The sequence below is a fragment of the Muscardinus avellanarius genome (assembly GCF_963383645.1).
Source record: "Muscardinus avellanarius genome assembly, chromosome: 19".
NCBI classification, from domain to species: domain Eukaryota; kingdom Metazoa; phylum Chordata; class Mammalia; order Rodentia; family Gliridae; genus Muscardinus; species Muscardinus avellanarius.
In genome coordinates this window covers 46,162,627-46,229,642 of record NC_137805.1, presented here as the reverse complement: position 1 = coordinate 46,229,642, position 67,016 = coordinate 46,162,627, and the positions used below count along the sequence as shown (strand labels likewise).

The 67,016-nt window shown below is 47.3% G+C and overlaps 1 protein-coding gene across 1 annotated transcript; it reads left to right on the top strand.

Moving 5' to 3' along the window:
- Window positions 1-13,866: 13,866 nt before the first annotated feature.
- Window positions 13,867-51,185, top strand: CHMP4B (charged multivesicular body protein 4B; the record flags this gene model as incomplete). Its single annotated transcript, XM_080716287.1, has 5 exons — window positions 13,867-14,056; window positions 46,224-46,401; window positions 48,161-48,275; window positions 49,750-49,876; window positions 51,121-51,185. 5 exons carry the CDS (start codon window positions 13,867-13,869, stop codon window positions 51,183-51,185), a joined length of 675 nt encoding a protein of 224 aa, XP_080572413.1.
- Window positions 51,186-67,016: the final 15,831 nt, after the last annotated feature.

Genomic DNA, 67,016 nt, shown 5'->3' with positions numbered 1-67,016 from the left:
CAGAACAGTTTCATCCCCGTGACCTGGTTGATTGCAATTGTCAACATTATCTCTCTTCCAGCCTGATGCTTTGGCTTACAGCTTGCAGTCTTTCCTCATGGTTGTTCATATTTCTGGCACTTCTAAGTCATGAGGTTTTCTTGCAACCGTGGCTTCACCCTCACAGTTTTACAAATAGCCCCATTTGGGCCTACCTGCAGAGATTTTGATCATGCCACACAGATCTTCCTTTGAAATCTGTGGGGAAGCCTCCATGACTCTTTTTTCCAGCAAAGCGAGTATTACATGAAGACACAAATAGACCACCAGCAGGAAAGGTAATCATGCCCTTTCAATCACTGCCCCTGGGACTTTTTTTTTTTTTTGGCAGGTTTGGGGATGGAACCCAGAGGCATTTGACCTCCGAGCTACACCCCCTGCCCAATTTTTTATTCTTTATTTTGAAATAGGGTCTCACTGAGTTGCAGAGGGCCTCACTAAGTAGCTGAGGCTGTCTGCAGATCCTCCGGTCTCAGCCTCCCGAACGCTGGCATTACAAGTGTGCGCCACCACGCCCAGCTCCCCGGGGCCCTCTTGCACGTGTGTGTGTGTGTGTGTGTTGCTGGGGACCAGACCCAGGGGCATTCTTCCCCTGAGCTACACCTCCAGCACTATTTTATTTTTATTTTGAAACAAGATCTCACTAGGTTGATGAGAGTTTGACTACTTGCTGAGACTGTACTCAAACCTGTGATCCTCCTGTCTCAGCCTTCCAAGTACTAGGCTTATAGGTTTGTGTCATATGCTTAGCTTGCTGGGTTCTTTTTAATCACAGCTGCTGGGCCCTCCTCCACCCTGGTCACCACTGAACCTGCCTCCATCATGACCTGCCCTCACCTGGCCCACCACTGCCCCCACCTCCATAATGGCCATTGTTTCACCCTTCCTTTCATCTAACCTACCTTCTTCCTCATCATCATCTCTTTTGACCCCTATTTTTTTGTACTAGGGATTGAACCCAGGGGCATTCTACCTCCAAGCTTCACCCTCAGCCCTATTTTATTTTTATTTGGAAACAAAGTCTTGCTAGGTTGATGAGAGTCTCACTACTTGCTGAGGCTGTCCTTGAACCTGCAATCCTCCTGTCTTAGCCTCCCAAGTACTAGGATTACAAGCGTGTCCCAGCACACCTGGCTCTGAACCCAAATTTTACACATGCCTTTCTTACTAAACTGCAAATTTAAGAAGTCTCTGCTTAGCCGGGCGTGGTGGCACACACTTGTAATCCCAGCATTTGGGAGGCTGAGACTGAAGAATCTCGGTTCAAGGACAGCCTCAGCTACTCAGTGAGGTCCTCTGCAACCTAGTGAGACCCGGTTTTAAAATAAAGAATAAAAAATAGGGCTGGGGGTGTAGCTCGGAGGTAGAATGTCCCTGGGTTCCATCCCCAGTAATTTAAAAATAAATAAACCGGGTGTGGTGGCGCACACTTGTAATCCCCACACTTGGGAGACGGAGACAGGAGGATCATGCTGGTTCAAAGCCAGCTGTGCTGGCTTAAGAGACCCTGTTTCCAAATAAAAAAGTATAAAATACATCTGGGAGTGTAGCCCGGAGGTAGAAGGGCTTCCAGGAACCCTAGTACCACCAAATAAATAAATAAATAAATAAATAAATAAATAAATAAATAAGGAAAAAAAAGAAGTCTCTGCTTTACTTTCTGCTCTTGAAATTCAGTGTACAGTTCACTGAATGTGGACATCAATACCCATAACACAGTGTGGATGCTTTGCTCTCCTTCCTTCTCCCAGAACTGGGGATTGAGCCCATCCTGAGCTATCGTCCTGGCCTTATTGTTTTTACGGGTGCATTGTAGTCATATATCTTAATGGAGTACAAGATGATGGAGGCACACATGCACACATCACTCAATCAGCCCTTCCCCAATTCCCACCCCACTCCCTTCCCCCTCCCTCCTTCTCATGATTGACTTAGTGACTGACTTATATGTTTGTGAATTTTCATCATGTACATTAGGTAATTTTCCTTTCCCCTCCCACCCCCTCGATTAGGCCACTTTATTTTCTCATCTATAATTTCTCCTTCATCTAGAGTTCCTCCTATGACCCATTTTCTTCCTAGCTTTCATATATTAGGGAGAACATTCGATTTCTTATTTTTGTGACTGACTAATCTCACTTAGCATAATGTTCTCCAGCCTCTTCTATTTCCCTGTAGATGATGTAATTGTGTTCTTCTTTATGGCTGAGTAAAATTCCACTGTGTACATATCCCATATTTTTGTAATCCACTCATCTGTTGATGGACAACTTGACTGGTTCCATAGTTTGGCAATGGTGAATTGTGTGGCTCTGAACATAGATATGCATGCATTAGTTTGGTAGTTTGGGTTCCATTCTTTTGGGTAGATATGCAGAAGTGGTATTGCTGGATCAAATGGTAGATTTGTTCCCATTCTTCTGAGGATCCTTCATACTGTTTTCCAAAGTGGTTGCACTAATTTGCAATCCCACCAACAATGTATTAGAGTTCCCACTTCTCCACTTCCTCACCAGCATTTGTTGTTGTTTGTGTTTCTAGTGATTGCCGTTCCAGTTGGAGTTAGGTAAAATCTAAGGGTTGTTTTCCAAGCCTTATTTTTTATTCATTTTATTTTGAAACAGGGTTTCACTAAGTTGCAGAGGGCCTCACTAAGTAGCTGAGGCTGGCCACAAACCTGAGATCCTCCTGTTTCAGCCTCCCAAGTACTGGGATTACAAGCGTGCACCCCCACACCAGCTTGCTTTGCTCTTTTGAGATTTCCTCTTCCAGCTTCAGCAGTCCATCATCTCTAAATTTGGTCTTACACAAAGTTTCAGGACATGGGCAAAATGCCAATAAATCTTTGCCAGAATGCAAAAGGTATGGCCTCTACTCCATTTCTACTAGGTTCCTCAACAACCTAGTGAAACCTTATTTCAAAACAAAAAATAAGGGGAGGGGAGTGGGGGGAGATGGGAAAGCTCACCAGGTGCTGTGTGCATATATGTCATTATTGCTATGAAGTACACTGTGATGTGAGACTATAATGCACCAATAACAGTATAAAAATAAAATATAAAAATAAAATGGGGCTGGAGTGTAGCTCAGAGGTGGAATGCCCCTGGGCTCAATCCCCAGTAGCACAAAATAATAATGATGATGGAGATGATGAAATAAAAAGTATACTGTGGGGCTGGGTGTGCTGGCTCCATGCCTGTGTTCCCAGGACTTGGGGGGCTGAGGCGGGAGGGTTGCAGGTTTGAGCAAGGCCAGCCTCCGTAACTTAGGCTCTCGGCAATCTAGCAAGACCCTGTTTCCACTCAAAAAAAATATTTTCTTGGTGGTACTAGGGTTCCTGGAAACCCTTCTACCTCCAGGCTACACTCCCAGACGTGTTTTATACTTTTTTTTTTTTAAAACAGGGTCTGTTAAGCCAGCGCGGCTGGCTTCGAACCTGCGCGATCCTCCTGTCTCCATCTCCCAAGCGCGGGGATTATAAGCGTGCGCCACCACGCCCGGCTCCACTAAAAAAATTTTTTTTTAAAGATCTAGGGGTGGCCGGGCGTGGTGGCGTACGCTTGTAATCCCCGCGCTTGGGAGGCAGAGACAGGAGGATCGCGCAGGTTCGAAGCCAGTCGCGTGCGCTGGCTTAGGAGACCCTGTTTCCAAATAAAAAAGTATAAAAAATAGGTCTGGGAGTGTAGCCCGGAGGTGGAAGGGCTTCCAGGAACCCCAGTACCACCAAAAAAAAAAAAAAAAAAAAAAAAAAAAAAAAGATCTAGGGGTGTAGTTTGGAGGTGGAATGCTCCTGAGTTCAAGTCCCACTACAAAAGAAGGAGAAAGGGAGGAAGGAAGGGAGTAAAAGAAAGACAAGATGGCCAGAAAGAGCCGTATGTTTTGATACTTGGGATTGAACCCAGGGGCATTCTCCCTCCAAGCTACACCCACAGCCCAGCTGGGCTCAGTTTCTCTAGCAGCAAGCGTGGGGGTTCAGTCATGGCTAACTCAATTGAGTGGCTACTTAGTGCTAACTTCTGTGCTGTGTCTTATTTACACGCCCGCCACTGAATCCTCAAAACACACCTTATTATACTCATTTTACAGATGGGGAAACAAGAAGCGCTGCAACCTGTCCAAGGCCTCACAGCCAGAATGTGTGGAGCGTAGCTCAAACCCAGAACGGATTCACCTAGTTCGTGGCTTGCTCTCTGATCTCTGCAGCTCTTGCCAGCTCTCACAGGCAGGGCTTCCAACTACTGCTCCCTCCTTGGTCCTGGTCCAGGCCACCAGCCTCTCTTGAATGCACGCATCAGCCTTCTCTCTGATCTTTCTGTTTTCTCTCTAGGCCTAACATGATACATTTTGTTTTGAAACAGGGTTTTGCTAGATTGCTAAGAGTCTCAGGAAGTTACTGAGGCTGGCCTCAAACCTGTGATCCTCCTGTCTTAGCCTTCTAAGTTCTTTTCTCTCTTTCTTTTTTTCTTTTTCTTTCTTTCTTTCTTTCTTTTCTTTCTTTCTTTTGTCCTTTTTTTTTTTTTTCAGTACTGGGGTTGGAAGCCAGGACATTCTACCTCTGAGCTATACCCCAGCCCTATTTTTTATTCTTTATTTTCTTCATTTTGAAACAGGGTCTCACTGAGTAGTTGCAAAGGGCCTTGCTAAGTAGCTGAGGCTGTCCGCGAACCCGGATCCTCCTGTCTCAGCCTCCCAAGTACTGGGATTACAAGCGTGCGCCACCATGCCCGGCTCAGCCTTCTAAATTCTGAGATTACAAGCATGAGCTACTATGTGCAATACTTGTCAACTTTGTTCTGTCCCTCCATTCCAACCACACCTGGCTGTGTGTGTGTGTGTGTGTGTGTGTGTGTGTGTGTTGCTGGAGATTGAACCCAGGGCCATTCTACCTTTGAGCTCCAACCCTAACTGTATTTGTATTTTGAAAAAAGGTCTTGCTAGGTTGATGAGAATCTCACTACTTGCTTTGGCGGTCCTAAGCACTGGGATTGCAGGCGTGTGCCACCATGCGTGCTCACACCTGACTTCTTGCTCCTGCTCTACTATATGAGCTAATTCCTTCCTCAGGACCTTTGTATTTGCTCTTCTCTCTGTCTAGGATGCATTTCCATAGGTTTTCACATGGCAGGCTCTCTCCCTGTACACATGGTCCCAAAGTCATTTCCTCAGAGGGACATTCTGACCCTCCATTCCAACCACACCTGGCTTTGTGTGTGTGTTGCTGGGGACTGAACCCTAAGCAGATTCCTCTGCCGATCTGCTTACAGTAGCCCCACCCTCATCATTCTCTAGTTCCTTGTCTTGTTTTACTTTTATTCCTCGCCTTTGGCATTATGTTTTTTATCCCATTGTCTTCATTAGAAACAAAAGGTCCGTAAAGCCAGATGTGGTGGCGTACGCCTGTAATCCTAGAATTTGGGAGGCTGAGACAGGAGGATTACAGATTTGAAGAAAGCCTCAGAAATTTAGGAAAGCCCTCAGCAACTTAATGAGACCCTATTTTTAAATAAAAATAAAAAGGAGCCGGGTGTGGTGTTGCACGCTTGTAATCCCACCATTTGGAGGTTGAGACAGGAGGATCGCAGTTTGCAGACAGCCTCAGCTACTTAGTGAGGCTCTTTGCAACTCAGTGAGACCCTGTTTTAAAAATAAAAAATATGGCTGGGGGTGTAGCTTGGAGGTAGACTGCCACAGGGTTCCATCCCCAGTACTGCAAAAAAGAAAATTAAAAATAAATAAAAATAAAAAGGGCTGGGGGTGTAGATCAGAGGTAGAATGCCCCTGGGTTCAATTCCCATTACCACCAAATAAATAAATAGATAAACAAAAATGGTCCACACAGCTGGGTGTGGTGGCACACGCTTGTAATCCCAGCATTCGGGAGGCTGAGACCGGAGGATCGTGGTTCATGGACAGCCTCAGCTACTTAGTGAGCCCCCCCACCCTCACAATTTAGTGAAACACTGTTTCAAAATAAAGAATGAAAAATAGGGCAGGGGGTGTAGCTCTGAGGTCAAATGCGCCTGGGTTCTATCCCCAGACCTGCAAAAAAAAAAAAAAAAAAAAAAAGGTCCACACAAATGAAAACTTTGATCTCCTTTGTTTCCAGATATATCTACAGGGCCTAGAACTGCCCAGGAATTCTTCAGTATTTGTTGAATGAATGAACACCAGCACTTTGAGTGAACAAGGCACACCTTACCTGTCCTCTCTTCACACCACAGGGAGTCTGAGGCTGTTTCCCCCAGTGAACCTGCCACAGAGACTGAGACATGGCTTCCTGGGAAGTAATGTCTGATAAAGGACACCTGTCTTCCTTTAAAGCTGGAGCAGAGAATATCTGGGACAAATGACAGAGACAGGCTTGGAAGTCAGTCAGAGCAGGTGTCCCTGTGGCCGGGAGAACCGGTTGGACTGCTGTTGGCCCCTGAGGAGGGAGGAGTGGAGGCGGCTGCTGCAGGTTTCCCATCCCCCATGTTGGCAGCCAGTAACTCTGCTCTAGGGCCTGAGCAGGAGGTGATGAGCGAGGCTGGTCCATCCACCTCAGGTTAAGGATCTGGTCCTTGTGGAGGGTGCTGGTGTACACCCTAGGCAGGCAGCCAAAGCCCAGCTTCAGGGCTTTGGGTATTTTGTAGCATCACAGAGAATAAATAACCTGGGGCACAGAGAGGGAAAGGTCTTATCCAAGGCCTCAGGTTTCAAGGCTGCCAGTCAGATCTCTGCTACCTCAATCCTTTCACAAAGCCATTTAACAAATTATTTACTGATCCAGGCACAGTGGTGCAGACCTGCCATCCTAGTACTTGGAGGCTGAGACAGGAGGATCAGGGTTTGCAGACAACCTCAGCTACTGCTTAGTGAGGCGTTTTGCAACTCAGTGAGACCCTGTTTCAAAATAAAGAATAAAAAAAAAGATAAGGCTGGGGGGTATAGCTCAGAGGTACAATGCCCCTGGGTTCCATCCCCAGTTCTGCAAAAATAAAATAAAATAAATAAAAGAATAAATAAATAATAAAATAAATAAATTTAATAAAATAAATAAACAAATAAATAAAAATAAATATTTTATTTATTTTAAATAAATAAATCAAATATTTTTAAATAATTAAATTAAATAAATATTTAAATAAATTAAATTAAATTAATATTTTTAAATAAAAATAAATAAATAAAATAAATAAATAAAAGAATAAATAAAATAAATAATAAAATAAATAAAATAAATAAAAGGTATGGGGTGTAGCTCAGAGGCAGAACACCTCTAAATTCACTCCCCAGTACAAAATAATAATAATAATAAAAAAATAATAATAGTAATAATAATAATAATGATAATAATAATTTACTGAGCCAGGTTCAGTTTCTAGGTTCAGTCCCCAGTACCAAAAGAAAAAAAAATTACCGAGTCAGATGTGGTGGTGCACATCTATAATCCCAGGACTTGGGAGGCTGAGACAGGAGTATCACAGGTGATAGGTTGGGTCCCTCACTTCCCCTACGAGACCCCACAGTGGAGACAGGAGGCGGAACCCTGGAGGCCAGAAGCGGAGATGTTGCAAGACTCCAGACATCGCGAGACTCTGGACATCTCGGGGAAGATTCCAGATGTTCCGAGACTCCAGGTGTCATGAGACTCCAGACATCTGGGGGAAGACTCTGCTGCCAGGAGACTCCAGATGTCGCAAGAGCACTGGCCGCTCGCCCCACCCTAAGACTGAGCTATGGCTACATAAATACCCTCACTTCCTCTCTGCGGCATGACTCTGCTGACTGACGGTGACTCTGCTTGCCATGACTCTGCTTACGCGTAACTCTTCTGCCCAGTCATCGGTTCCTTCCCCCACGGTTGGCAGACCTCGCCCACAGGTGCCAGTTTTAATTAAAGAGGCCTTTAATAATTTTGCTGGTGTTTGCCTTCTTCACAATGCCCAGCTCAGTTTCAACATTACAACAGGTTCATGGCCAGCCTCAGGAACTTAGTGAGACCTTGTTTCAAAATTAAGAAATAGCCAGATGTGGTGGCGCACACTAGTAATCCCAGCATTCGGGAGGCTGAGACTGGAGGATCGGAGTTTGCGGACAGCCTCAACTACTTAGTGAGGCCCTTTGCAACTCACTGAGACCCAGTTTCAAAATAAAGAATAAAAAATAGGGCTGGGGTGCAGCTCGGAGGTAGAATGCCCCTGGGTTTTATCTCCAGTATGCAAAAAAAAAAAAAAAAAATTCTTAATAGTCAGGCGTGGTGGCACATGCTTGTAATCCCAGTGCTTGGGAGGCTGAGACAGGAGGATCACACAGGTTTGAAGCCAGCCTCAGCTACTTAGTGAGGCTCTCAGCAACTTAGTGAGACCCTGTTTCCAAATAAAGTATATAATAGGTCTGGAAGTGTAGCCCAGAGGTAGAAAAGCCCCTGGGTTCCACCCCTAGTACCACAAAAAATTAATTAGTTAATTAAGAAACAAGCTGGGCATGGTGGCACACTATTGTAACCCCAGTACTTGGGAGGCTTAGACAGAAGAATTGCAGATTTGTAGGCAGCGGTGGCAACTTAGTGAGGCCCTCCACGACTTAGTGAGACCCTGTCTCCAAATAAGAAATAAAATCAGGCTGAGGGTATAATTTGGAGGTAGAATGCCTCTGGGTTCAATCCATAGTACCAATAAATAAATAAATAAATAAATAAATAAATAAATAAATAAGACTGGGGGTATAGCTTAGAGGTAGAATTTCCCTGGGTTCAATTCCCATAATCACAAAATGTATAATAATAAATAATAATTTAGCTGGGTGTGGTATAATAATAATTTAGCTGTGGTGCACACTTGTAATCCCAGGATTTGAGAGACTGAGACAGGAGGATCATGGTTCGTGGACAGCCTCAGCTACTTAGTGAGGCCCTTTGCAACTCAGTGAGACCCTGTTTCAAAATAAAGAATAAAAAATAGGGCTGGTGGTGTAGCTCAGAGGTCGAATGCCCCTGGGTTCCATCCCCAGTGCTGTATCACCACCATCATCATCACCATCATCATCATCATCATCATCATCATCATCATCATCATCATCACCTATTGAGCACCCACACTGTGCCAGGCATGGATCTAGGCATGAAAGATATGTTGTAAACAAAACAATTATTTGTGACAATCTGTTGCAGAAGATAAATGACAAAGTAAATTATGTGATACGCTGGTAGGTGATAAGTACCGGAGGAAAAAACACTAAAATAGGAGTGGCTGGGGGACTACAGGTTGCAGGGCTGGTATGTTTAAGGAATAGCAGAGAAGCCAATGTGGCTGGAGAGAGGGGTAAGAAAGGAAAGTGTGTGATGCTCACACTTGTAATTCTAGTTCTTGGGAGGCTGAGACAGGAGGACTGTAGGTTCAAAGCAGGCTTGCAATAGTAGTACTTTGGAGGAAAAGTGAGACAAGAGGATCACAGATTTGCAGCCAGCCTCAGCAACTTAGTAAGGCCTTCAGCAACTCAGTGAAACCCTGTTTCACAATAAAGAAATGAAATAGGGTTTAGGTTGGAGGTAGAATGTCCTAGGTTCTACCCCAGTACCGTACACATACAAAAAAAAAAAAAAAAAAAAAAAAGAAAGAAAAGAAAGAAAGAAAGAAGGAAAGAAAGAAAAAAAGAAAGAGATAAAGGAAAAGAAAAGAAAGAAAAAAGGAAATGGTCTCACTAAGCTGCTAAGGTTGGCCTTGAACCAGCTATCCTGTCTCAGCCTCTCAGGAACTAGGATTCGAGGTGTTGTAGCACAATGCCAGGCTCCTGAAAAGAACTTTTACTACAAAGTTTTATTTATTTTTTATTTATTTTTAATTTTTGGTGGTACTGGGGGTGGAACCCAGGGGCTTTCTACCTCCAGGCTATACTCCCAGACCTATTTTATATTTTATTTGGAAACAAGGTCTCACTAAGTTGCTGAGGCTGGCCTTGAACCTGTGATCCTTTTGTCTTGGCTTCCTATGTACTGTAATTAGAGGTGTGTGCCACCATGACCAGCTTCATTTTTTTGTCATGTAGTTTTATTTTTATTTATTTATTTATTTATTTATTTATTTATTTTTTGCGGGTTTGGGGATGGAACCCAGGGGCATTTGACCTCCGAGCTACACCCCCTGCCCTACTTTTTATTCTCACTGAGTTGCAGGGGGCCTCACTAAGTAGCTGAGGCTGTCTGCGAACCGCGATCCTTCAGGTCTCAGCCTCCCAAATGCTGGGATTACAAGCGTGCGCCACCACGCCCGGCTTTTGTCATGTAGTTTTAAATGAACTAATACCAGTTGGTCAAGGCTTGAGAAGTCTGTATATTTTCCCAGTAGATCAGAAAAATGAAGCTCAAGTCTTGTCAGTGTTAAAGATTCACCCTGTGAATCTTTACCAATGTAGCTGGAGGATTGCTCATGGGTCAGGACTTCCCATCCCCGCCCTCAGCAGGCATCATGCATTGATCTTGGCACTTTTCCAAGGAGTCTTGATGCAGCCTCAAGATTCTTCTCAAAGCTGGGTGTGGTGGCACATGCTTGTGATCTTAGCTTTTGGGAGGCTGAGACAGGTTCGAGGACAACCTCAACCACTTAGTGAGGCCCTTTGCAACTCAGTGAGACCCTGTTTCAAAATAAAGAATAAAAAATAGGGCTGGGGATGTGGCTTGGAGGTTGAATGCCCCTGGGTTCCACTCCCAGTACCACAAAAATAAAATAAAATAAATCAAAATAAAGATTCTTCTCAACCCAACAATCCAGCAGGTGGCCAACATCGATTGTTTGGGGATGGCATTCAAGATTCAGTTAGCATTTTCTATCATATCCCCAAGATGTTTTTCGGGGTTCCCAGAGTTATGACGTGAGGGGTTTTGATTCCATCCAGTTTATGCCACAGCAGATGAAACGGGTGATGGTGAGGTCTGCAGCTTCTGCCTGGCCATATATTTCTTGGGTAATGGCTCAGACCTAACACATGTTTTGTTACCTGTGCATCTGGGGAACCATGATTTAGATAAGAGGGGAGGGGCAGATTGATTAGATCTGAAATGACTGTTGTATCTATACTGTTGTATCTATAACATGGCTTATTTGAAACAGCCTTATCTTTTTTTTTTTTTTACTTTGACAAAACATTGCAACATTTTAATCACAAAAGAAATATAAGTGTGACTTATGTCTCACAATTCATGCTGCTGTGAGCTCTTGACAACCGGAGCACATCTTTCATATTTGAAAACTTCTTCCACTGTGGAAAGTTAGGTGAAATGATCTCTACCATCCTCTGGGAATGGCCATCAGTATGTCCAGGTGGGGCTGTGATGGACTGAAGCAACAGTATGCTAGGTATGGGTTTTGTGTCTGCGTAGATCATTGCCTGTGGGAGGAGAAAGACTCACGTATGAAAAATAATAAAACGTTCATGAAGTTCTCATGTATTTAAAACTCTCTTCTCAAGCAACTTTACACATTTGAAACGTCCAGGAAGGAATAAAAGACCTTCGAGGAGCCATATTGTTTTTCATGGGCCAGCACTTTGGCTTTGCATTCAGAATTGCTTTACTCTGTTTTCATGTAAGTCTAACGGATGCAAAGGATTGAAAGCAGCAAGTTAGAATGGTGGGTTTGGGGGAAGTATCTGCTATTAGACACAGCTACCTGGTGTGTGTGTGTGTGTGTGTGTGTGTGTGTGTGTGTGTGTGTGGCTGAGGACTGAACCCAGGGATATTGTACCACCAGAGTACACCCCAGACTTCTTTTATTTTTTTTTTATTTGGAAATAGGGTCTCGCTAAGTTGCTGAGGTTAGCATCAAATCTGCTGATTCTCCTGTCTTAGCCTCCCAAGTACTGGGATTACAGGTGTGCACCACCATGCCCAGCTCAGAGCTTAATGGAAAGAGAAGTGATTCCTCCCTCCCCTCCCCCTCCCCTCGGCTTTGCAGATTTAACCACTCAGATACATACCCAGCCCTAAGAAGTTATCTTCTTTCTTTCTTTCTCTCTCTTTAATTAAAAGAGACTAGGCATGGTGGTACATACCTATAATCGCAGGTGTGTACTAGGATTAGGAGGCTGAGACAGGAGGATAGCTTCAGGAGGTAGTGAGGCTCTCATCAACTTAGTAAGACTCTGTTTCAAAATAAAAATAAAATAGGCCTAGGGGTGTAACTTGGAGGTTGTCTTTCTCTCTCCTCTTCTCTCTCTCTCTCTCTCTCTCTCTCTCTCTCTCTCTCTCTCTCTCACACACACACACACACACACACACACACACACAATTAAAATAGAGAAAAATATGGAAAATTTCACAAATGTGTGTGTCATTCTTGTGCATGGGCCATGCTAATCTTTTCTGTATTGTTCTAATTTTACTAATTTTTTTTTTCGGGGGGAGGAGTTGGTGCTGTGTATTGAACCCAGGGGCATTCTACCCCTGAGATATACCCCCAGACATTTTCTATTTTTTAATTTGGAACAAGGTCTTCCTAGGTTTCTGAAGCTTTGGAATTTAAATCCAATGCCAAGATGTAAGCCTCATGTAGATTAAAAAAAGAAAAACACTTGTTAGGTGAATAAATAGTAGAGGAGACAGCATTTGAAAAGATAGAGCTAGTAAGTTATACAGTTTCTCTTGAGTCTTGGCTTATTCACCTATAAAACAGGAACAGGGTGCCTCCAACCCACGATCATCTTGTCTCAGCCTCCCACATAGGCCACCATGCCCAATTCCCCTTTTTTTTGTGTGTGGTACTTGGAGTGGAACCCTGGGGCATTCTACCTCTGAGCTACATCCCCAGCCCTATTTTTTATTGTTTCTTTTTATGGTACTGGGGTGGAGCCCAGGGGATTTCTAACTGGAAGCCATACTCCCAGACCTATTTTATACTTTTTTTTGGAAACAGGGTCTCACTAAGTTGCTGAGAGCCTCACTAAGTAGCTGAGGCTGGCTTTGAACCTGTGTGATCCTCCTGTCTCAGCTTCCCAAGAGCTGGGATTACAAGTGTGCGCCACCACAACTGGCTTTTTATTCTTTTTTATTGAACCATGAAACAGGGTCTCATTGAGTTATGAAGGGCCTCACTAAGTAGCTGAGGCTGTCTGTGAACCATGATCCTCTCAGCCCCCCAAATGCTGGAATTAAGTGTGCACTACCTTGCCCGGCTTCCCCTGTCTGTGTGTGTGTGTGTGTGTGTTACTGGGGGTGGAACCCAGGGCTTTTCTACCTCCTTACCTCCAGGCTATACTCCCAGACCCTTTTTTTTTTTTTTTTTTTTTTTACTTTATTTGGAAACAGAGTCTCACTAAGTTGCTGAGAACTTCACTAAGTAGCTGAGGATGGTTTCGAACCTCTGCCATCCTCCTGTTTCAGCCTCCCAAGCTGGGTGTTTTCAAGCGTGCGCCACCACGCCTGGAGACTCTGTCTTTTTAATACTGTTATTTCTCTTCCAGTTCTTCCATTCCCCATGGAACACATTTCAAGAAAACTACATTTCCCAGCATGCCCTTCGCCCTTTGGTCTTTAGCGAGATCATAAAGGTGCGCCGCGGCGCGCTCGAGCCGGAAGACTATCGCTTCCCGGCATGCCGCGCGGCCCCCTGCATTAGCTTGGCGGCGCGGCCCGCGCGGTGCACCCTGGGTGCTGTAGTCGGCGGCGTGTTGCCCTGACGCCAGCCGGGCCGGGCGTGGGGGCCTGTGGGAGGTGGCGCGGCCGGGCCCAGCTGCGGGGCGGAGGCGGACGAGAGGCCTGCGGCTACTGGGAGCGGCGGGGCCTGGAGCGGGCGCCGGAGCCGAGCCGAGCCGAGCCGGAGCGGGCGGCGAAGGCCGGCGCGGCGAGCAACGACCATGTCGGTGTTCGGGAAGCTGTTCGGGGCTGGAGGGGGGAAGGCCGGCAAGGGCGGCCCGACCCCCCAGGAGGCCATCCAGCGACTGCGGGACACGGAGGAGATGCTCAGCAAGAAGCAGGAGTTCCTGGAGAAGAAGATCGAGCAGGAGCTGACGGCCGCCAAGAAGCACGGCACCAAAAACAAGCGCGGTGAGGCGGCTCGGCCCAGCAGCTTACCCAGGGGTCCTCCCAGGCCCCGACTCTGCTTTCGTCTCAGTAGTCTGGGGTCCGCCCGGGCCCTCGAGCTCTGCCCTACAGGACTTCCTTCCCTGCCTTTTGGGGTCCGCGATGCCTCCCGGTTTGACTCCCTCAGTCTCCCTGAGCCCTGGACTCTTCGGCCGCCACACTCACTCCACCCCTCCCGCTCGGGCGCTCCCTTCAGAGCCCGATCTCACAGCACTTTGCTCCGCTTTCATCCTGTTTTCTTCCGCCTTTTCTCCTCCCTTCAGTCTCACCCACTTTCCCAGCTGCTGCTTCTGACCCTGCTTCTGCTCGATTCTGCTTCTCCTCTTGACATTTATGCGCTTCCTAGGCCCACCCCGGCTCTCTCCTGACCCCGCCTTGGAGTCGGTGAGCTACCCCTGACCTCTTCCCTACTCTTCTTTTCTCCTTGAAAAGTCCCCTTGATGGAGAGATAGGAGGACTGGGAGAGAGGAGACAACCTGGTTCCCCGCTGTTACTTTTCTGAGCACTTGAACAAGTCGCTTCCCCTTTGAGGCCTCGGTTCCCCCATCCGTCAGCCAGGGTTTGGCCTTTTGAGGCCTAAGTTGTCCTACAGCTCTGTGATTCACTCTTGGTTGCCTCACAGCCTGGCCTTATCAGAGTTTTCCGCGTGGTGAACCAGGAATAAGGACTCCAAGCCTCACTGCTCAGACTCCTCCCCACTCCCTGTGTTGATCCTTGAGGCACCCTTACTTTACTTTCTGTTGTCGTATGGCTTTCTGGGCAAGTGTTTCTTAAGTGGGATGATGAAAAATGCTTCAGTAACTGTAAAGCAACACTTTAGAAATGCTTGGTTATTTCTTGTATCCTAATGTGAGAGTAAATCGGACTGACAGTCCTTCCCCTGAGAGGCAAAAGGTTTACAAGTCACACAAACAAACATTAAGAAGTCTACCAGGAAGTGTGCTGTGTGACCTTGAGCTAGTTAATTTCCCCTTCTGAGAGGAAGATCATGGATTTACACATAGTAGGTGCTAAATTGATGTTTTCTTCATTTGAAAAGGATAGCCTCTCTTGCAAATTCTGTTCTGCTAATAATTAACAAGCGTTCAGGAAATTCTTTCTGAGTGCCTAATACATTCATCTGCCCTCACAGAGATGAACAAAACCTCCATCACAATGAGGGAGAGACAGAAACAGGACAATGAATGAAGAAAATACCCTTGGGTGCAGTGGGGTGCACCCCTGTAATCCTTGTACTTGGGAGGCTGAGACAGGAGGATCACAGAGTCGAGGCTAACCTCAGCAACTTAGCAAGATCCTGTTTCAAAATAAATAAGGCTGGGCGTGGTGACCCACACTTGTAATCTCAGCATTCAGGAGACGGAGACTAGAAGGTCCCTTTCCGGAACAGCCTCAGCTACTTAGTGAGGCCCTCCGTAAATTAGTGAGACCCTGTTTCAAAATAAAGAATAAAAAAAATAGGGCAGGGGGTGTAGCTCGGAGGTGGTAATTAGAGTTATAGTTTTTACCAGTCAGCATTTTGGAAAGCTGGCCCTATTACAGGGGTATGGAGGAGGGTGTCATTTTATCTCCTGTCCCATCCTAGGGGCAGTTGTCCTGTAGTTTCTGCAGTTGCCCAGGAGATTGAATTGGCTTTCAGGGGGTTTGGAGAAAGGCTGCAGGCACATTCCCAGCCCTTTTTATTATTTATTTATTTTTGCAGTGCTGGGAATGGAACCCCCAGGGCATTCTAACTCCGAGCTACACCCACAGCCCTCATTTTTATCCTTCCTTCCTTTTTTTTTTTTTTGTGTGTGTGGTACTGGGGGTGGACCCCAGGGGCTTTTCTACCACAGGCTGTACTCCCAGACCTTCTTCTTTTTTTTTTTTTTAATACTTTATTTGGAAACAGGGTCTCACTAAGTTGCTGAGAGCCTCACTCAATAGCTGAGGCTGGCTTTGAACCTGTGCAATCCTCCTGGCTCAGCCTTCCAAGCGATTTTGGAATTATAAGCCTGTGTCACTACGTCCGGCTTTATTCCTTATTTTAAAACAAGGTCTCACTGAGTTGCAAAGAGCCTTACTAAGTAGAAGAGACTGGCCAAGAACCCAGATCCTCCTGTCTCAGCCTCCCGAATGCTGGAATTACAAGTGTGTGCCACCATGCCTGGCTATTAATAAAAACGATCTTGTGGATGTTCTCTTATTTCTTTTCTTTTTTTTTTTTTTTTTTTTTTCGGTACTGAGGATGGAACCCAGGGGCATTCTACCTTTGAGCTGGAGGTGTACCCCAGCCCTATTTTTCATTCTTTATTTTGAAACGGTTTCACTGTGTTGCAAAGGGCGTCATTAAGTAGCTTAGGCTGGCAGCAAACTGTCTCAACCTCCCAAATGCTGGGATTACAAGTGTGTGCCATCACACCCAGCAGTTCTTATTCTTCTATTTTAAAGAGAGAAAAATGAGGCTTAAGAGGGAATATAACTCTCTAGGCATGGTGGCACATGCTTGTAATCCCAGTACTTACGCTGAGACAGGAGGATTGCAAGTTAAAAGCCAGCCTCAGCAACTTAGCAAGGCCCTCAGCAACTTAGGGAGACCTTGTTTCAAAATTAAAAAAAAAAAAAGGCCGGGAGTGGTGGCACACGCTTGTCATCCTAGCACTTGGGAGGCCGAGACAGGAGGATTGCACAGGTTCGAAGCCAGCCTCAACTACTTAGTGAGTCTCTCAGCAACTTAGTGAGACCCTGTTTCCAAATAAAATATAAAAAAATAGGTCTGGGAATTTAGCCCAGAGGTAGAAAAGCCTCTGGGTTCCACCCCCAGTACCACTAAAAATAAAAATAATAAGCCCTGTGTGGAGGCACACGCTTGTAATCCCAGCATTTGAGAGGTTGAGACAGGAGAATTGCAGTTTGCGGACAGCCTCAGCTACTTAGTGAGGCCCTTTGCAACTCAGTGATACCCTTTTTCAAAATAAAGAATAAAAAATAGGGCTGGAGGTGTAGCTCGGAGGTAGAATGCCCCTGGGTTCCATCTCCAGACCTAAAAACAAAACAAAACAAAAAAAAACCCACAAAAATAAAATAAAATAAAAAATATGTAAAATAGGGCTGGAGGTGTAGTTCAGAGGTTGAATGCCCCTGGGTTCAGTCCCTAGCACTTGTCAGGCATGGTGACACATGTTAGTAATCTCTTTATTTGGGAGGCTGAGACAGGAGACGGAGGTTTGCAGGTTGGAACCCAGGCTCAGCAACTTAGCAAGACACTCAGAACCTTAAATCCTATTTCAAACTTAAAAAAAAAAAAAAGATAAAATAGATAAAATAGGGCTGGGAGTTCACAGGTAGAACGCCTCTGGGTTCCATCCACTGTCAGTGTCTCTGTCTACGTGTATATATAGTCAGTCTTTCTCTGCATCTCTGTGTCTGTCTCTCTGTCATGCCTGTGCCAATGTACCCGTGTGCATGGCTGTAACTCATCTCAGAGACTGGTTCATCTGGTAGCTGTGGCCATCTCGTGTTCCATTTCCTTCCATGGACTTCAGAGGCATCATCATCACTTTTGGTTTGCTTAGGTCATTCAGCATTCCACCTCTGCAAGGTGTGGTGCTCAGTGGGAGAAAAAGAAGCAAGACTGGACTAAGCCCTGTCTGCAAATTATGTAGCCGAATGTAGATGCTACCTTGGTGGTTGGTGGTGCACACATTGGAAAGATGATGAGCTGCCCTGTGGTACAAACCTCAGAAGCTTGACTGTATTCTTTGCAATGTATTGTAGGCGATGTTTCAGTTAGAGGGAGGCCTTGAGCAAAATGTGGATTGCATGTTTTATTCCAAATTTCTTTCCCTTTCCTTTAGTAATGTGTTCATTGACAAGCATGTGGCAGGATGTGTCCTAGGTGCCACTCCCAGTGCTGAGGATACAGAGATGAACTGGATGTGGTCCCTGCCATCCAGGAGACTTAATGTCATTACTTATGAAATAATATTCTCACAGGAGAATTAGCTAAAATAATATACGAAAGAGTGTGGCACACTGTGGATATTAAGTATACTTTCATTTTCTGATAAAGTTATCATTGATCAGACTTTCATGGTTTAATTGTCAAGATGGAAAAGTTCTCACACTAAGAGCTGGATGAAAACCAAGATCACGGGCTAGGTGAGCTGACAAGAATCACCCAAACTTAGGTCAGTTTTTTTGGTACCTTTGTGAACAGTGCTTTGTATTAGAGATTGAACCCAGGACCTCACACTTCTAGGCAAGCACTGAGCTACATCTCCAACCCCTCCCTCCTTTTTTTTCTGGGATTGAGCCCAAAGATATTCTACCTCCACTCTACACTCTCAGTCCATTTACTTTTTCATTTTGCAACAGGGTCTTGCTAAATTGCTGAGGCAGGCCTTGAACCTGTGATCCTGCTATCTCACCCTTGCAAGTACTGGGTTGATAGATGTGCACCACCAGTCCTTGCTTTAATTTGATTTTGAGACATGGTCTTCCTAAATTGCCCAGGCTGGCCTCAAAGTTGCAATCCTGCCTCAGCCTCCTAAGTTGGTTGGATTACAGGCATGCACCACCACACTTGGTGGTGCCTGGCTAAAGGGTCTTTGCTTTTTTTTGTTTTTTGTTTTTTTTTACTTTTTTGGTACTGGTTATCGAACTTAGGGCATTCTACCTTTGAGCTACACCCTCAGCCCCCTTTAAATTTTGAAACAGGGTCTTACTAAGTTACTAGAGTCTCACTAAGTTGCTCAGCCTATTCTTGAACCTGTGATCTTTTTGTTGGCCTCTCAATTCTGTCGCCTTACATGCGTGCTCTACCACCCCCAGCCAAGATTTTTTCTTTTCATGGCATAGTAGTTAAGGACATATCTACCCTAGGAGGTTCAGATCTCTCTTCTTTTTCCAGTTTTAATAAAGAGGAAAATGGTTTGTGGGAAGAATAATAATTTAACAAGAATTGCATCTTAGTTGCAGATGAAGAATGGGTATCTTAAACAGGCTATATTGGTACATTTTTGTGGATTTGTGAATGCAAATCAGTTTGTTTGCAGGTAAATTTAGGTTCAGCTGGGAATATCTGATGGATGCAGAGTGGCCAGGAGCTCGTGGGAAATATATCTGCATTAAGTTCACTCGTTACTGAAACAAAGATGTTATTCTCATATTTTATTTTTTTATTTTTTTTGGTGGTACTGGGGTTCCTGGAAGCCCTTCTACCTCCGGGCTACACTCCCAGACCTATTTTTACATTTTCATTTTGGAAACAGGGTCTCCTAAGCCAGCGCGCGCGGCTGGCTTCGAACCTGCGCGATCCTCCTGTCTCTGCCTCCCAAGCGCGGGGATTACAAGCGTGCGCCACCACGCCCGGCGTTATTCTCATATTTTAAAAAGTCATTTGAAACCAGGCATGTTGGTGTACACTTGTAATCCCACTACTTAGAGGCTGAGACAGGAGAATTACAGGTTTGCAGTCAGCCTCAGCAAATTTATAGCTAGGCTCTCCTCAACTTAGTAAGACCCTATTTCAGAATAAAAAATAAAATAGGGTTGGGGTGTTGGTCAGAGGTAGAATGCTCCTGTCAGTCCCTTGTCTGTCTGTCTGTCTGTCTGTCTGTCTGTCTGTCTGTCTGTCTCTCTCTCTCTCTCTCTCTCTCACACATACACACACACACACATCATTTGAAAACAGTATATGGGAAGACATCTTAAGTTAAATTTATAGTGAACATGGCCTTTGGTTCTCTGGAATATCAAGATAACAGGTTGAAAAACACAGTTTCTTTCTTTCTTTCTTTCTTTCTTTCTTTCTTTCTTTCTTTCTTTCTTTCTTTCTTTCTTCCGCAGTATTGGGGATGGAACTCAGGGGCATTCTACCTCTGAGCTATATCCCCAGCCCTATTTTTTTATTCTTTTTTTATTTTTACTTTTTGGGGGTGTCTGGAGATGGAATCCATGGCCATTCAACCTCTGCCCTATTTTTTACTCTATTTTGAAACAGGGTCTCACTAAGTTGTGGAAGGCCTCACTAAGTAGCTGAGGCTGTCTGCGAACCACAATCCTTCGGTCTCAGCCTCCTGAATGCTGGGATTATAGGCAGGCGCCACCACGCCAGCTTTTATTTTTTATTTATTTATTTTTGTGGTACTGGGGGTGGAACCCAGGGACTTTTCTACCTCCGGGTTATACTCCCAGACCTATTTTATGCTTTATTTGGAAGCAGCCTCACTAAGTAGCTGAGGTTGGCTTTGAACCTATGTGATCCTCTGTCTCAGCCTCCCAAGCGCTGGGATTACAAGTGTGCGCCACCATGCCCAGCTGTTCTTTATTTTGAAACAGGGTCTAACTGAGTTGCAAAGGGCCCCATTAAGTAGCTGAGGCTGGCCACTAACGGCGATCCTCCTCCTGTCTCAGCCTCCCAATGCTGGGATTATAAGTGTGCGCCGCCACGCCTGGCTAAACCACAGCATCTTAATGGTATACTTGCCAACAGGAGCTCTTGTCCCAGAAGCCAAGAGCTGGAAAACCGTTTCTACCCAGGAAACTGAGCAGTAGGAATTTCCCTTAGTGATGCTTAAGTTTCTTGTTTGAAGAAACAGTTGGCTAAATTGGATTTGGTTTACTTCTTAAAACAGATGGTGTGTCAGAAAGGCCCTATGTGTTGGCTGTCCAAACATGCTGGTACCTTTGATTCAAATGACAAAATTATTTCTTGCCCCATTTGGCAGGGAGATCAATTATTTTTAAGTGCCTGCCAGAGTAGGTTTATACTATGATTTGAAATTTGACATAGCTTTTGTTTGGGCTTTTTTTTGGGGGGGGGCTGGGGATGGAACCAGGGGCATTCGACCTCCAAGCCACACCCCCTGCCCTATATTTTCTTCTTTATTTTCAAACAGGGTTTCACTATGTTGCGGAGGGCCTCCTAAGTAGCTGAGGCTGTTGGCGAACCACAATCCTCCAGTCTCAGCTTCCCGGAAGCTGGGATTATAAGCGTGCACCACCACACCCGGCTTCCCAGACCTTTTTATTTTTGAAACAGGGTCTCACTGAGTTGCGAAGGGCCTTGTTAAGTAGCTAAGGCTGTGCCAATAGTTATCCTCCAGTTTCTGCCTTCCAAATGCTAGGATTACAAGCATGCACTACCATGCCTGGCAGTCATGAGGATCTTTGAGCCAGCTTGTTGTGTTGGGGGAAGTCTTGAGTTGTCTAGAATTAGGGTTGAGAGTGGGCAACGAGGTTCTAAAGAACAGCCTGTAAAGACGTGCACAGGCCACTGGTGTCTGAGATCTGCCTTGTTCCCGTGGTCCAGAGCCTGGCAGGGAGCCAGGGCCTGCTAGGAGGAGGAAGGTCTAAGAAACCTTGTTCTTACCCAGAATTGTTTGGTGCTGCACCAGTCTTTACTGGGGGTGGGGCTATTCTAAAACAACCACTTTAGATTGGTCATTTTGAGGATGGAGAACGTTTTTGCAAGGAAATTTTGAGCATAACAACAGAAAACAACAGACCTAGCCACTTATAGTACTGGCCTGCTTTAAGGTGTTGGGCTCAAGTCAGCAGGCATTTATTGCACTCCTTCTAGGAGGAGAGCAGCGTAGTGGGACAGGCAAAGGGTCCCAGCTCGCATTCAGCTTTACCACTCACTAGCAAGACCTTGGCGGTTACCATCTTTTTTAATTTTTTTTGGTGTGTGTGGTACAAGAGATTGAACCTAGAGGCATTCTACCTTTGAGCTATATCAAGAGCTCTATTTTATGTGGTACTGGTGATTAAACTTAGGGACATTCTATCTCTGAGCTACACCTCCAGCCTTTATTTATTTATTTATTTATTTATTTATTTATTTATTTTTGGGGTCTGGAGATGGAACCCAGGGGCATTCGACCTCTGAGCTAAACCCTGTGCCCCATTTTTTATACTTTTTTTTTTTTTTGGTGGTACTGGGAATGGAACCCAGAGACTTTCTACCTCCGGGCTATACTCCCAGACCTATTTTATATTTTATTTGGAAACAGGGTCTCACTAAGTTGCTGAGAGCCTCACTAAGTAGCTGAGGCTGGCTTCAAACCTGTGCGATCCTCCTGTATCAGCCTTCCAATTGTGAAGATTACAAGCGTGTGCCACCACGCCCAGCTCTTATTTTATTTTTATTTATTTATTATTATTTATTTATTTTTGCAGAACTGGGGATTGAACCCAGGGGCATTCTACCTCAGAGCTACACCCCCAGCCTTATTTTTTTAATTCTGTATTTTTAAACAGGGTCTTACTAAGTTGCAGAGGACCTCACTGTAGCTGAGGCTGGCTGTGAACCTATAATCCTCTTGTCTCAGCCTCCGAAGTACTGGGATTACAGGCGTGCTCCCCATGCCTGGCTCTCTTAATTTTTTTTTTTTCCAGTACTGGGGATGGAACCCAGGGGCATTCTACCTCCGAGCTACACCCCCAGCCCTATTTTATATATATATATGCACAGAGGATTGAACCCAGAGGCATTCTATCTCTGTGCTACACCTCCAATCCTATTTTTTATTCCTTTTTTTTTTTTTTTTTTTTGTGGTGCTGGGGATGGAATCCAGAGGCTTTCTACCTCTGGGCTACACTTCCAGACCTATTTTCTATTATATTTGGAAACAGGGTCTCACTGAGTTGCCGAGAGCCTCACTAAATAGCTGAGGCTGGCTTCGAACCTGTGCGATCCTCCTGTCTTAGCCTCCCAAATTCTGGGATTACAAGCATGTGGCAACATGCCCAGATGTTTCTTATTTTGAAACAGGGTCTAAGTTTCAGAGGGCCTCATTAAGTAGCTGAGGCTGGCTGCGAACCTGTGATCCTCCTGTCTCAGCCTCTCAAGTTCTGGGATTACAAGCATGCACTACCATGCCTGGTTTATTCTTTATTTTGAAACAAGGTCTCACTGAGTTGCAAAAGGCCTCACTAAATAGCTGAGACTGTCCATGAACCACGATCCTCCTGTTTCAGCCTCCCAAATGTTGGGATTACAAGCTTGCACCACTACACCCAGCTCTATTTTAATTTTTTTTTTTTTTTAAATATGGTCTCACTAAATTGCAGAGGGCCTTGCTGAGTTGCTGAGGCTGGCCCCAAACCTGTATTCTGCCTGTCTCAAGCTCCTGTGTACCCAGATTACAGGTGTGCGCCACCATGCCCGGCTGGTTGCCTTTGTTTGAATTTCGTTTTTCCAACTGTAAAAAGGGTATATAACTGCTTCCTTCATAGGCTTCTTGTGAGCTACAGAGTAAATCAGTGCATGTGAAATATCTAGCACCTCTCTCTGCCTGGCACATCAGAGAGATGTGTTTCTCTTGTTGTCTGTGTCTCTTTTTTGCATAGTAACAAAGGGTATAAAGATGGATAAGACCCATCTTTCACAAGGACTCACAGTTCAGCAAGGCGGATAGGTACAAATACCTATGACAAAAGGCAAACCATAGTAAATGTACAAATGACGTGTTAAGGGAAAGCACAACAGAAAGATTCATTCTTCTCTGGAGCTGGCAGTTCGTCTCACCCATCCACCCACCTAGGACCCAGATTCCCTTTGCAGTGTTCTGCTGAGCCATAACATCCAGTTGAACCCTCCACTGACTGGGTTTGCGATAGGTGCTCAGCCATCCACTAGTCTGTCTGTGGGCAGCTCTGACTAGGAAATGATCTTGCTTATTTGAAATGGAGATCTGTCTTCCTGGAGTGCTTACCTTGGATACAGGTTGGGGTGGTAGCCCTGGAGGTAGCAGCATGGGCTGGTGGTAAGAATGTGGAGCCAGGGGCTTGAGTTTGGAGATTCGTCTCTGGGACTTGGGAGAGAGACCTGCAATGGACACACGAACAGCTGCCTGATGAGCAGCTGCCCTGAAAAGAAAACACGGACAATTGCCCTGATAAGTTTTTATACCCTTTTTCAGTTATGCTAAAATCGTGACTTCGTGAGAAAAAAAAAAACCATCAAAGTACAATACAGAGTGATTGATATAGAACATACGTCATGTGCTTAGAAAATACAGTTATTAAAGGGAAATTACAAGAGCAAGGGGGAACAAAGAGACCTGGTTAAAGATTATTAAAAGTGTGACTGGGGCCAGTTCCCGCTCTCACCGGTGGGCCGGGGGCATGAAATTCCAGAGAGACCAGGAGTCACCTAGAGTCTCAGAAAGCTTGGCCTTTCGCCAAACCACCTTAACTCTCTCGGAACCTTTCGTTCCTCAGGCGTCGCCCTTGTCCTCCATCACTTGGAGAAGATCCCAGCTCTGACACTAGACGCAACTGTGAACTGGGAAATCGTTCGCTAATTCTGCATCCGGGGGCCTCAGAGAACAGGCTCTGGTCTCCCTTTGAGGTGACAGATGAAGAAAGGTGGTGTTGATATCTCAAGCTGGAGATGTGCAGGATTGACCTTTTCTGTTTTCTTGACTGCTGCCTGGTCTTTGTGCCCCTCCTCTGGATGTTCATCAGTGTCACTCTCAAGGTGGCAGTGGGCAGAGCTAAGTACTCAAAGTATTCCAGCCAAGTCTGGAACATGCAGGGTCAGACCGTTTGTTGGAATTCATTTGATTCTCTGTGCTCTTTGGCCCTAATAATTCCTATACCACGGGAAGAGATCCCTCTTCCCTGCGAACAGTAATCATCATTTCCCATAGCCTTTCTGTAGTAAAGGAATCCTTAGTATTTATTTAACCCTTATATTGTTGTTGTTTCTATGTTTTTGTGCCTATGTGCAGAACATAGGTGTGTGTGTGTGCTCTGCCACTGAGCTACATACTCAGCCCCTTGTTTAGCCCTTCTTAGAGTTTTAGCCGAAGGATTGATTAGTTGATGTTAATGTGAGAACTGGCTGGCTTGATTCTCTGCTGGTGTGTGTGTGTGTGTGTGTGTGTGTGTGTGTGTGTGTGTGTGTGTTACTAGGGATTGAACCCAGGGGCATTCTATCTCCAACCTACACCCCTAGCCTTATTTTAAAAATTTTTTACTTTGAAACAGGGTCTCACTAGGTTGACAAGAATTCTACTACTTGATGAGGTTGTCCTTGAACTTGCAATCCTCCTGTCTCAGCCTCCCAAGTACTGGGATTACAAGCACGTACCACCATAACCAGCTGTGGTACTATGGGTTGAACCCAAAGGCATTCTACCTCTGAGCTATACCCTAGCCCTATTTTTTAAATGTTTAATATTTATTTATTTATGTATTTATTTATTTTGCAGTACCAGGGATTGAACCCAGGGGTATTCTACCTCTGAAGTACACCCCAGCCCTATTTTATTTTTATTTTTTATTTTGAAACAGGGCCTCACTAAGTTGTGGAGGGCCTCAAAAGTTGCTGAGGCTGGCTGCAAACCTGTGATCCTCCTGTCTCAGCCTCCCAAGTACTGGGATGACAAGTGTGCCAGCTTTTATTTTTATTTTGAAACTGTCTCGCTAGGTTGCTGAGAGTCTCACTACATGTTGAGGCTGTCCTAGAACCTATGATCCTCCTGTCTTAGCTTCCCAAATACTGGGATTACAAGCATGCACCACCACACCTGGCTTCCCATTGCTGGTATTTCTATGTCTACCCCCTCCCTCTTCCTTAAAGGGGTGTGTGTGTGTGTGTGTGTGTGTTATTCTAGGGACTGAACCCAAGGCATTCTACCTCTAAGTTATATAGCCCGATCCCCTCTGCCCCCTCCCCGTTTTTTTTAATTTTTTATTTTTTTTGTGGTGCTGGCAATTGAACCCAGAGCCATTCTACCTCTGAGGTACACCCTCAGCCTGATTTTTTATTCTTATTTTCAAACAGGGTCTCACTAAGTTGCTGAAGCTGGCCTCAAACCTGTGGTCCCCCGTCTCAGCTTCCCAAGTATTGGCACATGCTACCTATTTGAGGAATTAAAAATAGAAATAGGAGGAAGGAAGCTGGGCATGGTGGCACATGCCTCTAATCCCAGTACAGAGGTAGAATTTTCCTGGGCTCAATCCCCAGTATTGCAAAAAAAAAAAAAAAAAAAACAGATTAGTGATAATGGAAAGGGTGCTAGCTTTGGGATCAGAAGACTTGAGTTCATTTTCTACCTCTGCCACTTGGTAGTTTTGTGACCCTGAGCAAGTTTCCTCCTATCTCTGAGCATCAGTTTCCTGCAAAAAGAGAATACAGCCGGGCATGGTGGCGCACGCTTGTAATCCCTGCGCTTGGGAGGCGGAGACAGGAGGATTGCGCTAGTTTAAAGCCAGCCGTGGTTTCAAAATAAAAAGTATAAAATAGGTAGGTCTGGGAGTGTAGCCCAGAGGTAGAAAGGCTTCCAGGAACCCCAGTACCACCAAAGAGAGAGGGGGGTGTGTGTGAGGGAGAGAGAGAGGGGGGGAGGGGGAGAGAGAGGGAGAGAGAGGGAGAGAGAGGGAGAGAGGGAGAGAATATGAGAGAATGAGAATACAGGTATCCCACGCCTGTAGTCCTAATACTTGGGAGGCTATGACAGGAGGATTGCAGGTTTGAAGCTAGCTTTACCAACGTAGTGAGACCTTGTTTCAAGATAAAAAATAAAAAGGGCTGGGAGTGTAGCTTGGAGGTAGAATGGGGAAGATGAGCTTGGTGATAGAATGCCTCTGGGTTCGAGTCCCAGTACCAAAAAATAAAAACAAGCCAGGCATGGTGGTGCACGCTTCTAATCCTAGTACTTGGGAGGCTGAGACAGAAGGATTGTAGGTTTGAGAAAAGCCTCAGCAACTTAGTGAGGCCCTGTTTCCAAATAAGTAAAATAGGGCTGGGGGTGTAGCTCAGAGATAGAATGGATCTGGGTTTCATCTCCAGTACCACAAATACATACATACATACATAAACAAAAACCTCAGCATACAGTATTTATTATACAGCTACGGTACTGGTACTCGGTGTTGTCTGTGCAAATAATCTAGGAAATTGCAGAAATACAGACTCCAAGGCCACATCCTGACTTACTGCAGCAGACTGGTATTTTTATGAGATCTCCAAGTGGCTCATAAGCCCATTAAGTTTATGGGATTTTTCCAAGCGATTTGGATATCATTTGCTCTTTGGAGATTTCAATTTTGTGCTCCCGAATAATTTTAGTCTTGGTGATATATAGACATTTGATTTCAAGTGGTCCATTTTATTTTATTTATCTTGGTACTATCTCTGAGCTACCCTCCAAGCCATATTTTATCTTATTTTTTATTTTTTATTTTTATTTTTGGTGGTACTGGGATTCCCAGAAGCCCTTCTACTTCCGGGCTACACTCCCAGACCTATTTTACACTTTTTTGTTTAGAAACAGGGTCTCTTAAACCAGTGCGGCTGGCTTCGAACCTGCGCTATCCTCCCGTCTCCGCCTCCCAAGTGCAGGGATTACAAGCATGTGCCACTATGCCTGGCTTATTTTTTATTTTGAAACAAGGTCTTACAGAGTTGCTGAGGGTCTCACAAGGTTGCTGAGACTGGCTGAGAACCTGCGATTCTCCTGTCTCAGCCTCCCAAATACTGGGATTACAGGTGTGTAGCAGCCCTGCCCAGGTGGTCCATTTTATTTTTTTAATTTTTTTGTGGTACTGGAGATTGAATTTAGGGTCACTCTACCTCTGAGCTACACCCCTGGCACTGTTGTACTGTTTTATTTTAAAGCAGAGTCTCACTAGGTTGAGAGTCTCACTGCTTGCTGAGGCTGTCCTTGAACCTGTAATCCTCTTGCACAGGCGTGCACCACACCACTACCGCTGGCTCAAGTGGTCCATTTTATTTTATTTTATTATTTTATTTTTTGGTGGTACTGGGGTTCCTGGAAGCCCTTCTACCTCCGGGCTACACTCCCAGACCTATTTTTACATTTTTATTTGGAAACAGGGTCTCCTGCCTCCCAAGTGCGGGGATTACAAGTGTGCGCCACCACGCCCGGCTCCAAGTGGTCCATTTTAAAAAAGATCGTGGAGCTGACCGTGGTGGCGCACGCTTGTAATCCCAGTTTGTAATCCCAGTGTGTGGGAGGCGAGATGGAGGATCGCAGGTTCAAAGCCAGCCCCAGCTACTTAGGCTCTCAACAACTTAGTGAGACTCTGTTTCCAAATAAAATATAAACAGGTCTGGGAGTATAGCCTGGAGGTAGAAAAGCCCCTGGGTTCCATCCCCAGTATCACATACACAAAAAAAGAAGATCGCTGGAAACATCTACTTCATTTATGACTCCATTTTATAAGCATGCTTTAATTGGAGCTATGTGTCAGATACTGTTCTAGTTGCTAGATAAATGCAGACAAAGGTCATTGCCTCTGAGCAGCTTGCAGTCTAGTTGGAGTGACAGGTAAATAGATGATCAGGGTACAGTGTGATCTGTTCTGGAAGCATATTTGGAACATAGTATTTGATTGATAAACAGCAAATAGCTTCATGGGAGGTAGGGGAGGTGTCTTTAATCTTTGTTTTATTGGATAGTTATTTGGGAGAGTATTGACATTTTAAGACAGAAAGGAACAAAAAATGTAGAGTGCTTATAACTTTGAATTAATAGAAAAAGGTTTTTATGTTTGGTGGTACTGGGGTTCCTGGAAACCCTTCTACCTTGGGGCTACACTCCCAGACCTATTTTATACTTTTTATTTGGAAACAGGGTACGTTAAGCCAGCGCAGCTGGCTTCGAACCTGCGCGATCCTCCTGTCTCTGCCTCCCAAGCGCGGGGATTACAAGTGTGTGCCACCACGCCCGGCGGTAGATCTATTTTTTTATGTGATATGTTCATCATTCCATATGGAGGCAGTGCCCGTGGGCACATTCAAAGCATACTGGAATGTTAACTGTAAATTCCAGGGCTTATTCCATAGGTTGGGAACTGACCATTAGATGCATTTTGCTAGGAAAGACTAGAGAACAGCAGGCCTGCAACTCCAGGTTCTTCCTGAAACCATGAACTATCTCCACTCTTAAGATAGAAATCTCCACGCTCTGAAATAAAAAGCCAGCAGGCTACGCAGAGTCCTCAGTGTAGCTCTCTCAGCAGCTATACACTAGGGCATTGTGATCAAAGAAGAGGCATTTGGCTGGAAACAAGCTTTAAGTTTCTAGCATTAGTTAGTAAATGGTGCATGGGTCTAAAGGGAGTTTAAGATGGTGGTCTTGATCTTGAGAATCTATTTCCAGAACCTGTTGTCTCAAAGCACTCAGCTTCTCTGACAAGAACGATTATTCTTTTTTTTTTTTTTTTGTGGTATTAAGGGTGGAACCCAGGGGCTTTTCTACCTCCGGGCTATACTCCCAGACCTAGTTTATATTTTGTTTGGAAACAGGGTCTTACTAAATTGCTGAGAGCGTCACTCAGTAGCTGAGGCTGGCTTTGTACTTGTGCGATCCTCCTCTCTCAGCCTTCTAAGCATTGGGATTACAAGCGTGCACTCCCATGTTCAGCAAGAACGATTATTATTATTTTAGAGGTAAGAAACAGAGAGGTGGACCACACAAATAGTCCCTTTAAAAGGAACCAGCTTAGCCGGGCGTAGTGGTGTCTGTAATTCCAGAACTTGAGAGGCTGAGAAAAGAGAATTGTAGAGACCAGCTTTAGCAACTTAGCAGACCCTGTTTCTAAACAAACAAACAAGAGCCAGGTATTGTGGCACATGCTTGTAAGCCCAGTACATGGGAGGCTGAGACAAGGAGGATCCAGGTTCAGGTTCGCGGCCAGCCTCATCTGTAGTGAGGTGAGGCCCTCTGCAACTTAGACCCTGCTACAAAAGAAAAAAAATTTAAAAAGGGTAGAATGTCCCTGGGTTAAATCTTCAGCACCACTTAAGAAAAAGACGGCCAGCTTGGTGTGGTGATGTACTCCTGTAATCCTGGCACTTAGGTTGAGATAGGAGGATCAAAGATTGAAAGCCGGCCTCAGCAGCTCTGCAAGATCCTTAGCAACTTAGTGGGACCCTGTTTCAAAATAAAATAGGAACCCGGGTCTGCATGCTGGTAATCCCAGTGCTTGGGAGGCTGAGACAGGAGGATCACACAGGTGTGAAACCAGCCCCGCTACCTAGTGAGGCTCTCAGCAACGTAGTGAGACCTGTTTCCAAATAAAATGTAAAAAATACATATGGGAGTGGCGCCTGGAGGTAGAAACTAAGGTTCCATCCTTAGTACCACAAAAAAAAAAAGAAAGAAAGAAAGAAAGAAAGAAAGAAAGAAAGAAAGAAAGAAAGAAAGAAAAACGAGCTTGACCTGGCCTTCTGTGATAACCTGGCCCTTGCCTGCCTCGTGTTGTGTTTTTGCTCCCAGCTGCTCCTCTTTTCCTGAGTTCCCAGCCTGCTCTTAGCTTCCCTGCCCCATGTTGCTCCCTCTCATTACCCAGGATGGTCAAGCAGAAGTATAGGACTGACTCTGTCACTGTGTGTCTTTGGGCCAGTGCCATCCCATCTCTGGGCCTCTGTGTTCTTAACAATGAAGCAAGAAGGATGGATTAAATGAGTGCTAAAATGTACCACTCTGTGAGTCAACAAGTGCCGTATTATAGTAACCCTCCAGAGAGCTAGCTGTTGCTCCAAGCAGTTTGCTGCATAAAAAGATAGAGTTGCTCAGCATTCGTTTTGTCCGTTAACAGCTTGGCTACATCTCTGCTCATTGTACAAGTCTAGGGCAGCTACGGGCTGTTTTGTAGATGCCAGAGAGTTAGCCATTTTGAGTCCCTGGTTCAGAGGCCAAAGCTGAATAATGGCTTTTACCGTGCCCTGAGTCCTGGTCCAGGTGAGCAGCATAAATGACTCCAGCCCCTCCCCTGGCTCCTGAGCTTCATCTGGATCGATAGCCTGTCTCTGACTGCCAGCCTTTTGGTGAAGCAAGCACTGATTTCTGTTGGGGATGAGCAGCCTTAAGCCCTACTGAAACCCAGCAGTGGCTGACCACTTAAGCATAGTGGTTGTGTCTGTAAGAGGACCAATTGCTCACTTGACCCCCCTGCAGGGCCACTGGATATAGAGGATTTGTCTCTGTGCAAGAGTGGTTTGAATAAGGAGCCAGATGCTATGGGCTGGCCGACTTGGGTAGTTTTGTTTGAATCTACTGTAATTCAGGATGGTGACTGGTGATCATCCCCAGTGGGGATGCTTGAAGTGCTGGAGAGAGCAGCGAGCTTTTCTGCCAAGGCTGTGTGCTTAGTGTAAGTCCTGACCCCACGTAAGCATCTAAGCCTCTTAGGAATACAGAAAACATGTACCCACCTGATTCTAAATTAGGACCTTTAAACCGCAAGCCCCTACTAAGTGCCCAAACCACTCCCTCCCTTTTATTAACTTGCATAGTACATTCCTGTCCTCTAACCAAAGAAAATCATACAACTTGAGAGCTCATCTTGCCCATCAAGGCAGACCTGGTACTGGAACCCGTGGCTCCTAGGGCCTCCTTCCTGTGAGTTCTCCTGCCCCTGCTTCTCTGTAGACACTCTGGTGGCATGTTCCCAACCCCGCCAGGATGGCTTTGAAATAAAGTTGCCATGTAGAAAGCCAGATGACAGGGGAGATGGAGCAAACAGCTGCTATTTCGGGGGTTGTTTTCTTTGGAGTTACATCTGGCTGCCAGTGGTTTGGCAGGCTGGCACAGCCTGGGTGGAGGTCACAACCACAGGGGTTTGTTGTCGCTCTATTTCTGACTCTGTGTGACTAGGCTGACAAATAAGTCTTTCCTTGTATTAGTTTCCTCCCATGCAACAGATCAGAATAATTCCTCCTCTTAGCCAATTTTACAAGACTCTGGGGAGGATTAGGAAGCCTGTAAGGAGACCTAAGAAGTTGGTATACATTAATAGCAACTGGGGGGTATGGTTTTTGAAATTGAGGTGCAGTATATTTACAGTAAAGCAGACAAGTCATAATTGTATAACTCAGTGAATTTTTACAAATGCATACACTTGGGCTGGGGGTATGGCTCAGTGGTAGAGTCTTGACTAGCATGCATGAAGCCCTGGGTTTGATCCCCTGCAAAAAAATAATTCCAATGCCTATACCTATATAACCACTGCCCAAATCAAGCTATAGAATATTTGCAGCAACCTGGCAGTCTTGGTGAGTTTTTTTTTTTTTTTTGGTGTGTGATACTGGGTATTGAACCCAGAGGCATTGTACCTCTGAAACCCCCCCCCCCCAGCCCTGTATTTGTTTGTTTAATTTGTGCGGTACGGGGGGGGGGTGGAACCCCAGGGGCATTGTACCTCTGAGTTACCCCCACCCCAGTCCTATTTCTTAGTCTTTTTATTTTATTTTTTTATTTTTTGGTGGTACTGGGGTTCCTGGAAACCCTTCTACCTCTGGGCTACACTCCCAGACCTATTTTTTTTATACTTTTTTTAAAATTTGGAAACAGGGTCTCTTAAGCCAGCAAGGCTGGCTTCGAATCTGCACGATACTCCTGTCTCCTCCTCCCAAGCGCAGGGATTACAAGCATGCGCCACCATGCCCAGCTAGTCTTTTTATTTTTGAAACAGGGTCTCACTGAGTTGTGAAGGGCCTCGCTAAGTAGCTGAGGCTGTCTGAAAACCGTAATCCTCCAGTCTCCATCTCCCAAATGCTGGGATTACAAGTGTGCACCATACGCCCGGCCTTGTATTTATTTTTTATTTGGAAACGGGTCTCACTGAGTTGCAGAGGGCCTCATAAGGTTGCTGAGGCTGACTATAAACCTACGGTCTTCCTGTCTCCATCTTCCAAGTACTGAAATTACAGGTGTGCGCCACCGCACCTGGCTAGTCTTGGTGATTTAAGAGAACACTGCTTGATTACTCTCACTCCTTTAAGAATCTCTGAGGTTATTTACCTTTTGGTTACCCATTTCACACATTTCAACACCTGGTGGTGCAAGGCAGTGTGCTGTGGTGGGGAGCACAGGAATGAGGAATAGTTGGCCTCAGATTCACAGCCCTTAGGGATTATGACTGGAATCCACGGGAGAAAGAGAGTTTGAGAGAGGAATCTTGGAGCAGGAGAGGAGAGGAGAGGAGAATCTTTTGCCAGGAGAGGAGATAGTGTGCATATTTAGTAGATTTTTTCCACAGTCTTTTCGGTGTTTGTAAACACACGTGAACTACTTCAGCCCTTCTAACCACTTCTTTGTAATCTTAGACCAACCATGTTGGTGCCTGACCCAGTTGGAGATCTGCACTTATGCACTTGCTCAGCTGTGTCTTCTCCTCTGGGAAGCAGGTGCCAACTGGGGCAGCATGGCAGGAAGCAAAAACAAAAGGCACTTCTGCCCTCTCCTTGGCCCCCAAGCTCTGAGGAGCTGACTCCTTTTGTGTTGGGCCTGAAGACTGTGAGACCACAAATACTGTGAGATAATTTTAGCTTAAGTTTTTCTACCCTTTCTAACTTGAAATAGTTTTGTTGGGGAGGGGGCAGGGATTGAACCAGGGCAGTCTACTTCCGAGATACATCCCCAGCCCTATTTTTTATTCTTTATTTTGAAACAGGATCTCACTGAGTTGCAGAGGGCCTAAGTAGCTGAGGCTGTCTGCAAACTGCGATCCCTCTGTCTCAGCTCCCAAATGCTTGGATTATAAGTGTGCACCACCACGCCCACCTTTTATGTATTGTTTTGAAACAGGATCTTGCTAGGTTACTGAGAATCTCGATATGTTGGTAAGACGTATCTGAAACTTGGCATCCTCCTGCCTCAGTCTCCAAAGTACTGGGATCACCGGGTATGACCCACCATGCCTGGCTAGGTAAATAGTTTAAAACATAGAATTGTTTATTTCTTAAGTAAAAATAGATCCAAGAAGGGCTTTTCTGATCCTTTTCTTGTGTGATAAACACATTTTTGTTTGGTTTTAACTGCTTGTGAAGGCATATGGCTCTGGTTGGTAGGAGGGGGGAAGGCCAGATGCACAGTGATCCGTTTCTTTAAAAAAGGCTCCTGAGGTCATCAAGACCAGTTCCTGCATGGAGTCTGCATGAAGAGCCAACACCCAAGGATATCGGAACGTTACAGAGCCGTGCCTTGGTACATATGTAGGCAGTAGATAGGGAAGGAAGAAGGGCGATGGCTCAGCCTGGCTGAATCTTGTTTGGGTTCTAATGAGTTACTGTGTCTCATTAGAAATATAAGGGACCAGAGATCATTCCCTCACCCTATTTTACAGATGAGGAAACTAAGACTTGACCAGAGCTGGCTGGCAGCAGAGCTGGAGCCAGAACCAGGTCTCATATCTGGTGGGGCCTGAGGACTTTGGCTGGGAGAAGATGACAGCAAGCAGGAGGTGAGTGCAGTGGCAGGAGCCTTCCTCCCCTAGCATTTGGAGCGGGAATAGCAGGCTGCTGGGAGGCAGGGAAGACCCCAGGCTGTCAGTCGTCTAGAGAGGGCCCTGGGAGCCCGCAGCAAGGGGAATGGGGAACGTGCTCAGGGTTATCACTGCTGTAGCTGGTTAGAGAACGCTCAGTGTTCACCTGCCTTGGATTAGTTCATACTGCCTTTGCAAAACACCACAGGCCCAGCGGCTTAATAGAAATTTGTTTTCTCACAGTTCTGGAGACTGGGAGTCCAAGATTAGAGTGCTAGGTGATTAGATTTTTTAAAAATTAGGGCTAAGCCAGGCGTGGTGGCGCACGCTTGTAATCCCAGCACTTGGGAGGCTGAAACAGGAGGATCCGGCAGGTTCGAATCCAGACTCAGCTACTGAGTGAGGCTCTCAGCAACTTAGTGAAACCCCGTTTCCAAAAGCAAGCAAGGGCTTTCTTTCTGGCTTGCAAATGACCACCTTCTTGCTGTGTCCTCCATGGTCTTTCCTTGGCGAGTGTCTATATAGAGACAGGGTCTGCCCCCCACCCCCTTGTATTTGTGTGGTACTGGGTATTGAACCCAGGGGCATTCTACTTCTGAGCAACACCTTCAGCCCTATTTATTTTTTTTGGTAAACAGAGTCTTGCTAACCTGCTAAGAGCTTCACTAAGTAGCTGAGGCTGGCCATGTGATCCTGTCCAGCCATCCTGTCCTGTGATCCTGCAGTCCTCCGTCTCAGCCTCCCAACTACTAGGATCATAGTCAGGCACCACCACACCCAGCTGAGGGAGTTCTACTAAAGTCGTCAGTTCTTTTTTTTTTTTTTTTTTGGTGGTACTGGGGTTCCTGGAAGCCCTTCTACCTCCGGGCTACACTCCCAGACCTATTTTTACATTTTATATTTGGAAACAGGGTCTCCTAAGCCAGCGCACGCAGCTGGCTTCGAACCTGCGCGATCCTCCTGTCTCTGCCTCCCAAGCGCGGGGATTACAAGCGTGCGCCACCACGCCCGGCTAAAGTCGTCAGTTCTATCACAGTAGAGCCCTACACATGAGGCTTTATCTCCAAACACGGTCACAGTGGGAGTTAGGGATTCAACATGAAACCTGGGGGTACAAAGCCCATAGTACTCCTTATCTTTTGTGTTTTTTGTTTTGTTTTGCTTGTGGTTGGCCACTTCTTTTGGGGTGTGTGTGTGTGTGTGGTGTTTTGCAGTATTGGAGATTGAACCAAGATCCTTGCCCATGCTAGGCAAGTGTTCTACCACTGAGCTATAATCCTAGCCCTGATTGATCACTTTGAGACCCTTGAGGCATTGTTTCTTTGCGTAGGAAGCCTGCTTTCTGGCCTTTTTTTTTTTTTTTCCCCCAGTACTAGGGATGGAACCCAGGGGCATTCATGTCTGAGCTACACTCTCAGCCCTATTATTATTTATTTTGAAACAGGGTCTCATTGAGTTGCAGAGGACCTCGCTAAGTAGCTGAGGCTGGCTGCAAACTGCGATCCTCCTGTCTCAGCCTCCCAAATGCTGGGATTACAAGCGTGAGCCACCATGCCCGGTTGTGGGTTTTGTTTTTTTTTTTTAATTTTATAATTTGGCAGTGATCTGAATGTGGGAACAGATTATTTCTTCCCAGGACTTTAGTTTGTGGTGATTCTGTGCAGTTTGGAGTTAGTCCTCCAGTTTTGTTATTCTTGCATATGTGGTTATAAGTTACAGTGTTAAGCAGGGAAGACCATATAACAAACTCATGACCAATGGTGTGTTTTTTTGTGTGGTTTTTTTGTGGGGTTTTTTTTTTTTTTTTTTTTTTTGCGGGTCTAAGGATGGAACCCAGGGGCATTCTACCTCCGAGCTACACCTCTTGCCCTGTTTATTTATTATTATTATTATTATTATTATTATTATTGTTATTATTATTGTTATTATTATTTTTGGTGTTACTGGGGTTCCTGGAAGCCCTTCTCCCTCCGGGCTACACTCCCAGACCTATTTTTTATATTTTTATTTGGAGACAGGGTCTCTTAAGCCAGCACACGTGGCTGGCTTCGAACATGTGCGATCCTCCTGTCTCCGCCTCCCAAGTGTGGGGATTACAAGCATGCGCCACCATGCCTGGTTTATTCTTTATTTTGAAACAGGGTCTCACTAAGTTGCAGAGGGCCTCACTAAATACCTGAGTCTGTCTGCGAACCGCGATCCTCCAGTCTGAGCCTCTCGAATGCTGGGATCACAAGCGTGTGCCACCACGCCCGGCATCAGTCTGTTTTTATTTTGGTGCTGAGGTTTGAAAAAAAGCCAGTTATGGGCATTCCAAACACATCAGCCTTCATTTTGTTGTTTTTTAATTGTGCTGTATGCATAATATAAAGTTTACTTTTTTTTGGCAGTACTGGGGATTGAGCCCAGGGGCGTTCTACCTCTGAGCTACATCCCAGCCCTATTTTATTCTTTAATTTTGAAACAGGGTCTCACTAAGTTGTGGAGGGCCTCATTAAGTAGCTGAGACTAGCTGTGAACTTGTGGTCCTCCTGTCTCAACCTCCCAAGTACTGGGATTACAAGCATGCGCCACCATCCTGGCTCCATTTTTTACACAAGTAAAACAATGCTTATGTTTGGTTCTTGCCATTAAAAGTAGCTATTTGAGTGGGATATGGTGGCATTTGGGAGGCTGAGACAGGAGGATCACAGTTCGTGGACAGCCTCAGCTACTTAGTGAGGCCCTTTGCAACTCAGGGAGACCCTGTTTCAAAATAAAGAATAAAAAAGAGGGCTGGGGCCGGGCGTGGTGGCCATGCTTGTAATCCCCATGCTTGGGAGGCGGAGACAGGAGGATTGCACATGTTCGAAGCCAGCCCCTCTGTCTTAAGAGATCCTGTTTCCAAATAAAAATATAAAATAGGTCTGGGAGTGTAGCCCGGAGGTAGAAGGGTTCCAGGAACCCCAGTACCATGAAATAAATAAATAATTCGCGTGTGGTGGCACACGCTTGTAATCCTAGCGCTTGGGAGGTGGAGACAGGAGGATCGCGCAGGTTTGAAGCCAGCCACGCTGGCGTAAGAGACCCTGTTTCAAAAATATAAAAGAGGTAGAATGGCTTCCAGGAACCCCAATACCACCAAAAAAGGGGGGGGGCTGAGGGTGTAGCTCAGAGGTAGAATGCCCCTGTTTCCATCCTAGTACCACACACACAAAAAAAGTAGCTATTTGAACTCTGGAAGCCTGTGTCCTCAATTGTAAAAATGGGACTAGACTAATAATACTTAAAAGAGCTCTGGACTCAAACAAATTGAGCTTGAATTCAGGCACCATCACCTGCTAATTGCACTTTTTTAGTTACATATGATGGAATGCTCGTTCATGCCATCTACCCAGTGGAAAGAGCATGACTCATATGACTGTGGTGGGAAAGGGCAGGGCAGGGCGGGGCCTGCGTTTCTGCCAGTTGACTTCCTTCAGTACTGACTTCCTCATGAGTCTGAGCCACTGCTACAAGCCACTTTGCTTTATGGCTGGTTCCTGGAGGGAAAGTCCTTCCCTCTACCTCTATTTCTATTCCCTTAAAAAAATAAAAACCCCAGAGAGGGATTCTCATTGGCTGCTAGAGGGTCATGTGCTCATGACTAGCCAGTCACTGTCATCCAGAGGACCTTTGTCTCAGTGTGGATTGCGGGGCCAACCCCTGTGGCCAGGGAGGCATGGTCTGCCCTAAAAGACTTGCACTTTGCCCTTAGGAAAAAATTGCCCATCTATTTCTCCAACTGGCAGAGTGGCAGAGCATACTGCTTCTGTATGCCTGCAGGAGACCAGGGTTCTTGTCCTGGACCCTTTTTTCCACTAAGTTTTCCTTCACTAGGGGATTTGCTGAGCACCTACCTCCTGGGCCTTGGTTTCCCTGTCAGTACAAAGTGTTCAGCCCCCATCACTGAGGACACAGAGCTGACTAGGACAGAGTGCCCATCCTATAGGAAGGAGCTCACATTCTAGTTAACTCTCATGGGGTGTGAAAAGGAGATACCCAGGAGGGTTACAGGACTCTGAGGCTCTGTGCCCCACTTTTTATGGACCAAAGCAAGGTGACTTTTTCCCGAAGAGAACCAGCTCTCTGTGTGTTCTTTGCCCTCATCCCTTGTTGCCGCTGGGGCAAGGAGGATGATTATCTCTGCAACCCCCCTGGAGTCCCCAACCCACGTCTCTGGTCCCAAAAAAGAAACAGCTGGTTTGGTTTTCCATCTTACTTTACTCTTCGTTACTCTTCTAACAAGTGAGCGTGCTGGGGGTATTCTGTTCACATTCTTCCACCCCACCTCCCCAGACATCCCTGGCTCCCAGACCTCTGCTGTCCTCTCGGTTGCCACTCGAGCATGCTTAGGCAGAGGGGGCTCCTGTTTGGCATGGATTCAGCTGGAAGCAGCAGAAGAAAAGCCAGTTGGAAAAGAAACAGTATATCCCAGCCTGGGAACGGAAACCAAGGGCAGGCTGTTTCCCTCTGTTGCAGCCAAGAACCTGGTTGCCCCGGCAAGCCTGGCCGAGCATCCAGCCTGGACCTGGTGGGCGGGGGAGGGGCCCAGCCAGTGCCCTGCTCACGCCACTGTGCGGACCAGACCACAGCTCCATGGCCAGGCACACTTAGGTTGTTCTTAGCAGAAGCTTGCTGCTTTAAATACGCCTGTCTTTCCAAAAAGTCAGGGGAAGAGAAGAAATTGACTGTTACTTTTTTTTTGTACTTTAATATTTTTGTGTGTGGTACTAAGGATTGAATCCAGAGGCATTCTACCTCTGAGCTATACCCCAAGCCTTATCATTTATTCTTTCTTTCCTTATTTTTGGTGGTACTGGGAGTGGAACCCAGGGGCTTTTCTACCTCCGGACTATACTCCCAGGCTTATTTTATATTTTATTTGGAAACAGGGTCTCACTAAGTTGTTGAGAGCCTCACTAAGTAGCCAAGGCTGGCAAGCCTCCTGTCTCAGCCTCCCAAATGCTGGGATAACAAGCATGCGTCACCACACCTGGCTTATTCTTTATTTTGAAACAGGGACTCGCTGAATTGTGGAGGGCCTCACTAAGTGGCTGAGGCTGGCCTTGAACCTGTCTTAGCCTCCTAAGTAGTGGGATTACAAGCGTGCGCCACCATGCCTGGCCCTATATATCCTATATATTCTTCTAACACACACCTGTATAAATGGTAGTAACCCTCAGGTTACTGTACTCTTTATAGTTCTCTGAGAAATTATTATTATTAGAGATTTTTTGGGGGGTACTCAAGATGGAACCTACCTTCAAGCTCTCCCCCTAGCCCTATTTTTTGTTCTTTATTTTGAAACAAGGTCTCACTGAGTTGCAAAGGGCCTCACTAAGTAGCTAAGGCTGTCTGCGAACATGTGATCCTCCTGTCTTAGCCTCCCAAGTACTAGGATTTCAAGCGTGCACCACCACACCGGGCTCTGATTTGAATCTTGACTCTGCTAGTTGGTTATTCAAAACTTTTGAGTTTTAGCAAGTTACTTAATCTTTTCAGACCTCAAATCTCATCTGTAAAATAAGATAATAAGACTTATTCATTGTTGTGAGAATTAAATGAAAGAAGAAAATGCCAGGCTCTGAATAGGTGTTAGAGTAGTATTTGGGATTAGTATTTGAGAAAAGAGGAACTCAGGATCCAAGTTTGAGCTCTGTTAGGAATTAAAAAGAAGAGGGAAGGATCTTGGGAAAAGCTCAAGAGGAAATGGCTGGGCTGGGGATATGGCTCAAGGGCAGAGCACTGCCTGCCCTGCTGGGACTTGGTCCCCAGCACTCCCTCCCTAGATAGAGAGGGCAGGGGAGCCAGGCTGGGGCATGCCCCAAGGCTGGCATAAGAATTCAGGCAGGAGGATGGCAGTGCCAGGATTCTTAAGGAGTAGGGCACGAGGGCCCCTGGGTTCCCATTCTGACTGTATTTGGCCCTTCTAACTGCATTGAATCTGAATGTAGACTTCTCTGCCCAGCTGGAACAGCTGAGTTCAGAGGCTAGAGGGAGTCTGTGCTCTTTCTAACTCAGTTTGCAAAACCAGGTAAAAAGAAAAAGTCTCCTAATCTCATTGGACAGGAGAAACTTGATTGTGTAACATACACAGGAAATGGTGTGTATGGATGGTAATTACACTTTCAGGATCTTATAGAAAAGGCTTTTGTGTTTTAATCTTGTTACTGGAAGTCTTAGAACCATATGGGTTCATATATTGTTTTAATTGGAGGAAAACCTAGAAAGACTATCTACCTTACCCTCCCCATATCATTGTGTGTGTGTATGTGGAACTGGGAAGGGAACCCAGGGGCATTCTATTTCTGAGCTACACCCCCAGCCCTATTTTATTCTTTTATTTTGGGGTCTCACTAAGTTACAGAGGACCTCGCCTAATTTCTCAGGTTGGCTGCAAACCTGTGATTCTCCTGTCTCTGCCTCCCAAGTACTGGGATTACAGGTGTAATTAAAATAAAATAATAAAAATAAATTAGAGCTTGGGGTGTATCTGGGACATAGAATGTCCCCCAGTACAAAAAAAAAAAAAAAAAAAAACTTGACAAGAAAGAAACTCGAAACCCACTGCAAAGCCCTCAGCTGTGTAGAATCATCAGTGCAGAGGGGTGATCAAGTGATTGGGTTTTATCATTATCAAACTCAAAGTTTGTGTGCTTTTTTTTCTGTGTGTATGCAGTCCTGGGAATGGAACCCAGGGGCGTTCTACCTTTGAGCTACACCCCCAGCCTTATTTATTTATTTATTTATTTATTCATTTTTGTGGGTCTGGGGATGGAACCCAGAGGCATTTGACCTCCGAGCTACACCCCCTGCTCTATTTTTTATTCTTTATTTTGAAACAGGGTCTCACTGAGTTGCAAAGAGCCTCACTAAGTAACTGAGGCTGTCCTTGAACTGCGATCCTCCTGTTCTCAGCCTCCCAAATGCTGGGTTTACAAGCGTGCCCCACCATGCCCAGCTGTTTGTGTGCTTTTAACCAATTTAAAACCCACAAGAAAGAACATTTTTGTCCTGTCAGAGGCTTTTACTACTGTCATTCCTCTTGGATTACCAGTTGGTAGAGCTTCTGGGCTGGCCCTTGGTGATAGACTGCTAGCTTGCAGAATCTGTGTGGGAAGGCCGCAAAGGCTACCGGTCACCAGGCTTGGGCAGAAACAGGCTCGGCTGCCTGCGTGGGCACATAGGTTTCTCTGCAGAGAAACAACATCCCCTGTGCAGACAGGCAGCCGGGCTTTGGTCCCACACAGACTGTGAACTCTTTGAGCCTCAAGATTGTGATCTGTCAAGTAGGACAATAAAGTGCCTACTTGCTCCCTCCACAGTGAGCACGTAAAGTACCAGTCATGGTGCCTGGCACTCAAGAAACCCCTCATAAGCGTCAGAGGCTACTTTATATAGTAGGACCCTCTTATCTGCAGTTTTTGCTTGGTTTTGTTTCTTTGGCAGGGCTGGAGATGAAACCGAAGGGTGCTATACCATCCCCAGGGACGCATCCCCACCACTTTTTATGTTTTATTTTGAGACAGCATTGCCATAAGTTGCTGAAGCTAGTCTTGAATTTGCACTCTTTCTACCTCAACCTCCCCAGTTAGGATTCCAGATGAAAATAAGTAATTCATAAATTTAAATAACATTACAGTATGTTGTTATAATTATTCTGCTTTATTATTACTTTTTATTGAGCCCAATTTATAAATTGAACTTTTATCATAGGTGTGTATATATATAGGCAAAAACATTGTTTGTTTGTTTATTTATGGGTCTGGAGATGGAACCCAGGGACATTCAACCTCTGAACTACACCCCCTGCCCTAATTTTTATATATATATATATATATATATATATATATATATATATATATATTTTTTTTTTTTTTTTTTTTTTTTTTTTTTTTTTGCGGGTCTGAGGATGGAACTCAGGGGCATTTGACCTCCGAGCTATACCCCCTACCCTGTTTTTTATATTTTATTTGGAAACAGGGTCTCACTAAGTTGCGGAGGGCCTCACTAAGTAGCTGAGGCTGGCCATGAACCGCAATCCTCTGGTCTCAGCCTCCCAAATGCTGGGATTACAAGAGTGTCCCACCACACCCAGCTTATCCTTTATTTTGAAACAGTCTACACTGAGTTGCAGAGGGCCTCACTAAGTAGCTGAGGCTGTCTGTGAACCACGATCCTCTTCTCTCAGCCTTCTGAATGCTGGGATTACACGATTTTACCATCTCTAAGTGGCGTATATTGGCTCCAGGCCACAGAGCACATACTGGGAGAGCAGAGCAGGAAGCTGCTCTGAGGAACGTTTCTGTGCCTCTGGCCCGAGCCCCAGGTGTGTGGAACACATAGCAGTGTCTGGACAGCATTCCAAGGCTGATGTGGGATGAGGCCCTCTGTCCTGTAGGCAAGCCTGGTATAGGCTCCATCTGAGCTGCAGAGGTGCATGTGGCTTCTGAGAACTTTATTTTGGTTGTGGGATGGGAGGTTCTGGGGATTGAACCCCAGAAGCATTCTACCTCTGAGCTACATCCCTATCCCCCCCCCTTTTTTTTTGGTGGTGGTACTGGGGTTCCTGGAAGCCCTTCTACCTCCGGGCTACACTCCCAGACCTATTTTTACATTTTTATTTGGAAACAGGGTCTCCTAAGCCAGTGCGCGTGGCTGGCTTCGAACCTGCGCGATCCTCCTGTCTCTGCCTCCCAAGCGCGGGGATTACAAGCGTGCGCCACCATGCCCGGCCCCCCCTACCCCTTTTTAAGATACATGCCCAGCCCTACTTTATTTTTTATTTTGAAACAAGTTCTTACCAAGTTTCAGGTGGCCTTCATAAGTTGCTGAGGCTGGCCTTGAACCTGTGATCCTCCTGTCTCAGCCTTCCAAGCAGTAGGATTACAAGCATGCACCACCACACAACCAACTCAGCCCTTTTTAAACGGGGCCTCACTATGTTGCTGAGGGTCTTGCTAAATTGCTGAGGCTGCTTTTGAAGCTGTGATCTCACTGCCTCGGCTTCTCAGGTACTGGGATTGCAGGTGTGTGCCACCATGCCCAGTGCTGAGAACTTCCTTTCTCTTTTGTGGTACTGGGAATTGAACCCAGAGCTTTGCTTGGTAACATGCTGGGGACATGTTACCACTGAGTTATATTCCAGCCTAGTGTTTAGAACTTCTGTAAACCCTGTAGGTCCACTCTGTTCCTGCCCTCTCCATACAACGTAGAGAAGCAAGCCCCACCCTGCTGCTTGCACCAGCTGTCAAGGGCTCTTCAGACTTCGGCTTGACTGGAGTCCTGAGCTTGTGACTGTGTGTGAGTGTTCTCAGGCTGCGACAACTTCAAGTGAAGAGTGTTGGTCTTTGAAAGGACGGCACTGATGCCAGGTGTGCTGGTATGCACTTGTAATCCTAGTACTTGGGAGGCTGAGACAGGAGGATCACAGGTTTGAGGCCAGCCTCAGCTACTTAGTAAGGCCTTCTGCAACTTAGACTCAGTTTCAAAATAAAGAATAAAAAATGGCCAGATGTGGTGGCGTATACTTGTAATCCCAGTACTTGGGAGGCTGAGACAGGAGGATTGCAGGTTCGTAGCCAGACTCAGCTACTTAGTGAGGCCCTCTGCAACTCAGTGAGACCCTGTTTCAAAATAAGGAATAAAAATAGGGCTGGGAGTATAGCTTGGAGGTAGAATGCCCCTGGGTTCAATCCCTAGTACCACAAAAAAAGGGGGGGATGGCAGTGTCCTTTAGTGAGAAGAGCCTGTGGGGCCTCCTCCAGGCCAGGGACTGTCCATGCTAGTATGGTGTGCACAGTCATGACTTCTGGGCACCTTTGAGATGCTTCGGGCTCTTCGCTCCTATACCGAACATCAGGGAGCTCAGCGCAGGCAGACTCGCCCTGCTCCTCAGCACCGCTGCAAACGTCGGATTGGCCTTTGCCTGGGAGGAAGGAATGTTCTCTCTACTTGGAGTGAATCGCTGCCTCCTCTAAAAATGGTTTCTCTTGTCACTAACAGTTGCCTTGCAGAGGGTTTCTGGTCCTAAGTGAATGTCTTTTCCTTTGCTCTCTGCTGGTTTTGTGTTTTTTTTGCGGGTCTTCTGGGGATGGAACCCAGGGGCATTCGACCTCCGAGCTACACCCCCTGCCCTATTTTTTATGCTTGATTTTGAAACCAGGTCTCACTGAGTTGCAGAGGCCTCACTAAGTAGCTGAGGCTGTCCGTGACCCGCATCCTCCGGTCTCAGCCCCCCGAATGCTGGGGTTACAGTGTGCGCCACACGCCCGGCTTGGTCTCTGCTTTTTAGGGTGCTTCTCTCTCTTTCCCTCAGAGAGCTGCTGGGAGGGTCTAATGAAGCATTTGTCTGGAGACCAATGTTTATTTCAACATGGTTCGAGTTGTTTTTGCTTCGTCTTTCAGAGCCAGTAAAGCTGGTTATTAGCTTCTGTAATTGCTGCTGTAATTACTCTCTTGGAACTGGCAAAGGCGTAATTAAATATGGAGATTCCAAGGACTGATTTTTCCATCTAAAAGCAACCTCTTAGCTTCTATTGGCCTGGGTTAGATTTCAGTTATTAAAGCTGTTGTGTTTACAAATGTTGCTGGGAGTTGTTTGGCAGAAAAGGAATTTCCTTGGATGTTTCTTCTCTGAATATCTGGTTTAGATGAACAGCTCCTCATTAACCCAGTACTGATTTGTTTATACTTGTTTGTTTTTGCTGTGCTAAGAATTAAATCCAGGCCTCATGCCTGCTAAGCAAATCATATAAAACTGAGCTATATTTTCAACCCCAAAGTGCTTGTGCTCTCTCTGCCACTCCTCTCCTCTCTGCCTCTCCTCTCCTCTCTCTTCCCCTCCCCTCCTCTCTCTCTCTCTCCGTGTGTGGAGGGGTGTGTGCTGGGGATTAAACCCAAGGGCATTCTACCTCTGAGTCACACTCCCAGCTCTATTTTATTTTTTATTTGGAAACAGGGTCTCATTAAGTTGTGGAGGGCCTCACTAAGGAGGCTATCTGGGAACTGATCCTCCTGTCTCAACCTCCCAAGTAGTGGGATTACAAGCATGTGCCACCATGCCCAGCTTGTATTAGCCATCTTTAGGTATGGGGCTTTCTGCTTTTCTTTTTTTTTTTGGTGGTACTGGGGTCTCTTAAGCCAGCAAGGCTGGCCTCAAACCTGTGCGATCTTCCTGTCTCCGCCTCCCAAGCATGGGGATTACAAGCGTGTGCCACCACTTCTGGCTATAAAATGGTATTTTAAAGTTGCTTTATAAGAATTAGAACTGGCTGGGTGTGGTGGCACACACTTGTAATCCCAGTACCTTGGGAGGCTGAGATGGGAGCAACTCAGGTTCACACCAGCCCCAGCTACTTTGTTTCAAAATAAAGAATAAAAAAAAAAATAGGGCTGAGGGTGTAGCTCGGAGGTAGAAGGCCCCTCGGTTCAATTCCCAGCACCTCAAAAACAACAACACAAACCCTGCCAGTTTTTTTGGGATGTCTACCTGGTTTGATGTGCTGGGTGTGTGTGTACACTCTCTCGTTTACTCGTAACTCCAGTGAATCTCTCAGGGAAGCCTGAGTGGCTGGCCTAGTCTTGAGCTGGAGCTCGACCTCAGGGCCGTTCTGTCCCTGGCTGCCTGCCCTGCTTTGAGTTGGGCGTGTGTGGTTACCAGAGTTGTGAACTTGTGCTTCTGTGCTCCTTCCCTGGCTGCACTTTGAGGTATGGGGATATTGTGTACTTAGAACACGGAAGAGTTCTTTGCATAGAAGAGACTGTCAGCCCTTGATCACAGTTGGGCGACAGCTGAGGTGCATCCAGTACACCGGGGAGACTCGGGCACCCTGCAGGACACCCCGTGCCGGGCTCTGTGACGCCTGTTTCTCCCTCACAGCGGCCCTCCAGGCGCTGAAGCGCAAGAAGCGGTACGAGAAGCAGCTGGCGCAGATCGACGGCACGCTGTCCACCATCGAGTTCCAGCGCGAGGCCCTGGAGAACGCCAACACCAATACCGAGGTGCTCAAGAACATGGGCTACGCCGCCAAGGCCATGAAGGCTGCCCACGACAACATGTACGTGTCGGGAGCACAGCCCGGGGGCCTCGCGCCAGGCTGTGGTCTCGGGTGGACCCCCAGCCTTAACATCCGAGCATCTGAGTTTGCTTTAATTTGCCTTCTTTTCTAAAATGGATTGTGAATCCTAATGCCTTTGGAAGCAGATCTCATGGGACGAATAATTATTTTTTGCGTAATTCTGGGAATTCATAATTTACAACAAGCAGTTTCAGTCTGGGAAGGTCCTTAAGGTCCTTTCGCCCAGACCTGTGATTATCAAGGGGGAATAGGAGGCCGCATTCCAGAGAAAAGCATGCTTGTCTTGGGTTCAATGTGAACGTGTCCACAAGTGGGGTTGGGAGCTGTGGTCACGACGGTCCGAAGCTGGCAGGACCTTGGTGTGTGATGCGCCTGAGGCTTGGGTTGCTCTGCGCTGTGTCTGCTTGAGTAGTAGCACTGGCCACCTCCCTTGCTCTGGGCTGGGGCTGCCTATGACGGTGCCCTCGCCCTCAGCAGTCTTTCCTTCTCTTTGTGCAGCTGCCTAAGAAACTAGATAACCAGGTTTATTTAAATGATTAGTAAAGGCCAAGGTTGCTAGGCTTCAAATGATGGCCTGTCCCATGAACATAGTTCCGCATTTGCTACAGCTTTTGGAGTTGACCGTTTATATTGGGGTGCTTGGAGCCCATCTTATTTCCTTTCGCGCACTCTGCTATGCTTTAGGAAAAGGGTTGCAAGCCTGGCGTGGTGGCGCGCGCTTGGGAGGCTGAGACAGGAGGATCACAGAGGTTCGAAGCCAGCCGCAGCTACTTAGTGAGGCTCTCAGCAACTTAGTGAGACCCTGTTTCCAAATAAAGTATAAAATAGGTCTGAGAGTGTAGCCCAGAGGTAGAAAGCCCCAGTACCACAAGAAAAAAAAAGAAAGAAAGAAGAAAGAAAGAAAGAAAGAAAGATGGCAAAATGCAACCTGTAGGTCTGCCACCTATTTTCATAAATAAAGCTTTATTGAGACACAGTTATGTCATACATTTACATACTGTCAATAGCTGCTTTTGTGCCATAAAGCAGGATTAAATGTTTGTAGCAGAGATAATACAGATTCTAAAGTATTTCCTGTCAGGCCCTGGTAAAGAAGTCTGCCGCTCCTTGATCTAGACAGTGAGGGGCAGGAGAAGTTGCTTGCGAGGTGCCGTCGGTGCCCTGGGCCGGTCGTTTGGATGAGAGCCGCGTCTCCTGCTTTCCCATGTTCTTCCAGACACCTAGCACGAGCACATCTCACAGATACGGTGTGTGCTTCGACACATGAAATAGAGCCTATTGAACAGTTGCATGATTGATCCTGTATAGAAAAAGTTCTCGGGTTAAACTTGGCTATCTAGTTTCTTACTTTCTTTGGGGCCTCGTAGAGGAGCCTTTGGGGACTGAGCAGAAGGGAAAGGCGTGTAGGTGGCGTGGCTGTGTTTTGTGGAGTGTGATCTTACCTCTTCTGTGCACACTTGCTCTTGGGCTTGAAGAGGAGCTGTGGCCCAGAGTGGGAGTCCTGCAGTCTCACTCTCATCTGACGGCGGCTCACTTGTCATCTGACTTCCCAAGCCCTATTTTCTTAGCGTGTGAAGACTAGGAAACATCTTAAGGACTCGTGCCCTTGACTCCATGAGGAGGAAGGCAGCTGGAGGGCCGGGCAGGGAGCAGCCTGGCGAGGGGCTTCTGCTTCTGCCTTAGAGGCCCTCTTCCCAAGACTAGCCAACCAATGACAGTCTGTTCACTTCATTTCCAGGGACATCGATAAAGTTGACGAGTTAATGCAGGACATTGCTGACCAGCAGGAACTTGCAGAAGAGATTTCAACAGCTATTTCAAAACCTGTAGGGTTTGGAGAAGAGTTTGACGAGGTGAGTGGTTTCATGCAGAAGAATGAACCTGAGCTGGTGTGGTGGCGCACGCTTGTAACCCCAGCGCTTGGTAGGCTGAGACAGGAGGACCGCACAGGTTCCAGGACAGCCTCAGCTACTTAGTGAGGCTCTCAGCAACTTAGTGAGACCCTGTTTCCAAATAAATTATAAAATAGGTCTGGGAGTGTAGCCCAGAGGTAGAAGACCCTTAGATTTCATACATAGCACCAAAAAAAAAAAAAAAAAAAAAAATAGAACCTCACACACAACACCCAGGACGACCCTTAATGTGTTGTTGAAGGTTCTCAAGCAGAGGTGTGTGGTTCAGCAATCACCAATTCTTTCCCCTCCAGACCTGGATATAGACAGAGCCATGGTGTTGACCGCTTCAGAATTCTGAACTTTGAGGGGAGCTGTCATGGCTTGGGGTAGGCACCGCAAAGGAGCCTTCAGCAGGCATTAGGCCAGTAATTAGCTTCAGCAAGCAGTTACTCCACACCCTTCCTGGTGGGCACTGGGCTTAGAGTTGGGGCAGCAGAGATGACAATTCCCTGGGGGAGGTTACAGAAGTTTTCCCGTGGACAACTCTGACACGGGTAAAGGAAAAGCCAGAGAAGGAGCATTTCCATGCAATCTCTGAGGGGCCCTCTGGACATAACAAAGAGCCAGCCTACAGCCCTTACCCTGAGCCCCAGCACCAGGGCTCCATGCTTCACGCTGGAGTCATAGGGGTTGATAAGTTAATTTTGATTCAGCAAATATTCTTGAGCATTCACTCCGAGTCTCCATTTCTGAGATAATATAAACGAGCGGGGTGCAGTGACACTGCCTGTAATCCCAGGACTTAGAGGCTGAGATAGGAGAGCACAGGTTCGAGATCAGTCTCATCAAGTAGTGAGACTCTCATCAACCTTCAACCTGGTAAGATCCTGTTTCAAAATAAAAATATACACCGTGATCCCAGTGAGGTTGAGACAGGAGGATCGCAGGTTCGCAGCCAGCCTCAGTAACTGTTGAGGCCGTCTGCAACTTAGTGAGACCCTGTTTTAAAATAAAGAATAAAATAGGGCTGGGGGTATAGCTTGGAGGTAGAATGCCCCGGGCTCAATTCCCAGTACCACTAATAATAACAACAACAACAACAATAATAACAACAACAAAATTAAAATAGGCCTGAGGATGTAGCTCAGAGATAGAATACCCCTTTATTCAACCTCCATATCCCCCCCTGCAAAATAAAAAGAATGGAAAGATGCAACCTCTCCTCCTAAGACACTCCCAGCCAGGGGCAGACCCCAGACGCACCTGTGCATCAGTGTCACTCCCTAGCTCTGCGCCAGCAGAAACTTGTTTAGGGTGTTAAGTCAAAGCGCTCTGAACTTGGAGTTCCCGACCCTCTGACCTTCCCAGGTGTGTCAGACGTGGCTGCAGGGCAGGAGTTCCAGGGAGGGCTCTCACTGTTTCCTTTTACCAGGATGAGCTCATGGCCGAACTAGAAGAACTAGAACAAGAAGAGCTAGACAAGAATTTGCTGGAGATCAGTGGACCCGAAACAGTCCCTCTACCAAATGTTCCCTCTATAGCCCTACCATCCAAACCTGGTAAGTACATCTTACAGTCGGGCTACACCCTGGCGCTGTGTGGGCTGGGTGGTCTTATGCTTGGTTGGTTTCAGTGTGGGTCGTGAGCGTGTGTGAGGATGTGTCGGGAGTGGCCACATTACAGTGTCACCCGCCCTCTTTGGTTCTCTCTAGAACAGGGTTTCTTCACCTCAGCACTGTTGACATGGCAGGATGATTATGGGTAGTGGACGTAGGAGGCTACCCTAGGCATTGCTCTGTGTTCTGAAACCAAAAATGTCTCCAGACATTACCAGATTTCCCTTGGTGGTAGAGGTGGGGAACCACGCCCAGTTGGGACTCACTATTCTAATTTTTCACCAAAAAAGAAAGTTCCAGGTACTGTGAGAGGATGTGAGGATTTGAGTTTGCTCCTAATATCCTGTGCTGTGCACACCTCAGACAGCCCCAGGGGAAGGAAACAGCTTTGGCTTCTTAAGGGACTGCTTCCAAGCCGGGCGCGGTGGCACATGCTTGTAATCTAGCATTTGGGAGACTGAGACAGGAGGATCTCGGTTCACAGACAGCCTCAGCTACTTAGGCCCTTTGCAACTTAGTGAAAGTAGGGCTGGGGATGTACCTGGGTTCCATCCCCAGTACCCCCCATGCACACACTAATAATAATAATAATAATAATAATAATTTCCTTCCCCATTGCTTCTTCCCTGCCCTTTTTGGAATATTTCACCCCTGGTAGAATTAAGTACTCCACAGTGAATTTCTAGAAATGTAAAGCAGCTAGTTAAGCATGGAGAGAGGCCCCTGTGGTGGTGTGTGACCAAGTCGCGGTCATTGTCTTCTCCCATGTGTGGCAGAAAAGACCTTCATGACCTCCTGTGCCTGGGGTCTGAGCAGCTGTCGGCGGCCACCTGGGGGTGTCTGGGCTGCCCCGCAGCTTGAGTTAGGGACCAGTTAGTTGGGCAGGGATGGAAGTCTCCTGAGGCTCTTCCCTCTCTCCTCACGCCTTGGAGCTCTGGGACCGAGGCCTCGCAGGGATCCTGCTAGACCATCTTTGGAATCTTCCTGACAGACTGTCTGGCCCTGAGGGGTGTGGGTGTCGGGATAGAGGAGGTGCTGGGGAAGTGCACCCGGTTCCCAGGGGATTCGTATGGCAGTGGCTGACAGACTGGCGGCGAAGCTGGCAGCTGGGCACAGCCCTGGCATGCAGCCGAACATGTCGGAAGCACCGCAACCTGCCCTAAGTAGTCTTTTCTGTCTTCACACAGCCAAGAAGAAGGAGGAGGAAGACGACGACATCAAGGAGTTGGAGAACTGGGCTGGAACCATGTAACTGGCCTGGGCCCAGACAGACTCTGGCGGCCCGCGCGGCAGCAGGCACATGCGTGCGCAGGGCAGGCAGGACGTGGTGCCGGATCCGCCGTCATACTCCACGCTCGCTCCAAGCTGTAGGCCCGCCACTGCTCACTCTGGCATCGCATGGCCTGTGCCCCGGGGACAGGCGGGGGAGGGGCGGGCGGGGCGGGAGGTGCCTGCTGTTTATAATGTTGAATTTCTGTAAAATAAACTGTATTTGCAAATCCAACATTGAGCTTCTGGACTGTGCTAACTCTGCTGCTGAATCCTCAATGGAGAGGGTTGACCATTTGCAGTTGAAATGATCTGAAAATGTAGCCTCTGTCCTCTTAAGTCAGTTGACTTCTCGCACATCTCTTTGTAAGATTGTATGGTACTGGCAGAAAAGTCGTTTTTTAAAAGCCATAGGCTTTTTTCTCATACTTAGCTGTAATAACGCATCTGTTCTTGGTGTCCTCGAGCTGTGTTTCTGTCCATCGCCGTGTGCCGGCCAGTGTTTACCTCTCCGGCCGCTTCTCCCACCCTGTCTCTTGGCGTTTATGACACTGATTTGAAATGGATGTGTTCTCTTGAGCAAGTGAGATTGTTAGAATTGCCCAGATATACAGTTTTCTAACATAGTTCTAAGGTTCTTGTTGTTGTTTGTGATAACTGATAGATAACTCATTGGAAACATGTGCATACATTTATATTCAGATGAAATTATGGTTTGCACTGTCTATTAAATATCTCGATTAATTTTCATACTTTGCCGTTGTGTTCACTTGATCTCTTTACCTTGGGAGCAGACCCTTTCCAGGCCAGCATGGTGTTCAGTGGCATCTGTGGGAACAGGAAAACTTGAACATGACATATACCAACAGTCTGAACCAGAGCAGAGCCTGTCTTCCTGGGGGTCTGTTTGGTTCTAGAGGCCATGGCGCTCGCCTTGCTGGGGTCCCTCTGGGCCAGCTCAGGTGAATTGGTTCTTGCATAGTTCCAGGGTCTTCCCTCCTGCTTTGCCAGTGTCCATGGCACGCCTGCAGGAACCTCTGCCTGTTGGAAACCATGGTGCAAGGCCACACAAGGCCAGGAGCGTGCTGAAGTGGTTTTACCATGGGAGGAAGAGCCAGGCAGTGACTGAAAGACCGGGACACGTGTGCTCATCTCGGGCTGCTGTGATCACTGTGGCTTTGGCCCACGCTTGCATTTCCTCCACTGTCCTCTGCATCCCTTGAGAATCTGAGGACAGCTAAGGATCTTCAGCAAAGCAGATTATGCGTGCCCATCCCTAACTGCAGGCCGACTGGCAGTATTGGGAGGACACTCAACTCGTGCTGCTCCTCCCCAGGCCTCTTAAGAGGGTGCCCAGTGAGACGCTGGCTTCGCTCACCTGCCTTCCCTGGTCTTGTTTTCCCAGTAACACACACACATACACGCAGAGTCGGAGTGTGGCTCAGAGTAGAATGCCCTTGGGTTCAATTCCTAGTAACTAAGACACACACACACACACAGTGGGAGTGTAGCTCAGAGTAGAATGCTCGTGGGTTCAATTCTCGGAACCAAAAAAAGAAAAAAAGGGAGCTTGCTGGTCCCCCTTCTGAGCAGAGATGTGTTCCCTGGCTCATGATGCTATAGGCCTAAACTTTTTGGCTTTTTTTTTCTTCCTCTCCCTTCCTCACTCCCTCCCTCCCTCCTTCCTTCATCTTTCTTTCTTTCCTTTCCTTTTCTTTTTCTTTTTATTTATTTATTTGAAGCCCAGGGGCATTCTCCCTCCAAGTTACACCCTCTACCCTATTTTATTTTTTTATTTTTACTTTTGAAACAGGGTCTTGCTACATTGCTGAGAGTCTCACTACTTGCTGAGGCTGGCCTTGAACCTGCGATCCTCCTCTCAGCCACCTAAGTTCTGGGATTATAAATTGCACCACCATGCCTGCTTGGGCTGTGTGTGTGTGTGTGTGTGTGTGTGTGTGTGTGTGTAGTACTGGGGATTGAACCCAAGGGTGGTCTGCCCTTGAGATAGACCCCCAGCCTTTTTTTTTTTTTTTTTTTTTTTTGGTGGTACTGGGGTTCCTGGAAGCCCTTCTCCCTCCGGGCTACACTCCCAGACCTATTTTTATTTTTGGAAACAGGGTCTCTTAAGCCAGCGTGGCTGGCTTTGAACGTGCGCGATCCTCCTGTCTCCGCCTCTCAAATGCAGGGATTACAAGCGTGCGCCACCACACCCCGCTGACCCCCACCCAGCCTTATTTAATTTTTTTATTTGAAACAGGGTCTCATCTAGTTACTGAGGACTTCACTAAATTGTTGAGGCTTTCCTCAAACCTGCATTCCTCATTCCTTCTGTCTCAGCCTCCCAAATACTGGGATTATAGGCATGTATGACCATACCTGGCTTTATTTATAAATTCTATTTTTCTACCACTGTACTACTATATTGTGTAATAATACACACCTCCTTGAAGTTTTTATTTACTTAATGTGGTACAGGGAATTGAAGCCCAGGGCACTTTACCACTGAGCTGTATACCCCCAGCTCTTTCTTGTGTGTGTGTGTGTGTGTGTGTGTGTGTGTGTGTGTGTGTGTGTTGCTGGGGATTGAACCCAGGGAGCCTTCTACTTCTGAGCTACACTCCTCAGCCTATTTATTTTTTATTTTATTTTATTCTTTTTTGTGGTACTGGGGATGAAACCCAGGGGCATACTACCTCTTGAGCTACACCTCCAGCCCTATTTTTTTTTATCCTTTTTTGTAGTACTGGGGGTGGAACCCAGGGGCTTTCTAACTCCAGGCTACACCCCTAGACCTATTTTATATTTTATTTGGAAACAGGGTTTCACTAAGTTGCTGAGAGCCTCACTAAGTAGCTGAGGCTGGCTTCAAACCTGTGTGATCCTCCTGTCTCAGCCACCCATGTACTGGGATTACAAGTGTGTGCCACCACGCCCGGCTTATTCTTTATTTTTTGAAACAGGGTCTCATTGAGTTGCAAATGGCCTAAGTAGATGAGTCTGTCTGAGAACCATGATCCTTCTGTGTCAGCCTCCCAAATGCTGGAATTACAAGCGTACGCCACCTTATTTTACTTTTTTTTTGCAGTGCTGGGGACGGAACCCAGGGGGGATTCTACCTCTGAGCTATGTCCCCCCAGCCCTATTATTTTATTCTTTATTTTATTTATTTATTTATTTACTTATTTGTTTATTTATTTATGGTACTGGGGGTGACCCAGGGGCTTTTCTACCTCTGGGCTATACTCCCAGGCCTATCTTATACTTTATTCAGAAACAGGGTCTCACTAAGTTGCTGAGAGCCTCACTAAGTAGCTGAGGCTGGCTTCAAACCTCTGTGATCCTCCTTGTCTCAGCCTCCCAAGCGCTGGGATTACAAGCGTGTGTCACCACCACACCTGGCTCTATTTATTTATTTTTGAAATAGGGTCTTGCAGCCAGGTGTGGTGGTGCATGCTTGTAATCCCAGCATTTGGGAGGCTGGGAACGGAGGATCATGATTTATGGACAGCCTCAGCTACTTAATGAGGCCCTTTGCAACTCAGTGAGATTCTGTTTCAAGATAAAGATAAAAAATAGGGCTGGGGGTGTGGCTCGGAGGTAGAACGCCCCCCTGGATTCCATCCCCTCCCCCCAGTATAAAAAAAAAATAGGGTCTTGCTAAGTTACTGAATTGCTGAGGCTGGCTTCAAACCTGTGCTCCTCCTGTCTCAGCTTCCTAAATACTGGGATTACAGGCATGCCCCACCAGGTCCGGTTTAAATTTTTTTTTTAATTGTTTTTGAGTCTCCTGTCCCTAAGGAGGCTCATCCTGGGTGGGGCACACTACCTGTATCAGAATCGCCTGTGAATGGCTCAGGGCTCAAAGCATCAGGATCTCCGAGGGATGGACCTAACATGATTCCTGCACGGGTCAGAATTTCTTGAAGGGTAGGGACTTTCTTGTTGCTGGAGACTGAACCCAGAGACAGTCTACTTCAAAGCTACATCCATAGTACATTGGATTTTTTTTTCTTTTTTGAAACAGAGTCTTGTCAACTTGCTGAAGTTCAAAACTGTGACCCTTTTGTCTCAATGTTTCAGTCTCCTAGATAGTGGGATTACAGGTGTATACCTCCAACCCAGCAAGAACTTGATTTTCAGCGTGCTTCCAAGCCAGGCATACTGGCACATGCTCACAAGTCCCAGTACCTGGTATGCTGAGACATGTTTGAAAGAGCCTCCTTCTGAAACTTAGCAAGGCCACTGCAACTTAGTGAGACCTGGTTTCCAAATAAATAAGATCAGGTTGGGGGTATAATTTGGAGGTAGAATGCCTCTGGGTTCCATCCCAGTATCAATAAACAAACATGCTCCCTGGGGCTCTTATTTGAATGGCTCTGGGAGTCCCGCTTCACCTCTGGGGTCATTTTTTCTAGTGTAGCACGGGGACCCCCATGCTGCCTACAGTGAATGACCTCACGAGGCCTCAGTTGAGGGAACTGACGGGTTGATTCAAGCACCGTGCGTTGAGACGTCCAAGGGGCATTTCCCAAACTACTGAGTCAAGGAGTGAGTGCCCAAGAACACCTTTGAGACTGGGCGGCAGCACGGTGTGGTCTGGAGAGGGAAGCGGCCCAGGTCTGCAGCTGGGATCCTCCCCGCGCTCCTCCACTGGACCAGGGGCCAGCGCGGCGCGCCCAGGGGCCTGCAGGTGGCACCATCTCCCAGGCAGTGAGACCTGCGCGGGGCCGAGCCCGGGGAGCTGTGGGCTCTTCCTCATGGTCTGGGCCTGGTGGGCAGTGGGGTCTAAAAGGGGTGTCAGGCTAGGATCCTTCCAGCCTAGCCTGGCCCCTTCCTGCTACCCCCACCCCAGCCTGGCCGCGCAGGGGTTGCCCTCAAGAGCCCAAGGGGCAAATGTCCTGCGTCCTCAGGCAGGAGAGGGCAAGCTAGCCTGGATGTGGGGCCATTGCCTTGATAATAAGGTCATTTCTGCGACTCCCTCTGCAGGGGCCCTGAATGGGCAGGTAGGTGGGGGCTGCAGTGGCTGCAGGGCCCCTGGCCTTTGGAGTCTGACCAAGGAGGGCAGAGCTGTGTGCAGAGCCTGCCCCTGGTGCTAGCTGCTCGCATCTAGTAAAATGGATTAAAAGGAATAAAGGAGCTGGGTGAGGTGGCCACGCTGCAGCCTGCCTGTCCAGCGGTCCGGGCCTCAATTTGGCCAGGTGGCCAGAGGCTCTAAGCTCTCACACCAGCCAGCGTTTCTGAAGCACTTCCTGGCGCCTGCACGCTGCACAGGGCCTTCTGGGTTCATTTCTATGAGTCCTCACGATAACCCTCAGGAGTGGTTATTATTATGATCCTCACTGTACAAGTAAAAAAACAGCCGGGCGTGGTGGTGCACGCTTGTAATCCCAGTACTTGGGAGGCTGAAACAGGAGGATCGCAGTTCTCGGTCAGCCACATCGACTTAGTGAGATCCTCTGAAACTTAGTGTGACTCTGTTTCAAAATAAAGAATAAAAAATAGGGCTGAGGATGGAGCTTGGAGCTTGGAGCCAGAATGCTCCTGGGTTCAATCCCATTACCAGAAAAAAAAAAAAAAAAGACTCAGAGAAGGGGAGTGACTTGATCCAGCCACCCAGTGGGTGGTCCAATCCTCCTGCCACCAGAGCTGCTGAACCTCCCCCAGCTCCCATGGCCAAGAGGGGAGGAGGGGCTTCTATGGCCTGGCTGTGTCCCTGCCCCTGGCCAGAGCATGGGGACAGGCCTGAACTGGGTCCTGGAGCGGCTGGCGCAGGCCTGTGGGCTCTCGGCCTTGCTCTCCCACCTGGGCAAGAGGAGAGCGGGTGTTGGCACCCACCTGCTCGGGCAGTGGCACGGACCGAAGAGCTTGCCCAGGCCTGGTATGTCCTGAGTGTGCGCAGCGGCTTCCAGGGTCCTCACGCCTCACCCACCCGGGGCCCATCTACAGAAGAAGCAAAGGGAACCCCAAAGTGGTCTCTCTCCTGTCCGTCCTTCCTTGGTGGTGCCCGAGTGTCACCATGGTGGGCACCTCCCCGGGGGCCGTCCTGCGCCACACGCCTGCTCACTCTGCTCCAGAGGAGGCTCGGTGGGTTTGGCCCTCACCTCGCCTCTGGGTGATGCCTTAAGCCTCCCTGGGCCTCCTGCAGCATGTTTCCTGCAGATCCCAGGACGGGTGGGTGGAGGCAGATGGGGATTGGAGGCCCCACTGACACACACTTCCCTTGTCAGCGAGGGGCACACCTGTCTCCTGAGGCTGCTGGCACAAATGACCACAAACTGGTGGTTTGAAGCAACAGGAATGATTCCAGAAGGCTCCAGTCATGCCGTCAACAGCTGCCGCTCAAGTAGAGGCTCTGGTAGGGCGTGGTGGTGCACGCTTGTCATCCCAGCATCTGGGAGGCCGAGACAGGAGGATCGCGCTTCTCGGACAGTCTCAGCAACTTGGGTCCCCCGCAACTCAGTGAGACCTGTTTCAAAATAAAGGATAAAAAAATAGGGCAGGGGGTGTAGCTTGGAGGTACAAAAAAAAAAAAAAATGTAGAGGCTCTGGGGCCGATCTTTTCTAACCTCTCCCTGGGCGGCTGTGGCCCCAGCCCCCTGGGCTGGAAGCTTCTGGTTTCCACTTTGTCCTCACATCAACTCCTCTGTCATCCTGTGTGTCTCATTGGATTCTGGGTCCACCAGGGCAATCCAGGATGATGTCATCTTAAACTCTCAATTCTATCTGCAAATAAAGCCACGTTCTCGGGGCCCAAGGGCCTGGACATATTTTCTAGGGGCCACCGTTCCACCCACCCAGGAGATGTCACAATCATTCATGCCTCGCAGAGAAGCAAAACCAAGGCCCGGGTTCTCCTCTAAGCAGGGAGCTGTGGAAGGGTGAGCCCTGGGCAAGCAATGGAGACGCAGGGAGCTGACGCCCGGGAGCCCTCCCTGTGGCCTCGTCCCGGGAGCAGGGCGGGCGGGCTCCCTGCCAGAGCTGCACACGCCGCAGCCCCGCAGCTGGGCATCCCGTCCTGGCAGAGCACTACCCAGAAACATATTTTATCCATAAACGGGCCAATTAAGAAGGCAAATGTTTTCAAACAGGAGGTTTATTGGCATAGAACGAGCCATCCCCCAAAGCGGGAGGAGCGAGGAGCAGGGGTGCGCGGAGCCATCTGGAGGGCTGTTTATCATAGTTATTAAGAGGGGCTGGGCTGGCAGCTCTCTGAGGTGTAATCAGGGATCCGGGAGAGGCCAGGCGCTGTCTCTACCACGCGCCCCGTGGCTGAGCCTGAGTCCGTGTGCCTGCACCGTGTGTTTCTGTTTCTACTCCTGTGCTCTTCTCTGTGTGCACATGTGTACCTCTACATAGAAGGCATGCATGCACAGGAATGTCAGTGGCCAGCACGTATGCTCTGGGGCACGTGTGTGTGTGTACACAGGTGTGTCTGTGTGCACAGGTGTTGTGTGCGGATTCAGAGGCCTGGCGTGCACTTGAATGTCCCGAGCACTTCATACCGTGCTGGATTTAACTCCTGGAAGCATTTGATGTCTCCTTAAAGTCTCTTCCCTCAGTCAGCCATGGCTTCACACTCCTGTAATCCCAGTGCTTGAGAGGCTGAGACAGGAGGATTGCGGGTTCAAGGTCAGCCTCAGCAAGTAGTGAGACTCAGCAACCTAGCGAGACCTGTCTCCCATGTCACCCTCCTTCTCAGATGTTTCTCTCTTCCGTGTATGTCCCTCCCACCTCTCTCTAGAGAGTCCCCAGTAGGTCCCGTAAATAAGAGAAGAAGGGCTGGCCTGACAGAGGCTTTTATTTTATTTTATTTTTCAGTACTGGGGATTGAACCCAAGATTGGATCCAGGGTTTGCAGACAGCCTCATCTACTTAGTGAGGCCCTCTGCAACTTAGTGAGACCCTCTTTCAAAATAAAGAATAAAAAATCAGGCTGAGGGTGTTCCTGGGTTCAATCCCCAGCACCACACACACACACACACACACACACACACACACACATTTAAAAATATATAGATAGATATATATGGCAGGGTGGGGGTGTATCTCAGAGGTAGAATGCCCCTGGTTCCATTCCCAGTATCGCAAAAAAAAAAAAATTTATTATTTTACAGCAGGCATGATGATGTATGCTTGTAATCCTAGTGCTTGGGAGACTGAGCCAGGAAGATAGCAAGTTTGCAGCCAGCCTCAGCTACTTAGTGAGGCAACTTAGTGAGACACTGTTCAAAATAAAGAATGAAAAATAGGGCTGGGGGTGTAGCTCGGAGGTAGAATGCTCTTGGGTTTAATAAAAAAAAATATTTTAATTTTGTTCCTGGGAACTGAAATCTGGGACATTCTACCTCTGATCTATATCCTGGCCCTAGCTGGGTGTGGTGGCGCACACCAGTAATCCCAGCGTTTGGGAGGCTGGGTCAGGAGGATCGGGGTTCAAGGACAGCCTCAGCAACCTAGTGAGGCCCTTTGCAACTCAGTGAGACTCAGTTGAGATTTTGTTTCAAAATAAAGAATAAAAGCTGAGCGTGGTGGCGCACGCTTGTAATTTCAGCATTCGGGAGGCTGAGACAAGAGGATGGCAATTCATGGACAGCTTCAGCTACTTAGTGAGGCCCTCTGCAACTCAGTGAGACCCGGTTTCAAAATAAAGAATAAAAAATAGGGCAGGGGGTGTAGCTCAGAGGTCAAATGCCCCTGGGTTCCATCTCCAAACCCGCAAAAAAAAAAAAAAAAAAAGAATAAAAAATAGGGCCGAGGGTGCAGCTCAGAGGTAGTATGTTCCTGGATTCTATCCCTAGTACCACTAAATAAATAAATAAATAAATAAATAAATAAATAAATAAATAAATATTTAAAAATTAAAAAAAAAATACAACCTGGCCCTATTTTATTTTGAAACAGGTTCTCCCTAAGTTACTGAAGCTGGTCTTAAACTTGCAATCCTCATGTCTCAACCTCCCAAGTACTAGAATTACAGGCATGTGCCATCATATCAAGACTTTGAATTTAATTTTTATTTTTTTGCAGTACTGGAGATGGAATCAGTCCACGAACCGAGATCCTCCTGCGTCAGCCTTTTAGTAGCTGAGATTCTAGGCATGAGCCACCACACCCAGCTCTCTCCTCTTCATCCTTTGAGCTCCTCTACAAAAGGGTGAAAATAAGCTTCCCCGACAGGGTTGATCTCAGGATTCTGCGAGACTGTGCCCGGCACCCAGCCGGCACAGTCAGTGTGTGCCCGCCCCCATCCACTTCCCTGACTGCCAGGGAGGACTGAAGAGAGGACTGTGGGAACCGACAGGGCCTGAGCCATCTGACAGCTTGACCCCTGGACAGGTGGCCTCGCAGCCACTCCCAGGCCTGGACACGGCGATGCTCAAGTGACTCCACCCGCGCGGCTTCAGCACAGGGGTTTTTCTAATCTTGCTTTTCTCGGCATTTTAATATTTTCACCAGACTTAACGTTAGTCACGGAGAATTCTGATTTTTCCAGCTAATGTTTTAGAGTGTGATGTGCTGGGCTGTAAAGATATCGCGACTCTCATAAGAGATGTTTCTGTAGCGCGAAGAAGGAGGGGGCTGGGGGTGCCGGCAGCCTGGCTGGCGCTCAGTGTCTGAAGCGACTGTCGCAAGTCCCCAGAGCCACAATTCAATCCTCCTCTCCACACGGGAAACCCAACGGAGAGTGTTAAAAAGACGGCGGAGGACGAAAATGAAAAAAGAAAAACATTCAGGGTGGAATTGAATTCTGGAGTCATTTGATGAGAGTTATAAAGATGAACGGTAACAGCACCCCACCCCCGCCCCGTGCACCTTCTCCGGCTGCCTGGAGGGGAGGCGGCTTTGCTTCTTGGGATTCTGCATTCAACGTATTTTCTGGTTTCCTTTCCCCCTGCCTTCCACAGATACTCCTGAGCACCTACTGTGTGCTGCCACCATCTTGGGCACCCTGGAAATGACACGAGCCAGGCAGGCACTGTGTCCGCGCTAGTGAGTCCGCGCTAGTGAGTCCCTGCGGTAGTTTAGTGCTGGTTCCAGGATTTTGTTTTGTTTTGGTGTTGAGGATTGAACCAGCCTGCGATCCTCCTGCCTCAGCCTCCCAAGTACTAGGACTGCAGGCCCGTGCTCCCACGCCTGGCTTGCTTCAGCGTCTACAGATAAGGGGGTGTGGATTGGTGTCCTGTTGCCCCCATGGCGACTGAGGCCAGACACGGGCATCAAGGCCTCACGTTCTCTTTTTCTTTTTTGTGGTTCTGGGGATTGAATCCAGGGGCTTTCTACCTCTGAGCTACACCCCCAGCCCTTTTTATTTTTTATTTTGAACAGGATCTCACTAGGTTTTTGAGAGTACCCATAAAACTGCTGAAGTTGTCCTTGAGCCTGAGACCTCCTGTCTCGGCTTCCTCCCAAGTGTGTGCTAAAACTCTGTGTTCTCAGAGTCAGAGTTAACATCATGGCCAGACGCAGGCTTCAAGGCTTATAAGAAGAGACCAAACTGGGCTTAGTGGCACCTGCTTCTAATCCCAGTACTTGGGAGGCTAAGACAGGAGGATCGCAGGTTTGAGGACAGTCTCAGCAAGTAGCAAGACTTTCAGCAAACTAGCAAGACGCTGTTTCAAAACCAAAAAGAAAAAGGGCTGGGAGTGTAGCTCGGAGGTAGAATGCCCTGGCTTCGATCCCCAATAGCGTACACACAGTAGGGGCCAACCAGCACGTCGCTCTCCCCACCATACTCCCAGCTCCCGCCCCATCCTGACTCCATATCCAGAAAAACAGCAAGAGATGAAGAGAAGAAAACGGCTGTATCGTGAGTTGCCGGCCCTGGGAGAGGAGACGGGATCTTCAAAGGGGCCAACGCAGAGATGGGGCCCCTAGAAGCAGACGGTACCTTGGGGGTTAGGGTGGGGCAGTCGTCTGGCCTCTACCCAGGACCTGCACAGGGGTGGCCGGGGGGGAGGCTGGCTGGAGCCTCTGCCGGAGGACCAGGCCTGGAGGCCAGCAGCAGGTCTGGGTGGTCTGCAGGGGCGGGAGTTGCGGAAAGCACAGAGGCGTGGCGGTGAGCCAGGATAGGCCTGGAGGGAGACTACTCACTCTTACTCGCCCCTCCTCCCGGCCTCTTCCCCTGGGACCTGGCCCTGCCCGCCCAATGTCCCTTCCGCACACAGCCAGGCTGGGCCTGGGCCTCTGCTCTCAGGGTCCCAGGCTCCGGCCACCTCAGCCCAGCCCTCCTGACCATCACCGCCATCTCCGGCTGACAGCCCGTCCTTTGCCTCTTCAGCTGCTGTGTGTCTCTGGGCCTGGCGCGGGATGGACAGCGTCGCTCACCATGAGCCCTAGGAGGGTCTGAGTTGGACTGAGCAGAGGGGAGTGCTGGCTCAGTCCCCAGGGCTGGACGCCCACTCCCCGTTTTTATCATCCTCTGCTCTTCCTGCCCAGCCCTAGTCTGGCTTCACTTTACAGCCAAATAAGTAAATCTGGTCTTCATAAAGAGCTCTCCTCTGGCAGTGCTCTGAAGGTTTGGAAGTGCTCAGAGCCTCGGTTCATGTCAAAGGAGCAACTTATGAAGGCTGAGCTACGTCCTTGTGGGAAAGAGTAGCCCTGGGCCTTTGCCAGCTGCGCTGCCTGCCCACTGACAGCCTTCCTTCTCTGGGGGCAGAGCCCTCCTCCCGCCTCCAGGCCTGGCTCAGCTCCCCCACCACCACCAGGGAGCTGTGCTTGGTCTCTCCAGCTTTGTTAGTTTTCTTCTTGAATCGAATCCAGTAAGCATCCTTTATCCCAGCATCATCAAAACAGGACTCTGGCCAGGCATGGTGGCGCACGCTTATAATCCCAGTACTTGGGAGGCTGAGACAGGAGGATCACAGTTTTGCAGCCAGCCTCAGCAAATTGTGAGGCCCTCTGCAACTTAGTGAGACCCTGTTTCAAAATAAAAAATAAAAAGCAGGGCTTGGGGTGTAGCTCAGAGGTAGAATGCCCCTGGGTTTAATCCCTGGCAGTACAAAAACAAACAAAATCAAAACAAAACAAAAAACAAAAAAAACCTCAGGATTTTGGCTGGCCGTGTTGGTGTATACCTGTTCCAGTACTTGGGAGGCTGAGACAGAAGGATCATGGGATTGAGGACAAACTCAGCAATTTAGTGAGACCCTGTTTCAAAATAAACAAATAAAGCTGCAGCTGGCTGCGGTGGCTCAGGCCTGTAATCAAATATGTACAAGGCTGAGACAAGAGAGTCACAGGTTCAAGGTCGGCTTCAGCAACTTAGCAAGACCTTGTTTCCAAATAAAAAATAAAACAGAGCTGGGGTAGAGCCCAAAGGTAGAAGGCTCTGGGTTCCACCCCCAGTACCACAAAAATAAATAAAATAAGTAAATAAATAATAAAAAATAAAATTGGGCTGGGAGTGTACTTCAGAGAATACCCCTGGGTTCAGTCCCTAGTACCACACAAAAATAAAAAAATAAACAAACATTTCATTAAAAATAAAATATAAAATAGAGCTGAGTGTAGCTTGGAGGTAGAATGTTCCTGGGTTCAATCCCCAGTAAGACACACACACACACACACACACACACACACACACACACATACACACACACAGAATTGTTTTTTTTTTTTTTCTTTTTTTGCAGTACTGGAGATGGAACCCAGGAGCATTCTACCTCCAAAATACAGTCCTAGCCCTATTTTTATTATTTAATTTTGAAACAAGGTGTCACTGAGTTGCTAAGTGCCTCACTAAGTAGCTGAAGCTGTCTGCAAACCATGATCCTCCTGTCTCCGCCTCCTGAATGCTAGGATTACAAGTGTGTGCCACCATGCCCGGCTTTGTGTGTGTGTGTGTGTGTGTGTGTGTGTGTGTGTGTGTGTGTGTGTGGTACTGGAGATGGAACCCAGGGGCATTCTACCTCTGAGCTACACCCCCAGCCCTATTTTTTATTCTTTATTTTGAAACAGGGTCACTGAGTTGCAAAGGCCCTCACTAAGTAGCTGAGGCTGTGCATGAACCATGATCCTCCTATCTCAGCCTCCCACCACATCCAGCTTACTAAATTAAAAAAATAAAAATAAATAAATAAGAATAAAAGTGGCTGGGGGTGTAGCTTGGAGGGAAAAAAGAAGAAAGAGAAGGAAGGAAGAAAGGAAGGGAGGGAAGAGAGAAGAGGAGCTTGGGACTGTGTCCCTGGAGTTCACCTGGGGCTGGAGCCGGAGAAGGTGGGTGAGCGGATGTCTAGCTTGTACAATCACTCTGAGAGGGTGTGAACTGTTCCCATCTTACAGAGGTGGAAACTGAGGCTCATTAGGACTTGCCTAATTAGGGCCAGGAAGCTGATAAATGGCTGAGCTGGGATTCAAACCCAGGTCTGCTCAGCTCCAAAGCCCTGGTCCTTATTCACATTTACAGGTGAAAACAATGACCAAGTTTGTTTTTTATCAGGGGCCAGAGGAATCGCAGAGCTCTCGTGGCCATTTCACAGGTGGAGAGACTGAGGCAGACACAGGAGTAGAACCGAGGCTACTGCCCCGCCGCCCAGTCTGAAGTTCTCACCATCAACAATCATCCCTTTGGGAGGGAGGCGTGCAGTAGAGACACCACAGCTTGGTGGCTCCGGTTCGGATGGGAGCTTTGGAACCTTCCCCCAAGGCTGCACCCTATTTCCCCAGATGTCCCCGCACCCCCCTGGCCCCTGTGAGCCTGCCACTCCTGCTTAGAGTAGGTGCCCAACCCAGCTGCAAGTGGGGGCTGCGCTCCTCTGAAGAATCGTGTCCTTCAAGGTGTCCCCTGCGTTTTACACCACTGTGTAAAAACTTCCATTAATTCCTCTGAATAAAATGTAGTGGCTGTTAATATTTGACGCCTGGAAAGTAGCCAGCTGAATGCCTTTTTATGCCTGAAACTATTTTCCACCATTAGGGATGTGTAATAAAAAGTTTTCTTTCTTTGCTCTTATTTTTTAATTAGGCGAGAGAGTTTGGCAGTGCTGCTGTCAGAGCGGTGGCTGGCAGTGGAGGCCCAGGAAGTAGCAGGGGAAGGACACAGCACCCTCACACCTTAAAGCGCCATTCTTCACCGCCCCTGCCTCCCTCCCTCTCTCCCTTCCTTCCTCCCTTCCTCTTTTCTTCTCCTTTCTTTTGTGGTCCTGGGGATTGAATCTCCAAGCTACACTCTTAACTCCTGACTTTTTGTTTCGAAACAGAGTCTCACTAAATTGCTGAGAGTCTTGCTAAATTACTGAGGCTGGTCTTGAACCTGCAATTCTGTCTCCAGCTCCCAAACACTGGGAGTACAGGCATGTGCCACCACGCCTGTGCGAAAACCTACTGGAAGCATTGAGGTTTGGCCCAAGTCATAATAAACCCCAGATCTTTTTGTTTTTCCAAAAACAGAGCTTTAAGAAGTTTCTGTCTTGGAGCCAGGAATGGTGGTGCACACCTATAATTCTAGTACTTGGGAAGCTGAGACAGGAGGATTGCAGATTTGAGGCCAGCCTCAGAAACTCAGTGAAATCCTGTTTCAAAATAAAAAGAAGGAGACTTCCGGGAAGATGGCGACCGAGAAAAGCGGGGCTTAAGAGTCCCGCTAACAACCAATCTCCATTACCACAAAAAGAGCGCCTTTCATAGCCAGAAAACACCATCACCAGAAAAACAAAAAAAACCACCAGGCTCCAGAGAGAAAGCGGACTGAGAACAGAGCTCAGGGCCACAGAGGAGACACACGCGCCCGAGGATGCGGCAGCAGCGCCATACTGTCGGCGGCAGCGGCGAACTCAACGGACGGCTACAGCAAGCCAGGTGAGCCGCTGCGGAACAGCCAGGCGGGATCTTTCGGCGCAGACAGCATTTAAAGCTCCCAGTGGCTGAGCTCAGCACACGCTGCAGGGATTCAGAGTGGAAATCAAAACCAGAGAAGAAAAAATACACCAGCCTCACGGCCGAGGGCGTGGCAGAGGCGCCATATTGCCACCGGCAGCGGCAGCAGCAGTGAATTCACCGAGTCCAGTACAGCTACATCTGCGTACTCAAGAACAGTGAGTCAAATTGCGGGCCACAGAGGAGAAATCGCAGTATTGGGCCTCCTGGGACTTGACCCAGTGAGGGAGTGGTGGTGGCAGAGATATCACACCATAGGAGAACGTGCAACCTGGCACCCCCCATAGTTTAAAGCAGCCTCTATCGACTCCCTGGGTCGGAGACTCTGTGATACAACCCAGTAAAGGAGTAGTGGGGTCTGAGATAATACAGACTCGAGATCCAGAGCACCTTAAGTGAAGCCATAGTGACCCAAGGGAAGAACCCAGAGAAGGCACAAACCTCCGAAATCATGGGAAAGAGGAATAACACTGGAGTAATGAATGTGCACAACCCCACAACATCAGAACCTGATAAAACAGAAAATCAGAGATTTCTAGAAGATCAAATCAGGAAAATAACTGTAGAAATAATAGAGGTGCTTCGAAAAGAACTCAGAGAGAGCCAAAAAGAGATAAAGGATGCAATTAATGAAGTAAAGGCCTCAATTCAAAGCACAAACAACCGATTAGACCACATGGGGAACAGAATCTCGCTCTTAGAAGATGAGCAATCCAAAAATGAATGCATAGTTTCTAATCTAGAAAAAAATATCCAACAGCAGGAATCTGACATTGAAGAAATATGGGCCCATCTTAAGAGAGCTAACCTAAGAATAATTGGAATAGAGGAGGGAAAAGAAAGTGATACCAAAGGGATCAACAATCTCTTCAAGGAAGTAATAGCAGAAAATTTTCCAAATATAGAGCAAGAGGTTGATACACAGATCCAGGAAACT